Source organism: Tachypleus tridentatus, unplaced genomic scaffold (assembly GCF_004210375.1).
Source record: "Tachypleus tridentatus isolate NWPU-2018 unplaced genomic scaffold, ASM421037v1 Hic_cluster_2, whole genome shotgun sequence".
In the NCBI taxonomy this organism is placed as follows: Eukaryota; Metazoa; Arthropoda; class Merostomata; order Xiphosura; family Limulidae; genus Tachypleus; species Tachypleus tridentatus.
The window spans coordinates 53463766-53526080 of NW_027467782.1; the positions used below are offsets into that span (position 1 = coordinate 53463766).

Genomic DNA, 62315 nt, shown 5'->3' on the forward strand with positions numbered 1-62315 from the left:
ACTGTAACATGTAGTAGTGTTCACTATTATTGTTACTGCAAGATGTAGTGGTGTTCACTATTATTGTTACTGCAAGATGTAGTGTTCTATATTATTGTTTTTGTAACATGTAGTTGTGTTTATTATTATTGTTACTGTAATATGTGGTAGTGTTCAATATTATTGTTAGTGTAAGTTGTAGTAATGTACACTGTTATTGTTACTGTAAGGTGTAGTGGTGTTCACTGTTATTGTTACTCTAAGATGTAGTAGTGTTCACTATTATTGTTACTGCAAAGTGGTGTGCAATATTATTGTTACTGTAACATGTAGTTGTGTTCACTATTATTGTTGCCGTAATATGTGGTAGGTTGAATATTATTGTTACTGTAAGATGCAGTGTTCTATATTATTGTTACTGTAAGATGCAGTGTTCTATATTATTGTTACTGTAAGATGTGGTAGTGTTCAATATTATTGTTATTGTAAGATGTTGTTCTTTTCACTATTGTTATTGTAAGATGTGGTAGTGTTCAATATTATTGTATTACTGCAAGATGTAGTGTTCAATATTATTGTTTACTGTAAGATGTAGTTGTGTTTACTATTATTGTTACTGTAAGATGTGGTGGTGGACACTGTCATTGTTACTGTAAAACGTGGTAGTGTACACTGTCATTGTTACTGTAAGATGTAGTAGTGTTCACTGTCATTGTTACTGTAATATGTGGTAGTGAACAATGTCATTGTTACTGTAAGATGTAGTAGTGTTCACTGTCATTGTTACTGTAAGATGTAGTAGTGTTCACTGTCATTGTTACTGTAATATGTGGTAGTGTACAATGTCATTGTTACTGTAAGATGTAGTAGTGTTCACTGTCATTGTTACTGTAAGATGTAGTAGTGTTCACTGTCATTGTTACTGTAAGATGTAGTAGTGTTCACTGTCATTGTTACTGTAAGATGTAGTAGTGTTCACTGTCATTGTTATTGCAATATGTTGTAGTGTACACTGTCATTGTTACTGTAAGATGTAGTAGTTTTCACTGTCATTGTTGCTGTAATATGTGGTAGTGTGTACACTATTATTGTTACTAGTAAGATGTAGTGTTCACTGTCATTGTTACTGTAATATGTGGTAGTGTACACTGTTATTGTTACTGTAAGATGTAGTGTTCACTGTCATTGTTACTGTAATATGTGGTAGTGTACACTGTTATTGTTACTGTAAAGATGTAGTAGTGTTTTACTATTATTGTTACTGCAAGATGTAGTGTTCAATATTATTGTTACTGTAAGATGTAGTTGTGTTTACTATTATTGTTACTGTAAGATGTAGTTGTGTTCACTATTATTGTTACTGTAAGATGTTGTGTTTACTATTATTGTTACTGTAGGATGTGGTAGTGTTCAATATTATTGTTACTGTAAGATGTAGCGGTGTTCACTTTATTGTTACTGTAAGATGTAGTGTTCAATATTATTGTTACTGTAACATGTAGTTGTGTTCACTATTATTGTTACTGTAATATGTGGTAGTGTTCAATTTTGTTGTTACTGTAAGATGTGGTGGTGTACACTGTTATTGTTACTGTAATATGTCGTTGTGTTCACTATTATTGTTACTGTAATATGGTGGTAGTGTTCAATATTATTGTTACTGTAATATGTAGTTGTGTTCACTATTATTGTTACTGTAATATGTGGTAGTGTTCAATATTATTGTTACTGTAAGATAGTAGTTGTGTTCACTATTATTGTTACTGTAATATGTGGTAGTGTTCAATATTATTGTTACTGTAAGATGTAGTTGTGTTTACTATTATTGTTACTGTAAGATGTGGTGGTGGACACTGTCATTGTTACTGTAAGATGTAGTAGTGTTCACTGTCATTGTTACTGTAATATGTGGTAGTGTACAATGTCATTGTTACTGTAAGATGTAGTAGTGTTCACTGTCATTGTTACTGTAAGATGTAGTAGTGTTCACTGTCATTGTTACTGTAATATGTGGTAGTGTTCACTATTATTGTTACTGTAAGATGTAGTAGTGTTCACTGTTATTGTTACTGTAAGATGTAGTAGTGTTCACTGTTATTGTTATTGCAATATGTTGTAGTGTACACTGTTATTGTTACTGTAAGATGTAGTAGTTTTCACTGTTATTGTTGCTGTAATATGTGGTAGTGTACACTGTTATTGTTACTGTAAGATGTAGTGTTCACTGTCATTGTTACTGTAATATGTGGTAGTGTACACTGTTATTGTTACTGTAAGATGTAGTAGTGTTTACTATTGTTACTGCATGATGTAGTGTTCAATATTATTGTTACTGTAAGATGTAGTGTTCTATATTATTGTTACTGTAAGATGTAGTTGTGTTCACTAATATTGTTACTGTATTATGTGGTAGTGTTCAATATTGTTGTTACTGTAAGATTTAGTACTGTACACTGTTATTGTTACTGTAAGGTGTAGTAGTGTTCACTGTTATTGTTACTGTGAGATGTAGTAGTGTTCACTATTATTGTTACTGGAAGATGTAGTGTTCAATATTATTGTTACTGTAACATGTAGTTGTGTTCACTATTATTGTAACTGTAATATGTTGTAGTATTCAAAATTATTGTTACTGTAATATGTGGTAGTGTTCAATATTATTGTTACTGTAAGATGTGTTTTTTATATTAATGTTACTGTAAGATGTAGTTGTGTTCACTATTATTGTTACTGTATATGATATGTGGTAGTGTTCAATATTATTGTTACTGTAAGATGTAGTAATGTACACTGTTATTGTTACTGTAGTATGTGGTAGTGTTCAATATTATTGTTACTGTAATATGTGGTAGTATTCAAAATTATTGTTACTGTAATATTATGTGGTAGTGTTCAATATTATTGTTACTGTAAGATGTGTTTTATATTATTGTTACTGTAAGATGTATTAATGTACACTGTTATTGTTACTTTTAATATGTGTGTAGTGTTCAATATTATTGTTACTGTAAGATGTAGTTGTGTTCACTATTATTGTTACTGTAATATGTGGTAGTGTATAATATTATTGTTACTGTAAGATGTAGTAGTGTACAATATTATTGTTACTGTAATATGTGGTAGTGTTCAATATTATTGTTACTGTAAGATGTAGTTGTGTTCACTATTATTGTTATTGCAAGATGTAGTGTTCAATATTATTGTTACTGTGGGATGTAGTATTGTATACTATTATTGTTACTGTAAAAATGTAGTCGTATTACTGTTATTGTTACTGTAAGATGTAGTAGTGTTTACTATTATTGTTACTGCATGATGTAGTGTTCAATATTATTGTTACTGTAAGATGTAGTGTTCCTATATTATTGTTACTGTAAAGATGTAGTTGTGTTCACTATTATTGTTACTGTAATATGTGGTAGTGTTCAATATTATTGTTACTGTAAGATTTAGTAATGTACTGTTATTGTTGTTACTGTAAGGTGTAGTAGTGTTCAATATTATTGTTACTGTAATATGTGGTAGTATTCAAAATTATTGTTACTGTAATATGTGGTGAGTGTTCAATATTATTGTTACTGTAAGATGTGTTTTATATTATTATTGTACTGTAAAGATGTAGTTGTGTTCACTATTATTGTTACTGTATAATGTGGTGGTGTTCAATATTATTGTTACTGTAAGATGTAGTAATGTACACTGTTATTGTTACTTTAATATGTGGTAGTGTTCACTATTATTGTTACTGTAATATGTGGTTGTGTATTATATTGTTTTACTGTAAGATAATTGTTCACTGTCATTGTTACTGTAATATGTGGTGGTGTACACTATTATTGTTACTGTAAGATGTAGTTGTGTTCACTATTATTTTTACTGTAATATGTGGTAGTGTTCAATATTATTGTTACTGTAGGATGTAGTAGTGTACACTGTTATTGTTACTGTAAGGTGTAGTAATGTACACTGTTGTTGTTACTGTAAGGTGTAGTAGTGTTCACTGTTATTGTTACTGTAAGATGTAGTAGTGTTCACTATTATTGTTACTGCATGATGCAGTGTTCACTATTATTGTTACTGTAAGACGTAGTAGTGTACACTGTTATTGTTACTGTAAGGTGTAGTAGTGTTCACTGTTATTGTTACTGTAAGATGTAGTAGTGTTTACTATTATTGTTACTGCAAGATGTATTGTTCAGTATTATTGTTACTGTAACATGTAGTTGTAATCACTGTTATTGTTACTGTAATATGTGGTAGTGTTCAATATTATTGTTACTGTAAGATGTAGTTGTGTTCACTATTATTGTTACTGTAAGATGTAGTGTACACTGTTATTGTTACTGTAATATGTAGTTGTGTTCACTATTATTGTCACTGTAATATGTGGTAGTGTTCAATATTATTGTTACTGAAGATGTTAGTGTTCATTATTATTGTTACTGTAATATGTAGTTGTGTTCACTATTATTGTTACTGTAGTATGTGGTAGTATTCAAAATTATTGTTACTGTAATGTGTAGTTTTGTTCACTATTGTTACTGTAAGATGTAGTGTTCAATATTATTGTTACTGTAAGATGTAGTTGTGTTCACTATTATTGTTACTGTAAGATGTTGTGTTCAATATTATTGTTACTGTAAGATGTAGTTGTGTTTACTATTATTGTTACTGTAAGATGTGGTAGTGTACACTGTTTATTGTTACTGTAATATGTAGTTGGTGTTCACTATTATTGTTACTGTAATATGTGGTAGTGACTCAATATTATTGTTACTGTAAGATGTAGTTGTGTTCACTATTATTGTTACTGTAAGATGTAGTTGTGTTCATATTATTATTGTTACTAAGATGTAGTGTTCACTGTTATTGTTACTGTAACATGTAGTTGTTTTCACTATTATTGTTATTGTAATATGTGGTAGTGTTCAATATTATTGTTACTGTAAGATGTAGTTGTGTTCACTATCATTGTTACTGTAAGATGTAGTGTTCAATATTATTGTTACTGTAAGATGTAGTTGTGTTTACTATTATTGTTACTGTAATATGTAGTTGTGTTCACTATTATTGTTACTGTAATATGTGGTAGTGTTCAATATTATTCTTACTGTAAGATGTAGTTGTGTTCACTATTATTGTTACTGCAAGATGTAGTGTTTACTATTATTGTTACTGTAAGATGTGGTTGTGTTCACTATTATTGTTACTGCAAGATGTAGTGTTTACTATTATTGTTACTGTAAGATGTGGTAGTGTACACTGTCATTGTTACTGTAAGATGTAGTAGTGTTCACTGTCATTGTTATTGTAAGATGTAGTAGTGTTCACTATCATTGTTACTGTAATATGTTGTACTGTACACTGTCATTGTTACTGTAATATGTAGTAGTTTTCACTGTCATTGTTACTGTGTAATATGTGGTAGTGTACACTGTTATTGTTACTGTAAGATGTAGTAGTGTTTACTATTATTGTTACTGCAAGATGTAGTGTTCAATATTATTGTTACTGTAAGATGTAGCTGTGTTCACTATTATTGTTACTGTAATATGTGGTAGTGTTCAATATTATTGTTACTGTAGGATGTAGTATTGTATACTGTTATTGTTACTGTAAAATGTAGTCGTGTACACTGTTATTGTTACTGTAAGATGTAGTAGTGTACACTGTTATTGTTACTGAAGATATGGTAGTGTTCACTATTATTGTTACTGTAACATGTAGTGGTGTTCACTATTATTGTTACTACAAGAGATGTAGTGGTGTTCACTATTATTGTTACTGCAAGATGTAGTGTTCTATATTATTGTTTTTTGTAACATGTAGTTGTGTTTATTATTATTGTTACTGTAATATGTGGTAGTGTTCACTGTTATTGTTACTCTAAGATGTAGTAGTGTTCACTATTTATTATTTACTGCAAAGAAGTAGTGTGCAATATTATTGTTACTGTAACATGTAGTTGTGTTCACTATTATTGTTACCATGTATGTGGTAGGGTTGAATATTATTGTTACTGTAAGATGCAGTGTTCTATATATTATTGTTACTGTGAGATGCAGTGTTCTATATTATTGTTACTGTGAGATGCAGTGTTCTATATTATTGTTACTGTAAAGATAGGGTAGTGTTCAATATTATTGTTATTGTAAGATGTAGTTCTGTTCACTATTATTGTTACTGTAAGATGTGGTGGTGGACACTGTCATTGTTACTGTAATATGTGGTAGTGTACACTGTCATTGTTACTGTAAGATGTAGTAGTGTTCACTGTCATTGTTACTGTAATATGTGGTAGTGAACAATGTCATTGTTACTGTAAGATGTAGTAGTGTTCACTGTCATTGTTACTGTAAGATGTAGTAGTGTTCACTGTCATTGTTACTGTAATATGTGGTAGTGTACAATGTCATTGTTACTGTAAGATGTAGTAGTGTTCACTGTCATTGTTACTGTAAGATGTAGTAGTGTTCACTGTCATTGTTACTGTAATATGTGGTAGTGTACACTGTCATTGTTACTGTAAGATGTAGTAGTGTTCACTGTCATTGTTACTGTAAGATGTACGTTGGTGTTCACTGTCATTGTTATTGCAATATGTTGTAGGTGTACACTGTCATTGTTACTGTAAGATGTAGTAGTTTTCACTGTCATTGTTTTTGTAATATGTGGTGAGTGTACCTGTTATTGTTACTATTAAGATGTAGTGTTCACTGTCATTGTTACTGTAATATGTGGTAGTGTACACTGTTATTGTTACTGTAAGATGTAGTGAGTGTTTACTATTATTGTTACTGCATGATGCAGTGTTCAATATTATTGTTACTGCAAGATGTAGTGTTCTATATTATTGTTACTGTAAGATGTTGTTGTGTTCACTAATATTGTTACTGTAATAGCTGTGGTAGTGTTCAATATTGTTGTTACTGTAAGATTTAGTTACTGTACACTGTTATTGTTACTGTAAGGTGTAGTAGTGATTCACTGTTATTGTTACTGTGAGATGTAGTAGTGTTCACTATTATTGTTACTGCAAGATGTAGTGTTCAATATTATTGTTACTGTAACATGTAGTTGTGTTCCACTATTATTGTTACTGTAATATGTTGTAGTATTCAAAATTATTGTTACTGTATGTATGTGGTAGTGTTCAATATTATTGTTACTGTAAGATGTGTTTTATATTAATGTATTACTGTAAGATGTAGTTGTGTTCACTATTATTGTTACTGTATAATGTGGTAGTGTTCAATATTATTGTTACTGTAAGATGTAGTAATGTACACTGTTATTGTTACTGTGAGTATGTGGTAGTGTTCAATATTATTGTTACTGTAATATGTGGTAGTATTCAATCAAAATTATTGTTATTTCACTGTAATATGTGGTAGTGTTCAATATTATTGTTACTGTAAGATGTGTTTTATATTAGTGTTACTGTAAGATGTAGTTGTGTTCACTATTATTGTTACTGTATAATGTGGTAGTGTTCAATATTATTGTTACTGTAAGATGTATTAATGTACACTGTTATTGTTACTTTAATATGTGGTAGTGTTCAATATTATTATTGTTATTGTAAGATGTAGTTGTGTTCACTATTATTGTTACTGTAATATGTGGTAGTGTATAATATTATTATTGTTACTGTAAGACGTAGTAGTGTACAATATTATTGTTATTGTAATATGTGGTAGTGTTCAATATTATTGTTACTGTAAGATGTAGTTGTGTTCACTATTATTGTTATTGCAAGATGTAGTGTTCAATATTATTGTTACTGTAGGATGTAGTATTGTATACTGTTATTGTTACTGTAAAATGTAGTCGTGTACACTGTTATTGTTACTGTAAGATGTAGTAGTGTACACTGTTATTGTTACTGAAGATATGGTAGTGTTCACTATTATTGTTACTGTAACATGTAGTAGTGTTCACTATTATTGTTACTGCAAGATGTAGTGGTGTTCACTATTATTGTTACTGCAAGATGTAGTGTTCTATATTATTGTTTTTGTAACATGTAGTTGTGTTTATTATTATTGTTACTGTAATATGTGGTAGTGTTCAATATTATTGTTAGTGTAAGTTGTAGTAATGTACACTGTTATTGTTACTGTAAGGTGTAGTGGTGTTCACTGTTATTGTTACTCTAAGATGTAGTAGTGTTCACTATTATTGTTACTGCAAGAAGTAGTGTGCAATATTATTGTTACTGTAACATGTAGTTGTGTTCACTATTATTGTTACCGTAATATGTGGTAGGATTGAATATTATTGTTACTGTAAGATGCAGTGTTCTATATTATTGTTACTGTAAGATGCAGTGTTCTATATTATTGTTACTGTAAGATGTGGTAGTGTTCAATATTATTGTTATTGTAAGATGTTGTTCTGTTCACTATTGTTATTGTAAGATGTGGTAGTGTTCAATATTATTGTTACTGCAAGATGTAGTGTTCAATATTATTGTTACTGTAAGATGTAGTTGTGTTTACTATTATTGTTACTGTAAGATGTGGTGGTGGACATTGTCATTGTTACTGTAATATGTGGTAGTGTACACTGTCATTGTTACTGTAAGATGTAGTAGTGTTCACTGTCATTGTTACTGTAATATGTGGTAGTGAACAATGTCATTGTTACTGTAAAGATGTAGTAGTGTTCACTGTCAATTTGTTACTGTAAGATGTAGTAGTGTTCACTGTCATTGTTACTGTAATATGTGGTAGTGTACAATGTCATTGTTACTGTAAGATGTAGTAGTGTTCACTGTCATTGTTACTGTAAGATGTAGTAGTGTTCACTGTCATTGTTACTGTAATATGTGGTAGTGTACACTGTCATTGTTACTGTAAGATGTGAAGTAGTGTTCACTGTCATTGTTACTGTAAGATGTAGTAGTGTTCACTGTCATTGTTATTGCAATATGTTGTAGTGTACACTGTCATTGTTACTGTAAGATGTAGTAGTTTTCACTGTCATTGTTGCTGTAATATGTGGTAGTGTACACTGTTATTGTTACTGTAAGATGTAGTGTTCACTGTCATTGTTACTGTAATATGTGGTAGTGTACACTGTTATTGTTTGCTGTAAAGATGTAGTAGTGTTTACTATTATTGTTACTGCAAGATGTAGTGTTCAATATTATTGTTACTGTAAGATGTAGTTGTGTTCACTGTTATTGTTACTGTAATATGTGGTAGTGTTCGATATTATTGTTACTGTAAGATGTAGTTGTGTTTATTATTATTGTTACTGTAATATGTGGTAGTGTTCACTGTTATTGTTACTCTAAGATGTAGTAGTGTTCACTATTATTGTTACTGCAAAGTAGTTAGTGTGCAATATTATTGTTACTGTAACATGTAGTTGTGTTCACTATTATTGTTACCGTAATATGTAGGTAGGGTTCAATATTATTGTTACTGTAAGATGCAGTGTTCTATATTATTGTTACTGTGAGATGCAGTGTTCTATATTATTGTTACTGTGAGATGCAGTGTTCTATATTATTGTTACTGTAAGATAGGGTAGTGTTCAATATTATTGTTATTGTAAGATGTAGTTCTGTTCACTATTATTGTTACTGTAAGATGTGGTGGTGGACACTGTCATTGTTACTGTAATATGTGGTAGTGTTCACTGTCATTGTTACTGTAAGATGTAGTAGTGTTCACTGTCATTGTTACTGTAATATGTGGTAGTGAACAATGTCATTGTTACTGTAAGATGTAGTAGTGTTCACTGTCATTGTTACTGTAAGATGTAGTAGTGTTCACTGTCATTGTTACTGTAATATGTGGTAGTGTACAATGTCATTGTTACTGTAAGATGTAGTAGTGTTCACTGTCATTGTTACTGTAAGATGTAGTAGTGTTCACTGTCATTGTTACTGTAAAAGATGTGGTAGTGTTACACTGTCATTGTTACTGTAAGATGTAGTAGTGTTCACTGTCATTGTTACTGTAAGATGTAGTAGTGTTCACTGTCATTGTTATTGCAATATGTTGTAGTGTACACTGTCATTGTTACTGTAAGATGTAGTAGTGTTTACTATTATTGTTACTGCATGATGCAGTGTTCAATATTATTGTTACTGCAAGATGTGAGTGTTCTATATTATTGTTACTGTAAGATGTTGTTGTGTTCACTAATATTGTTGACACTGTAATATGTGGTAGTGTTCAATATTATTGTTACTGTAAAGATTTAGTACTGTACACTGTTATTGTTACTGTAAGGTGTAGTAGTGTTCACTGTTATTGTTACTGTGGGGATGTAGTAGTGTTCACTATTATTGTTACTGCAAGATGTAGTGTTCAATATTATTGTTACTGTAACATGTAGTTGTGTTCACTATTATTGTTACTGTAATATGTTGTAGTATTCAAAATTATTGTTACTGTAATATGTGGTAGTGTTCAATATTATTGTTACTGTAAGATGTGTTTTATATTAATGTTACTGTAAGATGTAGTTGTGTTCACTATTATTGTTACTGTATAATGTGGTAGTGTTCAATATTATTGTTACTGTAAGATGTAGTAATGTACACTGTTATTGTTACTGTAGGTATGTGGGTAGTGTTCAATATTATTGTTACTGTAATATGTGGTGAGTATTCAAAATTATTGTTACTATGTAATATGTGGTAGTGTTCAATATTATTGTTACTGTAAGATGTGTTTTATATTAGTGTTACTGTAAGATGTAGTTGTGTTCACTATTATTGTTACTGTATAATGTGGTAGTGTTCAATATTATTGTTACTGTAAGATGTATTAATGTACACTGTTATTGTTACTTTAATATGTGGTAGTGTTCAATATTATTGTTATTGTAAGATGTAGTTGTGTTCACTATTATTGTTACTGTAATATGTGGTAGTGTATAATATTATTGTTACTGTAAGACGTAGTAGTGTACAATATTATTGTTATTGTAATATGTGGTAGTGTTCAATATTATTGTTACTGTAAGATGTAGTTGTGTTCACTATTATTGTTATTGCAAGATGTAGTGTTCAATATTATTGTTACTGTAGGATGTAGTATTGTATACTGTTATTGTTACTGTAAAATGTAGTCGTGTACACTGTTATTGTTACTGTAAGATGTAGTAGTGTACACTGTTATTGTTACTGAAGATATGGTAGTGTTCACTATTATTGTTACTGTAACATGTAGTAGTGTTCACTATTATTGTTACTGCAAGATGTAGTGGTGTTCACTATTATTGTTACTGCAAGATGTAGTGTTCTATATTATTGTTTTGTAACATATAGTTGTGTTTATTATTATTGTTACTGTAATATGTGGTAGTGTTCAATATTATTGTTAGTGTAAGTTGTAGTAATGTACACTGTTATTGTTACTGTAAGGTGTAGTGGTGTTCACTGTTATTGTTACTCTAAGATGTAGTAGTGTTCACTATTATTGTTACTGCAAGAAGTAGTGTGCAATATTATTGTTACTGTAACATGTAGTTGTGTTCACTATTATTGTTACCGTAATATGTGGTAGGATTGAATATTATTGTTACTGTAAGATGCAGTGTTCTATATTATTGTTACTGTAAGATGCAGTGTTCTATATTATTGTTACTGTAAGATGTGGTAGTGTTCAATATTATTGTTACTGTAAGATGTGTTTTATATTAGTGTTACTGTAAGATGTAGTTGTGTTCACTATTATTGTTACTGTATAATGTGGTAGTGTTCAATATTATTGTTACTGCAAGATGTAGTGTTCAATATTATTGTTACTGTAAGATGTAGTTGTGTTTACTATTATTGTTACTGTAAGATGTGGTGGTGGACATTGTCATTGTTACTGTAATATGTGGTAGTGTACACTGTCATTGTTACTGTAAGATGTAGTAGTGTTCACTGTCATTGTTACTGTAATATGTGGTAGTGAAAAATGTCATTGTTACTGTAAGATGTAGTAGTGTTCACTGTCATTGTTACTGTAAGATGTAGTAGTGTTCACTGTCATTGTTACTGTAATATGTGGTAGTGTACAATGTCATTGTTACTGTAAGATGTAGTAGTGTTCACTGTCATTGTTACTGTAAGATGTAGTAGTGTTCACTGTCATTGTTACTGTAATATGTGGTAGTGTACACTGTCATTGTTACTGTAAGATGTAGTAGTGTTCACTGTCATTGTTACTGTACGATGTAGTAGTGTTCACTGTCATTGTTATTGCAATATGTTGTAGTGTACACTGTCATTGTTACTGTAAGATGTAGTAGTTTTCACTGTCATTGTTGCTGTAATATGTGGTAGTGTACACTGTTATTGTTACTGTAAGATGTAGTGTTCACTGTCATTGTTACTGTAATATGTGGTAGTGTACACTGTTATTGTTACTGTAAGATGTAGTAGTGTTTACTATTATTGTTACTGCAAGATGTAGTGTTCAATATTATTGTTACTGTAAGATGTAGTTGTGTTCACTGTTATTGTTACTGTAATATGTGGTAGTGTTCGATATTATTGTTACTGTAAGATGTAGTTGTGTTTACTATTATTGTTACTGTAAGATGTAGTTGTGTTCACTATTATTGTTACTGTAAGATGTAGTGTTCAATATTATTGTTACTGTAAGATGTTGTTGTGTTTACTATTATTGTTACTGTAGGATGTGGTAGTGTTCAATATTATTGTTACTGTAAGGTGTAGCGGTGTTCACTGTTATTGTTACTGTAAGATGTAATGTTCAATATTATTGTTACTGTAACATGTAGTTGTGTTCACTGTTATTGTTACTGTAATATGTGGTAGTGTTCAATTTTGTTGTTACTGTAAGATGTGGTAGTGTACACTGTTATTGTTACTGTAATATGTCGTTGTGTTCACTATTATTGTTACTGTAATATGTGGTAGTGTTCAATATTATTGTTACTGTAATATGTCGTTGTGTTCACTATTATTGTTACTGTAATATGTGGTAGTGTTCAATATTATTGTTACTGTAAGATGTAGTTGTGTTCACTATTATTGTTACTGTAATATGTGGTAGTGTTCAATATTATTGTTACTGTAAGATGTAGTTGTGTTTACTATTATTGTTACTGTAAGATGTGGTGGTGGACACTGTCATTGTTACTGTAATATGTGGTAGTGTACACTGTCATTGTTACTGCAAAATGTAGTAGTGTTCACTGTCATTGTTACTGTAATATGTGGTAGTGTACACTGTCATTGTTACTGTAATATATGGTAGTGTACACTGTCATTGTTAATGTAAGATGTAGTAGTGTTCACTGTAATTGTTACTGTAAGATGTAGTAGTGTTCACTGTTATTGTTACTGTAATATGTGGTGGTGTAAACTGTCATTGTTACTGTAAGATGTAGTAGTGTTCACTGTTATTGTTGCTGTAATATGTGGTAGTGTACACTGTTATTGTTACTGTAAGATGTAGTGTTCACTGTGATTGTTACTGTAATATGTGGTAGTGTACACTGTTATTGTTACTGTAAGATGTAGTAGTGTTCACTATTATTGTTACTGCAAGATGTAGTGTTCAATATTATTGTTACTGTAAGATGTAGTTGTGTTCACTCTTATTGTTACTGTAATATGTGGTAGTGTTCAATATTATTGTTACTGTAGGATGTAGTAGTGTACACTGTTATTGTTACTGTAAGATGTAGTAGTGTACAATATTATTGTTACTGTAAGATGTAGTAGTGTACACTGTTATTGTTACTGTAAGATGTGGTAGTGTACACTGTTAGTGTTACTGTAAGGTGTAGTAGTGTTCACTGTTATTGTTATTGTAAGATGTAGTAGTGTTTATTATTATTGTTACTGTAATATGTGGTAGTGTTCAATATTATTGTTACTGTAAGATGTAGTTGTGTTCACTATTATTGTTACTGTAAGATGTAGTAGTGTTCACTGTCATTGTTACTGTAATATGTGGTAGTGTACACTGTCATTGTTACTGTAAGATGTAGTAGTGTACACTGTCATTGTTACTGTAAGATGTAGTAGTGTTCACTGTCATTGTTACTGTAATATGTGGTAGTGTACACTGTTAGTGTTACTGTAAGATGTAGCGTTCACTGTCCTTGTTACTGTAATATGTGGTAGTGTTCAATATTTTTGTTACTGTAAGATGTAGTAGTGTGCACTGTTATTGTTACTGTAATATGTGGTAGTGTTCAATATTATTGTTATTGTAAGATGTAGTTCTGTTCACTATTATTGTTACTGTAATATGTGGTAGTGTTCAATATTATTGTTACTGTAATATGTAGTTGTGTTCACTATTATTGTTACTGTAATATGTGGTAGTGTTCAATATTATTGTTACTGTAAGATGTAGTTGTGTTCACTATTATTGTTACTGCAAGATGTAGTGTTCAGTATTATTGTTACTGTAACATGTAGTTGTGTTCACTATTATTGTTACTGTAATATGTGGTAGTGTTCAATATTATTGTTACTGTAAGATGTAGTTGTGTTTACTATTATTTTTACTGTAAGATGTGGTGGTGGACACTGTGAATGTTACTGTAGTATGTGGTAGTGTACACTGTCATTGTTACTGTAAGATGTAGTAGTGTTCACTGTCATTGTTACTGTAATATGTGGTAGTGTTCAATATTATTGTTACTGTAATATGTGGTAGTATTCAATATTATTGTTACTGTAAGGTGTAGTAGTGTTCACTGTTACTGTTACTGCAAGATGTAGTAGTGTTCACTATTATTGTTACTGCAAGATGTAGTGTTCAATATTATTGTTACTGTAAGATGTAGTTGTGTTCACTATTATTGTTACTGTAATATGTGGTAGTGTTCGATATTATTGTTACTGTAAGATGTAGTTGTGTTTACTATTATTGTTACTGTAAGATGTGGTAGTGTACACTGTTATTGTTACTGTAATATGTAGTTGTGTTGACTATTATTGTTACTGTAATATGTAGTTGTGTTCACTATTATTGTTACTGTAATATGTAGTGTGCACTATTATTGTTACTGTAATATGTGGTAGTGTTCAATATTATTGTTATTGTAAGATGTAGTAGTGTTCACTGTTATTGTTACTGTAAGATGTTGTGTTCAATATTATTGTTAATGTAAGATGTAGTAGTGTTCAATATTATTGTTATTGTAAGATGTAGTTGTGTTCATTATTATTGTCTCTATACGCTTCATATTTTACAGTTAATAGTAACCAATATGTTGGTGTTACTACTTAACACATTTTTTCCTGTGTTTATAACAATAGAATAATGTTACCATCACAAATGGGGTATTTGGGATTCTTCCAGAACTGGACTTGATACCTTGTTCCTTCCCTTGCCCTAGTGTACACATTAACAGTTGGTAAGTACAGCTCTCCTTACCACAGTGTATACACTAACAGTTGGTAAGTACAACTCTCCTTACCCCAGTGTATACATCAACAGTTGGTAAGTACAGCTCTCTTTACCCCAGTGTACACACTAACAGTTGGTAAGTACAGCTCTCCTTACCCCAGTGTGTACATCAACAGTTGGTAAGTACAGATCTCCTTACCCAGTGTATATCAACAGTTGGTAAGTACATATCTCCTTACCCAGTGTACACACTAACAGTTGGTAAGTACAGCTCTCCTTACCACAGTGTACACACTAACAGTTGGTAAGTACAGCTCTCCTTACCCCAGTGTACACACTAACAGTTGGTAAGTACAGGTCTCCTTACCCCAGTGTACATATTAACAGTTGGTAAGTACAGCTCTCCTTACCACAGTGTATACACTAACAGTTGGTAAGTACAGCTCTCCTTACCACAGTGTACACACTAACAGTTGGTAAGTACAGCTCTCCTTACCCAGTGTATAGATCAACAGTTGGTAAGTACAGCTGTCCCTTACCCAGTGTATACACTAACAGTTGGTAAGGTAATTACAGCTCTCCCTTACCCCAGTGTATACATCAACAGTTGGTAAGTATAGATCTCCTTACCCAGTGTACACACTAACAGTTGGTAAGTACAGCTCTCTTTACCCCAGTGTACACACTAACAGTTGGTTAGTACAGCTCTCCTTTCCCCAGTCTATACATCAACAGTTGGTAAGTACAGCTGTCCTTTCCCTAGTGTACACACACACACTTTGTAAGTACAGCTCTCCTTATTCCAGTGTACACACTAACAGTTGGTAAGTACAGCTCTCCGTACTCCAGTGTATACATCAATAGTTGGTAAGTACAGCTCTCCGTACTCCAGTGTACACATTAACAGTTGTTAAGTACAGCTCTCCTTACCCCAGTGTACACAGTAACAGTTGGTTAGTACAGCTCTCCTTACCCCAGTCTATACATCAACAGTTGGTAAGTACAGCTGTCCTTTCCCTAGTGTACACACACACACTTGGTAAGTACAGCTCTCCTTACCCCAGTGTACACACTAACAGTTGGTAAGTACAGCTCTCCTTACCCCAGTGTATACATCAACAGTTGGTAAATACAGCTCTCCTTACCCCAGTGTACACACTAACAGTTGGTAAGTACAGCTCTCCGTACTCCAGTGTATACATCAACAGTTGGTAAGTACAGCTCTCCTTACCCCAGTGTACACACTAACAGTTGGTAAGTACATCTCTACTTACCACAGTGTACACACACACAGTTGGTAAGTACAGCTCTCCTTACCACATTGTACACACTAACAGTTGGTAAGTACAGCTCTCCTTACCCCAGTGTACACACTTACAGTTGGTAAGTACAGCTCTCCTTACCCCAGTGTACACACTAACAGTTGGTAAGTACAGATCTCCTTAACGGTAGATGAATCTTTGAAAAGATAAAAACATCCAATTATAAATATACATTTAATTATATCTGTGTAGAATATTTACACCTCGTTATAAAACATCCGTTCTCTTCTTCTGTGTTTAAACATATTTGTTTTAATATATTTTAGTAGAATTTCAAAAGCAACACACTGAATGGGGCACCAAATATAACGTCTTTGGTAGACCATGAAACTCTGAACATCACAAATTCACAATATACATGTAAACATTTACACGGACTACCAGTCTATATGCACTTCAAGTACCTGGTTATTTTAGAATAATTATTATATTACATTTCTGAAGAGACATTACAAATAACTGAAGTTGTTTAAGCATTAACCTCAAGTACATTTATCAAATAAAGACAACAACTCTTTTTTTGGTTACACTCTGGATTTCTCTCTAAATAACCTCACACATACGTCAGTACTGAATTACTGAAAATTACAATTAAGAAACTCAAATGTCTAAGCCACATACACGAAAAGAATCAAACAAACCCAAATGTCCAAGCCACATCGAAGAAAAGAATCAAACAAACTCAAATGTCTAAGCCACATCGAAGTAAAGAATCAAACAAACTCAAATGTCTAAGCCACATCGAAGTAAAGAATCAAACAATCTCAAATGTCTAAGCCACTTAGACGAAAAGAATCAAACAAACTCAAATGTCTAAGCCACTTAGCCGAAAAGAATCAAACAAACTCAAATGTCTAAGCCACTTAGACGAAAAGAATCAAACAAACTCAAATGTCTAAGCCACATCGAAGTAAAGAATCAAACTCAAATGTCTAAGCCACATCGAAGTAAAGAATCAAACAATCTCAAATGTCTAAGCCACTTAGACGAAAAGAATCAAACAAACTCAAATGTCTAAGCCACTTAGACGAAAAGAATCAAACAAACTCAAATGTATAAGCCACATCGAAGAAAAGAATCAAACAAACTCAAATGTCTAAGCCACATCGAAGAAAAGAATCAAACAAACTCAAATGTCTAAGCCACATCGAAGTAAAGAATCAAACAAACTCAAATGTCTAAGCCACATCGAAGAAAAGAATCAAACAAACTCAAATGTCTAAGCCACATCGAAGAAAAGAATCAAACAAACTCAAATGTCTAAGCCACATCGAAGAAAAGAATCAAATAAACTCAAATGTCTAAGCCACATACACGAAAAGAATAAAACTCAAATGTCTAAGTCACATATACGAAAGGAATCAAACAAACCCAAATGTCCAAGCCACATCGAAGAAAAGAATCAAACTCAAATGTCTAAGCCACTTAGACGAAAAGAATCAAACAAACTCAAATGTATAAGCCACATAAAAATAAATAACCCCATCATCACCACCAAAGAGATAAAAAAATCAATTTGATTTTTTTTTTCAGGCACTTGTGGGTAAGTGAACGTTACGTCAGGCACTTGTGGGGACAGTGAACATAACGTGACAACAACGAAACACGCAAGGCCGCTATAGCACAAAATCTTAAAAAGAGAAAAAGCCACAGATGTGTGTTGACGTCATGTTTAAACCAATAACTACACTGTTAACACATTATGTTTACTGTTACAACGAACTGAAAACAATCTAACATAAACTGTCTGGCCTAGTACAAGTCTACTTATAATAAATAATACCTGTTGCATATTGCAACGTTTGTAGTATAGCGATCTAATCGATGCTTTAATATAAGCAGTTGTCCCAGATACAGATCACACAATATTTACGTACATTGCGCGTGTGTGTACAAGCGTTGTTCAGAAGCTTACACACGACACATTATTACGTTATATATAAAACACTCGAGCACTACACTTTTGCATAGCTTGTGATGTTGTACCTAGCATGGCCGGGTTTTCTGGTATAATCGGCACAGTTTGTTTCTGCAGTACATTTGTTTAACAAGACGGGTGGGGAACTCTACCTTCCTTTAAAGAAGGAAACCACAACATGTCTAGTTTTGAAGATCATGTGATTGATTGATGAGAGGTCAAGATATTGGAGAAATATGATTAAAGATTCATAAATATAAATAACTTTTTAAGCTATTACGAATAGTTAAAGATGAAAGATAAGAAATAGATTGACCTTTCTAATAAATACCGTTCAGCTAGGTTATTAAGTGGAACTTAATATAAAACATACAATGTATGAACGACAATAATCGACACCGCTGAAAAATGCACATTAGAGAGAAAAGACAGTACCACACCAAGTTTATGTAATCCATAATAGAATAATTATATACGAACAAGGTTATTTTTAAACAGAACGACTAAAGCGCCATCTATTACCTAAATTAATATACAGAAGATGTACTTGTTGATATTCTAGCATTAGATAAATTGGTCTATTAATATTTAGTCTTGACTGAATTGATTCATATTTATAGCAGATTCTTTTTTATTAAATATTTAAAATTTTCATAAGTAATAACTTAGTTTTTAGTAGAATGATTCTACCTACTATTTTGAAATACAGTACAGTTTCAAATATTATGAACTGAAAAATGACGAGTTATAGGTTTAACAATAGGAACTCGTTACAATGCGAAGTAACAATGCTAAATAAATTTTAAGTATTGTTGGATAGGAAGAGGTGTCTCCGAATAATTTTAAAAAATATTTTTGTGCTGTTGCAAAATGAGGAGCGTTGTCGTGACAACAGCTGATTTGATTCAAAGTGAACTAAGTTGGTAATATTCTGGGGGGCTGTGTATTTATTGATGAAGAATTGTGTTGTCCCACAGGGGGCTCTCTACGTAATTTATAGAGTCATAATAGCCACTGTAGTTAAAACTAAGTTCACTGTTCGTCCAACACTGACCGTTGTACAGGTCTGAAGATGGATTATAAACAGAAGTGTTTCCAACAGAACCTGTGGGATCATGCAACGAGATGGTTGAAGAGATATGTTGCTTAGGAGTTGTGACGCCACATCGTGGTATGTGGTTCTCGTTGTTGCTAGAAAGATCACAAAATATACTTTGACCGTTAGACGGCACGAAGTTTCTTGCGTCGTCACCTGCTCGGCACGAATTAAAAGTTGTCATTCTATAATTATCATATCGGCCGTAGTCTTCCTGAATGTAAGAAGGTGGGTTCGGTGAGGGGTGTTGGTCGATTTGACCGACATTCTCATGAGGGTAGAGTGTTGCCATACGTTGGTCTGAGATGCTAAAATTCATTAGAGCTCCACGAGATTGGACGCACCCCACTGGAGAAGATTGTGGAACGTGATCATGTCCCAGTGGAGGGTAGATCATGGAGCAGGCCGTAGAATAAACTTCCTGTTTATCCGTCACGTGGTAGGATGTCTCCGAATTGTCTCTTTGTTGTGATTGATTGTGCGTGGGCGGAGGTGTCTTGTAATAGTTACAGGCCACAAAGGGCGGTGTGTATTCTCGCTGACCGCTGGGAGTATAACTTGACATTCTGTCTTTCGAGTAAAGACTAGGGTAAATCCGTGGTTGCTGGCACTGTGGAGAGGTTTTCGGGCTCTCTCCAGGGCTGGAACTTGGAGACAGATAGGTTGAAGGAGGCGATCTGTGGCGTGTAGAACCACTCAACAAGCGGAGACTAGGAGTCGTTTTGTACTTGTCCGAGTTGGCGGGGTGAACGAAGTCGACTCCAGCCACCACTGGTTGAATAACAGGGGAACCTTCTGGGGAGATCACCTCATTAGTTGGGTGAATAACAGGAGGACCTTCTGGAGACATCACCTCATTAGTTGGTAGCTTGTTTCCTTGAAAAACCCGATCTGTTGACGCTTGGGAAATTGAAAGGTCTTGGTCCTCACGAGACTCTGGTTCTTCTGAACGCGTGGTATTCCGGCAACGGTCAATCTCCGATTCAGTATATTCGATGTGGTTATTTTGTGCAGGAGGGTTTGAAATCAACCCTTCTTCCTTGTCCAGGGAATTCTCCTTGTCAAAACTCTCACTACCACTGTCACCTTGGTAAGAAGAACCATCTTTGTTTTGTCTTTTGTGTTTCATGCGGCGATTCTGGAACCACACCTTGACCTGCCTTTCGCTCAGGTCGAGGGACGCGGCGATCTCAATACGACGTGGTCTGCACAAATACTTGTTAAAGTGGAACTCTTTTCTAGTTCCAACAGCTGCGTGGTGGTGTAAGCTGTTCGCAGCCTCCTTGGCAACCCGTTGTCTCCGCCCTCTATGTGGAGAAAAGATCACGATAACGTTAGAAATGAAGTGTGTAAAGAAATGTGATCACTATTGAAACAAGTGTAAAGAAATGTGATCACTATTGAAATACGTGTGTAAAGAAATATGATCACTATTGAAATAAGTGTGTAAAGAAATGTGATCACTATTGAAACAAGTGTGTAAAGAAATGTGATCACTATTGAAACAAGTGTAAAGAAATGTGATCATTATTGAAATAATTGTGTAAAGAAATGTGATCACAACTGAAATAATTGTGTAAAGAAATGTGATCACAATTGAAACAAGTGTAAAGAAATGTGATCACTGTTGAAATAAGTGTGTATAGAAATGTGATCACAACTGAAATAATTGTGTATAGAAATGTGATCACAACTGAAATAATTGTGTAACGAAATGTGATCACAATTGAAATAATTGTGTAAAGAAATGTGATCACAACTGAAATAATTGTGTAAAGAAATGTGATCACAATTGAAATAATTATGTAAAGAAATGTGATCACTATTGAAACAAGTGTAAAGAAATGTGATTACTATTTAAACAAGTGTGTAAAGAAATGTGATCACTATTGAAACAAGTGTGTAAAGAAATGTGATCACTATTGAAACAAGTGTGTAAAGAAATGTGATCACTATTGAAACAAGTGTAAAGAAATGTGATCACTATTGAAATAAGTGTGTAAAGAAATGTGATCACTATTGAAACAAGTGTGTAAAGAAATGTGATCACTATTGAAACAAGTGTAAAGAAATGTGATCACTATTGAAATAATTGTGTAAAGAAATGTGATCACAATTGAAATAATTATGTAAAGAAATGTGATCACTATTGAAACAAGTGTAAAGAAATGTGATTACTATTGAGACAAGTGTGTAAAGAAATGTGATCACTATTGAAACAAGTGTGTAAAGAAATGTGATCACTATTGAAACAAGTGTGTAAAGAAATGTGATCACACAAGCAAGTGTGTAAAGAAATGTGATCACTATTGAAACAAGTGTGTAAAGAAATGTGATCACTATTGAAACAAGTGTGTAAAGAAATGTGATCACTATTGAAACAAGTGTAAAGAAATGTGATCACTATTGAAATAAGTGTGTAAAGAAATGTGATCACTATTGAAATAAGTGTGTAAAAAAAATTGATCCAATATATACTAAGAGTTTGAGTGAAAGTTTATCTGATACCAAAGCCACATCGGGCTATCTGCTATGCCCACCGAAAGGAATCGAACCCCTAATTTTAGCGTTGTAATTCCGAAGACTTTGCGCTGTCCAAGCGGGGGACATTCGCGTAAACGTAAAATTAATTACGTTTACTCAGGATATATCACGAAACTTTCTCTGTGGCTGATAGTTTTGTTGGAACGTGTTTGTACAGATCGATTTTATTATTAACCGGTTTCTTTCAAAACGATCGTGTCACTGGTATGGAAAGTTAAACATATTCAGATGTCTGCTGTGGATAAACTGTGTTTTATAATTCCTGCCTATGAATAACTGTTTTACTTTTTGTGTATGAACAATTTTATTTTGTATTTTCTGTATATTAATAATTCTATTTTATACTTTCTGTTTATAAATGATTAATTTAAATTCTTTGTGTATTAGTAATTCTGTTTTATAATTTCTCTGTTAAATTACTAATAAACGATAAAGAGCTCATTGTAAAAAAATCATTATATTTATTACGATCAACTTATTGTGTATCACCACAACTTAATGGTAAATTTCCGGAATATTAATATTAAAATTCGAGGTTCGATCCTTGCGAATGGAATAGAGTGTAATGTAGTTTTACGCTGAAGTGGAACAAGACAAAATATTATTATAGTGTTCTGGTGTGTTCCAGTGGTGTTGTTCTGGAATCGACCAAATTATTTCTATTGTAATAATTCCTTAAAGAAGGAAATGGATAAAATATGTTAAGATAACGTTTATGAAGAGATGGTAAAACAGAATTTGATTATACAGAAGCAGATATCTTTATCGATTCAAATAACGTTGGTTTGTTGGATCTGAGGTGTAAACCAATGCTCGTATTATGAAAAATGTTTTTAATACATTCGTTCATGAACAACAAAATTCAATCGATTCAATAAATTTCGGCTAAAGAGGAAGTTATTTAAACATTCCTTGTTGTCAACACAAACTGCTATTAACACAAAATTCACTTCTGGTTCACGACTACTAATAAAACAAAACTTGTTCCTTCGAAGCGCTATCTCACGGAGAAATGGAAAACTAAAAAAAAACGAGATCAAATAAGACACGTTTTCCACACGCATATAGTTATAATACAATTTGTTTGAAGACACTTATTAGATACTAGAATGTTCTAAACCTCTTCTGGGAACGACAGTATGAGATAAGCCAAGAGCTCAAGCTGTTTATACGCTTGAAGAAACTGCAATAATCAACCTTGTGGTTTTCATTTCCTTTACAAATTAGCCTCTGTACCGGACTGAGCATATACGAATGTCATACAATATTAATCATGATAAATTAGTAAGTAATAAGGAGATTATTTATAAACGTAACTTGATTTCTTTGAACTGGATCCATCAGATTCGTTTTTTAAATAGATTGACGAGAGATAGTAACTGTTTCAACACTGTGTTACTCAAGAACGTTTATAAGTTTGGCGTAAGAATAAGAAAAAAAAAGCTAGCTATACGATCTCTTTACATGCTCTTAATGGTTGTAGGAAAAAAAATAAGTCTGTATCAAATTACGCCTGAATTCTCATAAGATACGAGTACGAGGTCAATGTTTTCTGCTTTTCTTATTTAAAACAAAAACTAGATACAATCTGTAGCGCGTCATAAACAATTCGTCATTTTAGTGACACAAATATTACTGTCCTAATGTATTTAATTGGTGACACAAATATTACTGTTCTAATGTATTTAATTGGTGACACAAATATTACTGTCCTAACGTATTTAATTGGTGACACAAATATTACTCTCCTAATGTATTTAATTGGTGACACAAATATTACTGTCCTAATATATTTAGTTAGTGACACAAATATTACTGTCCTAATGTATTTAGTTGGTGACAAATATTATTGTCCTAATGCATTTAATTGGTGACAAATATTACTGTCCTAATGTATTTAGTTAATGACACAAATATCACTGTCTTAATGTATTTAGTTAGTGACACAAATATTACTGTCCTAATGTATTTAGTTGGTGACACAAATATTACTGTCTTAATGTATTTAGTTAGTGACACAAATATTACTGTCCTAATGTATTTAGTTGGTGACACAAATATTACTGTCTTAATGTATATAATTAGTGACACAAATATTACTATCCTAATGTATTTAGTTGGTGACAAATATTATTGTCTTAATGTATTTAGTTAGTGACACAAATATTACTATCCTAATGTATTTAGTTAGTGACACAAACATTACTATCCTAATGTATTTACCTAGTGACACACATTACTGTCCTAATGTATTTAGTTGGTGACAAATATTACTGTCTTAATGTATTTAGTTAGTGACACAAATATTACTGTCCTAATGTATTTAGTTGGTGACAAATATTACTCTTCTAATGTATTTAGTTGATGACAAATATCACTGTCCTAATGTATTTAGTTGGTGACAAATATTACTGTCCTAATGTATCTAGTTGATGACAAATATTACTGTCCTAATGTATTTAGTTGGTGACAAATATTGCTGTTCTAATGTATTTAGTTGATGACAAATATTACAGTCCTAATGTATTTAGTTGGTGACAAATATCACTGTCCTAATGTATTCAGTTGGTGACAAATATTACTGTCCTAATGTATTTAATTGGTGACAAATGTCACTGTTCTAATGTATATAGGTGGTGACAAATATCACTGTCCTAATGTATTTAGTTGGTGACAAATATTGCTGTTCTAATGTATTTAGTTGATGACAAATATTACAGTCCTAATGTATTTAGTTGGTGACAAATATCACTGTCCTAATGTATCTAGTTGATGACAAATATTACTGTCCTAATGTATTTAGTTGGTGACAAATATTACTGTTCTAATGTATTTAGTTGGTGACAAATATTACTCTTCTAATGTATCTAGTTGTTGACAAATATCACTGTCCTAATGTATTTAGTTGGTGACAAATATTACTGTTCTAATGTATTTAGTTGGTGACAAATATTGCTGTTCTAATGTATCTAGTTGATGACAAATATTACTGTCCTAATGTATTTAGTTGGTGACAAATATTACTCTTCTAATGTATCTAGTTGATGACAAATATCATTGTCCTAATGTATTTAGTTGGTGACAAATATTACTGTCCTAATGTATCTACTTGATGACAAATATTACTGTCCTAATGTATTTAGTTGGTGACAAATATTACTGTCCTAAGTATTTAGTTGGTGACAAATATTACTGTCCTAATGTATCTAGTTGATGACAAATATTACTGTCCTAATGTATCTAATTGATGACAAATATTACTGTCCTAATGTATTTAGTTGGTGACAAATATTACTGTCCTAAGTATTTAGTTGGTGACAAATATTACTGTTCTAATGTATCTAGTTGATGACAAATATTACTGTCCTAATGTATCTAGTTGATGACAAATATTACTGCCCTAATGTATCTAGTTGATGACAAATATTACTGTCCTAATGTATTTAGTTGGTGACAAATATTACTGTCCTAAGTATTTAGTTGGTGACATATATTACTGTCCTAATGTATCTAGTTGATGACAAATATTACTGTCCTAATGTATCTAGTTGATGACAAATATTACTGTTCTAATACAGATATTCCTAACAGATTAGTGATTTAAACAAACATACAGATATTCCCAACAGATTAGTGATTTAAACAAACATACAGATATTCCCAACAGATTACTCATTTAAACAACATAGAGATATTCCTAACAGATTAGTGATTTCAACAAACAGACAGATATTCCTAACAAATTAGTGATTTCAACAAACATACAGATATTCCTAACAAATTAGTGATTTAAACAAACATACAGATATTTCTACCAGATTAGTGATTTAAACAAACATACAGATATTCCTAACAAATTAGTGATTTAAACAAACATACAGATATTCCTAACAGATTAGTGATTTAAACAAACATACAGATATTCCCAACAGATTAGTGATTTAAACAAACATACAGATATTCCTAACAGATTAGTGATTTAAACAAACATACAGATATTCCCAACAGATTACTGATTTAAACAAACATAGAGATATTCCTAACAGATTAGTGACTTAAACAAACAGACAGATATTCCTAACAAATTAGTGATTTAAACAAACATACAGATATTTCTACCAGATTAGTGATTTAAACAAACATACAGATATTCCTAACAAATTAGTGATTTAAACAAACATACAGATATTCCTAACAAATTAGTGATTTAAACAAACATACAGATATTTCTACCAGATTAGTGATTTAAACAAACATACAGATATTTCTAACAGATTAGTGATTTAAACAAACATACAGATATTCCTAACAGATTAGTGTTTTAAACAAACTTACAGATATTCCCAACAGATTAGTGATTTAAAGAAACATAGAGATATTCCTAACGAATTAGTGATTTCAACAAACATACAGATATTCCTAACAGATTAGTGATTTAAACAAACATACAGATATTTCTAACAGATTAGTGATTTAAACAAACATACAGATATTCCTAACAGATTAGTGTTTTAAACAAACATACAGATATTCCCAACAGATTAGTGATTTAAAGAAACATACAGATATTCCAAACAGATTAGTGCTCTAAACAAACATACAGATATTCATAACAAATTAGAGATTTAAACAAACATAGAGATATTTCCAACAGATTAGTGATTTAAACAAACATACATATATTCCCAACAGATTAGTGATTTAAACAATCATACAGATATTCCTAACAGATTACTGATTTAAACAAACATAGAGATATTCCTAACAAATTAGTGATTTAAACAAACATACAGATATTTCTAACAGATTAGTGATTTAAACAAACATACAGATATTCCAAACAGATTAGTGATTTAAACAAACATACAGATATTCTTAACAGATTAGTGATTTAAGCAAACATACAGATATTCCCAACAGATTAGTGATTTAAAAAAACATACAGATATTCCTAACAGATTAGTGATTTAAAAAAACATACAGATATTCCTAACAGATTAGTGATTTAAACAAACATACAAATATTCCCAACAGATTTGTGATTTAAACAAACATACAGATATTCCCAACAGATTAGTGCTATAAACAAACATACAGATATTCATAAGAAATTAGAGATTTAAACAAACATAGAGATATTCCCAACAGATTAGTGATTTAAACAATCATACAGATATTCCCAACAGATTACTGATTTAAACAAACTTACAGATATTCCTAACAAATTAGTTATTTAAACAAACATACAGAAGTGTCTAATAGATTAGTGATTTAAACAAACATACAGATATTCCTAACAGATTAGTGTTTTAAACAAACATACAGATATTCCTAACAGATTGGTGATTTAAACAAACATACAGATATTCCCAACAGATTAGTGATTTAAAAAAGCATACAGATATTCCCAACAGATTAGTGCTCTAAACAAACATAGAGATATTCATAACAAATTAGAGATTTAAACAAACATAGAGATATTTCCAACAGATTAGTGATTTAAACAAACATAAAGATATTCTTAACACGTTAGTGAATTCCCAAGAAATTAGTGATTTAAACAAACATAAAGATTTTTCCAACAGATTAGTAATTTAAACAAACCTACAGATATTTTTAACAGATTAGTTATTTAAAAAGGTATACAGATATTCCAAATAGTTTAGTGATTTAAACAAATATACAGATATTCAAAACAGATTAGTGATTTAAACAAACATACAGATATTCCTAACAAATTAGTGATTTAAACAAACATACAGATATTTCTAACAGATTAGTGATTTAAATAAACATACAGATATTCCCAAGAAATTAGTGATTTAAATAAACATACAGATATTCCCAAGAAATTAGTGATTTAAACAAACATACAGATATTCCTAACAGATTAGCGATTTAAAGAAACATACAGATATTCCTAACAGATTAGTGATTTAAAGAAACATACAGATATTCCTAACAAATTAGTGATTTAAACAAACATACAGATCTTCCTAACAGATTAGTGATTTAAACAAACATACAGATATTCCCAACAGATTAGTGATTTAAACAAACATACAGATATTCTTAACAGATTAGCGATTTAAACAAACATACAGATATTTCTAACAGATTAGCGATTTAAAGAAACATACAGATATTCCGAATAGATTAGTGATTTAAAAAAAGATAGAGATATTCCTAACAAATTAGTGACTTAAACAAACATACAGATATTCCCAGCAGATTAGTGCTCTAAAGAAACATACAGATATTGATAACAAATTATAGATTTTAACAAACATACAGATATTCCCAAGAGATTAGTGACTTAAACAAACATACAAATATTCCTAACAGATTACTGATTTTAACAAGCATAGAGATATTCTTCACAAATTAGAGATTTAAACAAACATACAGATATTCCTCACAGATTAGTTATTTAAACAAACATATAGATATTCCTAACAGATTAGTGATTTAAACAAACACAGATATTCCTATCAGATTAGTTATTTAAAGAAACATACAGATATTCCTAAGAGATTAGTGATTTAAACAAACATACAGATATTCCTAACAGATTAGTGATTTAAAAAACATACAGTTATTTTCAACAGATTAGTGATTTAAACAAACATACAGATATTCTTAACAGATTAGTGATTTATACAAACATACAGATATTCCCAACAGATTAGTGATTTAAACAAACATACAGATATTCCCAACAGATTAGTGGTCTAATCAAACATACAGATATTTCCAACAGATTAGTGATTTAAACAAACATACAGATATTCCTAACAGATTAGTGATTTAAGCAAACATACAGATATTCCCAACAGATTAGTGATTTAAACAAACATACAGATATTCTTAACAGATTAGTGATTTAAACAAACATACAGATATTCCTAACAGATAAGTGAGTTAAAGAAACATACAGATATTCCCAACAGATTTGTGATTTAAACAAACATACAGATATTCCCAACAGATTACTGATTTAAACAAACATACAGATATTCCTAACAGATTAGTGATTTAAACAAACATACAGATATTCCTAACAGATTAGTGATTTAAGCAAACATACAGATATTCCTAACAGATTAGTGATTTAAACAAACATACAGATATTCCCAACAGATTACTGATTTAAACAAACTTACAGATATTCCTAACAAATTAGTTATTTAAACAAACATACAGAAGTGTCTAATAGATTAGTGATTTAAACAAACATACAGATATTCCTAACAGATTAGTGTTTTAAACAAACATACAGATATTCCTAACAGATTAGTGATTTAAACAAACATACAGATATTCCCAACAGATTAGTGATTTAAAGAAACATACAGATATTCCCAACAGATTTGTGATTTAAACAAACATACAGATATTCCCAACAAATTAGTGATTTAAACAAACATACAGATATTCTTAACAGATTAGTGATTTAAACAAACATACAGATATTCCTAACAGATTAGTGATTTAAAGAAACATGCAGTAATTTCCAACAGATTAGTGATTTAAACAAACATACAGATATTCCTAACAGATTAGCGATTTAAACAAAAATACAGATATTCCTAACAGATTAGTGATTAAAACAAATATACAGATATTCCCAACAGATTACTGATTTAAACAAACATACAGATATTCCTAACAGATTAGTGATTTGAGCAAACATACAGATATTCCTAACAGATTAGTGATTTAAACAAACATACAGATATTCCCAACAGATCAGTGATTTAAACAATCATACAGATATTTTCAACAGATTAGTGATTTAAAGAAACATACAGATATTACCAACAGATTTGTGATTTAAACAAACATACAGATATTCCCAACAGATTAGTGCTCTAAACAAACAGAGATATTCATAACAAATTAGAGACCTAAACAAACATAGTGATATTTCCAACAGATTAGTGATTTAAACAAACATAAAGATTTTTCCAACAGATTAGTAATTTAAACAAACATACAGATATTTTTAACAGATTAGTGATTTAAAAAACATACAGATATTCCCAACATATTAGTGTTTTATACAAACATACAGATATTCCGAATAGATTAGTGATTTAAAGAAACATAGAGATGTTTTTAAGAAATTAGTGATTTAAAGAAATATACAGATATTCCTAACAGATTAGTGATTTAAACAAACATACAGGTATTCTCAACAGATTAGTGACTTAAACAAGCATACAGATATTTCCAACAGATTAGTGATTTAAACAAACATAAAGATATTTCTAACACATTAGTCATTTAAACAAACATACAGATATTCCCAAGAGATTAGTGATTTAAACAAACATAGAGATATTCCTAACAGATTAGCGATTTAAACAAACATACAGATATTCCGAATAGATTAGTGATTTAAACAAACATACAGATATTCCTAACAGATTAATGATTTAAAGAAACATACGGATATTCCCAACAGATTACTGATTTAAACAAACATACAGATATTCCCAAGAGATTTGTGATTCAAACAAACATACAGATATTGCCATGTGATTAGTGATTTAAAGAAACATACAGATATTCCCTAGAGAGTAGTGATTTAGACAAACATACAGATATTCCTAAGAGATTAGTGACTTAAACAAACATACAGATATTCATCACAAATTAGAGATTTAATCAAACATAGAGATATTTCCCAATGATTAGTGATTTAAACAAACATACAGATATTCATAACAAATTAGAGATTTAATCAAACATAGAGATATTTCCCAAAGATTAGTGATTTAAACAAACATACAGATATTCTTAACATATTAGTGATTTAAACAAACATACAGATATTTCTAACAGATTAGTGATTTAAGTAAACATACAGGTATTCCTAACAGATTAGCGATTAAACAAACATACAGATATTCCTATCAGATTAGTGATTTAAACAAACATACAGATATTCCTAACAGATTAGTGATTTAAAGAAACATACTGATATTCCGAATAGATTAGTGATTTAAACAAACATAAAGATATCTCTAACAGATTAGTGATTTAAACAAACATACAGATATTCTTAACATATTAGTGATTTAAACAAACATACAGATATTTCTAACACTTTAGTCATTTAAAGAAACATACAGATATTCCCAACAGATTAGTACTTTAAACAAACATACAGATATTCCTAACAGATTAGCGATTTAAACAAACATACAGATATTCCCAACAGAGTAGTGATTTAAAGAAACATACAGATATTCCGAATAGATTAGTGATTTAAAAAAAGATAGAGATATTCCTAACAAATTAGTGATTTAAACAAACATACAGATATTCCCAACAGATTAGTGATTTAAACAAACATACAGATATTCCTAACAGATTAATGATTCAAACAAACATACGGATATTCCCAACAGATTACTGATTTAAAGAAACATACAGATATTCCCAACAGATTAGTGATTTAAAGAAACATACAAATATTCCCAACAGATTAGTGACTTAAACAATCATACAAATATTCCTAATAGATTACTGATTTAAACAAACATAGAGATATTCCTAACAAATTAGTGATTTAAACAAACATACAGATATTCCCAACAGATTAGTAATTTAAACAAACATACAGATATTCCCAACAGATTATTGACTTAAACAAAGAAATATTCCTAACAGATTAGTGATTTAAACAAAGATACAGATATTCCCAACAGATTAGTGATTTAAACAATCATACAAATATTCCTAATAGATTACTGATTTAAACAAACATACAGATATTCCTAACAAATCAGTGATTTAAAGAAACATACAGATATTTCTAACAGATAAGTGATTTAAACAAACATACAGATATTCCTAACAGATTAGTGATTTAAACAAACATACAGATACTCCCAACAAATTAGTGATTTAAACAAACATACAGATATTCCCAACAGATTACTGATTTAAACAAACATAGAGATATTCCTAACAAATTAGTGATTTAAACAACATTACAGATATTCCTAACAGGTTAGTGATTTAAACAAACACACAGTAATTCCAACAGATTAGTGATTTAAGCAAACATACAGATATTCCTAACAGATTAGTGATTTAAACAAACATACAGATATTCCTAACAGATTAGTCATTTAAACAAACATACAGATATTCCCAACAGATCAGTGATTTAAACAAACATACAGATATTCCTAACAGATTGGTGATTTAAACAAACATACAGATATTCCTTACAGATTAGTGATTTATACAAACATACAGATATTCCCAACAGTATAGTGATTTAAAGAAACATACAGATATTCCTAACAGATTAGTTATTTAAACAAACATTTAGATATTCCCAACAGATTAGTGCTCTAAACAAACATACAGATATTTATAACAAATTAGAGATTTAATCAAATATACAGATATTTCCAACAGATTAGTGATTTAAACAAACATACAGATATTCTTAACAGATTAGTGATTTAAACAAATATACAGATATTCCCAACAGATTAGTGATTTAAACAAACATACAGATATTCCCAACAGATTAGTGCTCTAATCAAACATACAGATATTCCTACAGATTAGTGATTTAAACAAACATTCAGATATTCTCAACAGATTAGTGATTTAAACAAACATACAGATATTCCTAACAGATTAATGATTCAAACAAACATACGGATATTCCCAATAGATTAGTGATTTAAACAAACATACAGATATTCTTAACAGATTAGTGACTTAAAGAAAAATACAGATATTCCCAACAGATTAGTGATTTAAAGAAACATACAGATATTCCCAATAGACTCATATTCTCTTCGCTTATTTTTATCGAGTGTATTCTTGAGGTTGACATCTTGTATTAGACATGAAATATTTCTTGTCTGTTTGCTCTCGCAACTTTAACGGTTAAGGATATTCAAAGAGATTTCATAGAAATAATGAAGAAACATCAAGATAAATGAAAGAACGAATCCTGTAACTTCTAAACAGTTTCACTATAATCTGGATGGTTGGATACAAACAGAGCGCTCTTTATTCCTTGGTGGAACCACCTAACCCCGACAAAGCTCCGATCATGCTCTGGTGATAAGAGTTTCAGGGCTCTACAAGTCCACTAGAACTCTGCCATATAAGGTCAGTGATGTCTTAAGAACAGTGTTTTTAGGTCTTCATAATGTTAAAACTCTACTTATGATAGTGTTCAAACTTTAGGACGTAAAAACATTAAATATACGAATAAAAATATGGAAGAATGTACTTGATTAAAGATTTGTTTAACAAAGTCAAACCAAGTATTACTCTCCTAAATGGAGGGTGACTTAAAGGTTATAAGTTACTTGACCTGTGAAACCTGACGTTTATGTGCAAGACTCGTGCGTTAAGAGTGACGGTCAAATGCAAGTGCTGGCGGCGGGTGTTATTGAATAGCTGCCTTCTTTTTATTCTAACAGACAGCGGATTCATGTCGATGATACATGTTACGTGTGAACAGTGTTAAATATCCTGTCCTTAACAATGTGAAATAATGAACATGTTACTGGAAGTTAACACCGACAAACCTCAAGTGAATGACCTCGATATTCCATAATTATGTTCACAGCAGAAAGAAGTCTTATGAAGTTTGTGAAACGACAGACCAGAAGACAGGATCTTTCGAAACGTCTTTCTATAACAGTTCGTTTCCGTCAGTTCCAAGACGTTTTCTGTTGAAAATTTTGATTAATGAGCACAAACCAAAGGATAAACATATGATAAATAAGCGAACCATTCCATCGAACAAGGATATTGTTTAATTTTAATGTGTTTTGTAACTTATGAGCTGCTCTCTAGTATCATAAAACTACACAATATTACCACGGGTATCGAAATCCGCTTTATGGCATCATAAAACTACACAATATTAGTGATGTGCCTATCACAGGTATTGAAACTAGCTCTCTAGCGTCATAAAACTACAAAATATTGGTATCAAAACCTGCTCTCTAGCGTCATAGATCTACACAATATAACATTAATGATGTGCCTATCACAGGTATTGAAACTAGCTCTCTGGCGTCATAAAACTACATAATATTGGTATCGAAACCTGCTCTCTAGCGTCATAGATCTACACAATATAATATTAGTGATGTGTCTATCACAGGTATTGAAACTAGCTCTCTAGCGTCATAAAACTACATAATATTGGTATCGAAACCTGCTCTCTAGCGTCATAGATCTACACAATATAATATTAGTGATGTGCCTATCACAGGTATTGAAACAAGCTCTCTAGCGTCATAAAACTACATAATATTGGTATCGAAACCTGCTCTCTAGCGTCATAGATCTACACAATATAATATTAGTGATGTGCCTATCACAGGTATCGAAACCTGCTTTCCAGCGTCACAGATCTACACAATATGATATTAGTGTTCTACCTTCCACGGGTGTCGAAACCCGGTATTTAGCGTCATAAAGTTTACCTCTGTACCCTTACGGGTATAGAATAAAAACTAGAAGAACGTTCGGGTTTACTGAAAAGATCCCAGCAAAGAGGGCACAGGACTCGTGATATGAGAGTCGAGGGTTCGAATTTCTGTTATACCAAATGTTATTAGATTTTACATTACATTATTACTGTGTTTAGAAGCGGAAACAAAGTCGTTATGATCTGTTAAACAACAATCTCAGTAAATTTTAACTTTAATCATTACTGTGTTTAGAAGTGGTAACAAAGTCGTTATGATCTGTTAAACAACAATCTCAGTAAATTTTAACTTTAATTATTACTGTGTTTAGAAGTGGTAACAAAGTTGTTATGATCTGTTAAACAACAGTCTCAGTAAATTTTAACTTTAATTATTAGTGTGTTTAGAAGTGGTAACAAAGTCGTTATGATCTGTTAAACAACAATCTCAGTAAATTTTAACTTTAATTATTACTGTGTTTAGAAGTGGTAACAAAGTTATGATCTGTTAAACAACAATCTCAGTAAATTTTAACTTTAATCATTACTGTGTTTAGAAGTGATAACAAAGTTGTTATGATCTCTTAAACAACAATCTCAGTAAATTTTAACTTTAATTACTACGGTGTTTAGAAGTGATAACAAAGTTGTTATGATCTGTTAAACAACAGTCTCAGTAAATTTTAACTTTAATTATTATTGTGTTTAGAAGTGGTAACAAAGTTGTTATGATCTGTTAAACAACAATCTCAGTAAATTTTAACTTTAATCATTACTGTGTTTAGAAGTGGTAACAAAGTTGTTATGATCTGTAAAACAACAATCTCAGTAAATTTTAACTTTAATCATTACTGTGTTTAGAAGTGGTAACAAAGTTGTTATGATCTGTAAAACAACAATCTCAATAAATTTTAACTTTAATCATTACTGTGTTTAGAAGTGGTAACAAAGTTTTTATGATCTGTTAAACAACAATCTCAGTAAATTTTAACTTTAATCATTACTGTGTTTAGAAGTCGTAACAAAGTCGTTATTATCTGTTAAACAACAATCTCAATAAATTTTAACTTTGATTATTACTGTGTTTAGAAGTGGTAACAAAGTTGTTATGATCTGTTAAACAACAATCTCAGTAAATTTTAACTTTAATTATTACTGTGTTTAGAAGCGGAAACAAAGTCGTTATGATCTGTTAAAGAACAATCTCAGTAAATTTTAACTTTAATCATTACTGTGTTTAGAAGTGGTAACAAAGTTGTGATGATCTGTTAAACAACAGTCTCAGTAAATTTTAACTTTAATTATTACGGTGTTTAGAGGCGGAAACAAAGTCGTTATGATCTGTTAAACAACAATCTCAGTAAATTTTAACTTTAATTATTACTGTGTTTAGAAGTGGTAACAAAGTTGTCATGATCTGTTAAACAACAATCTCAGTAAATTTTAACTTTAATCATTACTGTGTTTAGAAGTGGTAACAAAGTCGTTATCATCTGTTAAACAACAGTTTCAGTAAATTTTAACTTTAATCATTACTGTGTTTAGAAGTGGTAACAAAGTTGTTATGATCTGTTAAACAACAATCTCAGTAAATTTTAACTTTAATCATTATCGTGTTTAGAAGTGGTAACAAAGTTGTGATGATCTGTTAAACAACAGTCTCAGTAAATTTTAACTTTAATTATTACGGTGTTTAGAAGTGGTAACAAAGCTGTGATGATCTGTTAAACAACAGTCTCAGTAAATTTTAACTTTAATTATTAGTGTGTTTAGAAGTGGAAACAAAGTCGTTATGATCTGTTAAACAACAATCTCAGTAAATTTTAACTTTAATTATTACGGTGTTTAGAAGTGGTAACAAAGCTGTGATGATCTGTTAAACAACAGTCTCAGTAAATTTTAACTTTAATTATTACTGTGTTTAGAAGCGGAAACAAAGTCGTTATGATCTGTTAAACAACAATCTCAGTAAATTTTAACTTTAATTATTACTGTGTTTAGAAGTGGTAACAAAGTTGTGATGATCTGTTAAACAACAATCTTAGTCAATTTTAACTTTAATTATTACTGTGTTTAGAAGTGGTAACAAAGTTGTGATGATCTGTTAAACAATAGTCTCAGTAAATTTTAACTTTAATTATTACTGTGTTTAGAAGTGCTAACAAAGTTGTAATGATCTGTTAAACAACAATCTCAGTAAATTTTAACTTTAATTATTACGGTGTTTAGAAGCGGAAACAAAGTCGTTATGATCTGTTAAACAACAATCTCAGTAAATTTTAACTTTAATTATTACTGTGTTTAGAAGTGCTAACAAAGTTGTAATGATCTGTTAAACAACAATCTCAGTAAATTTTAACTTTAATTATTAGTGTGTTTAGAAGTGGTAACAAAGTTGTGATGATCTGTTAAACAACAGTGTCAGTAAATTTTAACTTTAATTATTACGGTGTTTAGAAGTGGTAACAAAGTTGTTATGATCTGTTAAACAACAGTCTCATTAAATTTTAACTTTAATTATTACGGTGTTTAGAAGCGGAAACAAAGTCGTTATAATCTGTTAAACAACAATCTCAGTAAATTTTAACTTTAATCATTACTGTGTTTAGAAGTGGAAACAAAGTCGTTATGATTTGTTAAACAACAATCTCAGTAAATTTTAACTTTAATTATTACTGTGTTTAGAAGTGGTAACAAAGTCGTTATGATTTGTTAAACAACAATCTCAGTAAATTTTAACTTTAATCATTACTGTGTTTAGAAGTGGAAACAAAGTCGTTATGATTTGTTAAACAACAATCTCAGTAAATTTTAACTTTAATCATTACTGTGTTTAGAAGTCGTAACAAAGTCGTTATGATCTGTTAAAGAACAATCTCAGTAAATTTTAACTTTAATCATTACTGTGTTTAGAAGTGGTAACAAAGTTGTGATGATCTGTTAAACAACAGTCTCAGTAAATTTTAACTTTAATTATTACGGTGTTTAGAGGCGGAAACAAAGTCGTTATGATCTGTTAAACAACAATCTCAGTAAATTTTAACTTTAATTATTACTGTGTTTAGAAGTGGTAACAAAGTTGTCATGATCTGTTAAACAACAATCTCAGTAAATTTTAACTTTAATCATTACTGTGTTTAGAAGTGGTAACAAAGTCGTTATCATCTGTTAAACAACAGTTTCAGTAAATTTTAACTTTAATCATTACTGTGTTTAGAAGTGGTAACAAAGTTGTTATGATCTGTTAAACAACAATCTCAGTAAATTTTAACTTTAATCATTATCGTGTTTAGAAGTGGTAACAAAGTTGTGATGATCTGTTAAACAACAGTCTCAGTAACTTTTAACTTTAATTATTACGGTGTTTAGAAGTGGTAACAAAGCTGTGATGATCTGTTAAACAACAGTCTCAGTAAATTTTAACTTTAATTATTAGTGTGTTTAGAAGTGGAAACAAAGTCGTTATGATCTGTTAAACAACAATCTCAGTAAATTTTAACTTTAATTATTACGGTGTTTAGAAGTGGTAACAAAGCTGTGATGATCTGTTAAACAACAGTCTCAGTAAATTTTAACTTTAATTATTACTGTGTTTAGAAGCGGAAACAAAGTCGTTATGATCTGTTAAACAACAATCTCAGTAAATTTTAACTTTAATTATTACTGTGTTTAGAAGTGGTAACAAAGTTGTGATGATCTGTTAAACAACAATCTTAGTCAATTTTAACTTTAATTATTACTGTGTTTAGAAGTGGTAACAAAGTTGTGATGATCTGTTAAACAACAGTCTCAGTAAATTTTAAGTTTAATTATTACTGTGTTTAGAAGTGCTAACAAAGTTGTAATGATCTGTTAAACAACAATCTCAGTAAATTTTAACTTTAATTATTACGGTGTTTAGAAGCGGAAACAAAGTCGTTATGATCTGTTAAACAACAATCTCAGTAAATTTTAACTTTAATTATTACTGTGTTTAGAAGTGCTAACAAAGTTGTAATGATCTGTTAAACAACAATCTCAGTAAATTTTAACTTTAATTATTACTGTGTTTAGAAGTGGTAACAAAGTTGTGATGATCTGTTAAACAACAGTGTCAGTAAATTTTAACTTTAATTATTACGGTGTTTAGAAGTGGTAACAAAGTTGTTATGATCTGTTAAACAACAGTCTCATTAAATTTTAACTTTAATTATTACGGTGTTTAGAAGCGGAAACAAAGTCGTTATAATCTGTTAAACAACAATCTCAGTAAATTTTAACTTTAATCATTACTGTGTTTAGAAGTGGAAACAAAGTCGTTATGATTTGTTAAACAACAATCTCAGTAAATTTTAACTTTAATTATTACTGTGTTTAGAAGTGGTAACAAAGTCGTTATGATTTGTTAAACAACAATCTCAGTAAATTTTAACTTTAATCATTACTGTGTTTAGAAGTGGAAACAAAGTCGTTATGATTTGTTAAACAACAGTCTCAGTAAATTTTAACTTTTATTATTACTGTGTTTAGAAGTGGTAACAAAGTCGTTATGATTTGTTAAACAACAATCTCAGTAAATTTTAACTTTTATTATTACTGTGTTTAGAAGTGGTAACAAAGTCGTTATGATTTGTTAAACAACAGTCTCAGTAAATTTTAACTTTAATTATTACTGTGTTTAGAAGTGGTAACAAAGCCGTTATGATCTGTTAAACAACAATCTCAGTAAATTTTAACTTTAATTATTACTGTGTTTAGAAGTGGTAACAAAGCCGTTATGATCTGTTAAACAACAGTCTCAGTAAATTTTAACTTTAATTATTACTGTGTTTAGAAATAAGGTAAGAAAATAACAAGTTTTGTGTTACTTTAATTTTCTAACTTTAATAACCAGACACATGAAATTAATAATTTTAGATCTCACCCAAAGAAGAAAAGGTGTTTTAAAGGTTAGAAAGACGAAGGAAGACACGATGAACAATATCTAGTTTTGTTGAACAATATCTAGTTTTGTTGAACAATATCTAGTTTTGTTTTGGTTTTGTTTTACTGATATGAAATAATGAACAAAGCTGTATGTTTTGATAGATAAACATGTTTTTATTAGAATGTGCAGAATAATGTGCGTAGTGTAAGAAACTCATGTTTTTATCTGTTAACTTCTGAATACTTGTATAACCATTATTGTACTCCTTAGAAATTGGTAGAGTTGACTGAAGCTAATACTTTTACGTGTATAAACGAAACGTTTGAAGTAACGATATATTTGGTACAAAAAGTCCTTTTGTCTTCGGGCATCATTCTGAAACTTTGTAAATGTTTCAAGTATGAATCTACAAGTCGAGCTGATAAACATCGTCTCTGAAGAACAGGACTGGTCCACCGTGTTGTCCATGAATAATAACATTACAATCAGATCTAGTTACCTACTAAAAACACAACTAAAAGTCCATCCAGAAAGGAGTATAGCGAGCTAAATATTGTTTTTTTACATTGTTTCCTCAGTGGGGTTCCAGCACAGTTATCGACATTTTCGACCGTAAACCTAATAATATTTCACGAGATTTGTCCACATTGTGAGAGTTAGAGTAAAATATTAGGATAACAGTGGAAAGTAACAACTCAAAAATAAAACAAATTGAAAGTGTTAAAACTACGTCTTTAATCGTCCTAAACAATACGTGTAATTAAAGTAAGAATGAATATCCCATTACCTATAATTAAAATGTTTCTCAACCATTTAACCAGTACCGTGAAATGATCATCAATTAACAAGAAAGTTGTTGTAGTAACGAGACTACTCCTAATTGGAATATAAAGTATTATTATCATATAGTGTGATTAAAATGATTATCTAACTAACCGAAACTATCTAAAGCTCTCTACTTAACTTTAAACTGACTAAAGCTCTCTACCTAATATTAAACTCTCTAAAGCTCTCTATTTAGCTTTGAACTATCTAAAGCTCTCTACATAACTATAAAATGTCTAAATTTCTCTAATAAACTTCAAATTATCTAAAGCTCTGTAATTAGATTAGTACAATTGAATGTTCTCTACTTAACATTAAACTGCCTATAGCTCTCTACTTAAATGTGTACAATCTAAACCTCTTTACTTAACTTTAAACTATCTAAAGCTCTCTACTTAAATTTGTACAATCTAAACCTCTTTACTTAACTTTAAACTATCTAAAGCTCTCTACTTAAATTTGTGCAATCTAAACCTCTTTACTTAACTTTAAACTATCTAAAGCTCTCTACTTAAATTTGTATAATCTAAACCTCTTTACTTAACTTTAAACTATCTAAAGCTCTCTACTTAAATTTGTACAATGGAAACCTCTTTACTTAACTTTAAACTATCTAAAGCTCTCTACTTAATTGTAAACTGTCTGAAGCTCTTTATTTAACTTAAAAACTGTCTAAAGCTCTCTACTTAACTGTAAACTGTCTGAAGCTCTTTATTTAACTTTAAACTATCTAAAGCTCTCTACTTAACTGTAAACTGTCTGAAGCTCTCTACTTAACTTTAAACTGTCTAAAGCTCTCTACTTAACTGTAAACTGTCTGAAGCTCTTTATTTAACTTTAAACTATCTAAAGCTCTCTACTTAAGTGTAAACTGTCTAAATTTCTCTAATAAACTTCAAATTATCTAAAGCTCTGTAATTAGATTAGTACAATTGAATGTTCTCTACTTAACATTAAACTGCCTATAGCTCTCTACTTAAATTTGTACAATCTAAACCTCTTTACTTAACTTTAAACTATCTAAAGCTCTCTACTTAAATTTGTGCAATCTAAACCTCTTTACTTAACTTTAAACTATCTAAAGCTCTCTACTTAAATTTGTATAATCTAAACCTCTTTACTTAACTTTAAACTATCTAAAGCTCTCTACTTAAATTTGTACAATGGAAACCTCTTTACTTAACTTTAAACTATCTAAAGCTCTCTACTTAATTGTAAACTGTCTGAAGCTCTTTATTTAACTTTAAACTGTCTAAAGCTCTCTACTTAACTGTAAACTGTCTGAAGCTCTTTATTTAACTTTAAACTATCTAAAGCTCTCTACTTAACTGTAAACTATCTGAAGCTCTCTACTTAACTTTAAACTGTCTAAAGCTCTCTACTTAACTGTAAACTGTCTGAAGCTCTTTATTTAACTTTAAACTATCTAAAGCTCTCTACTTAAGTGTAAACTGTCTGAAGCTCTTTACTTAACTTTAAACTGTCTAAAGCTCTCTATTTAACTGTAAACTGTCTGAAGCTCTTTATTTAACTTTCTACTATCTAAACCTCTCTACTTAACTGTAAACTGTCTGAAGCTCTTTACTTAACTTTAAGCTGTCTAAAGCTCTCTAGTTAACTGTAAAATGTCTGAAGCTCTGTACTTAACTTTAAACTGTCTAAAGCTCTCTACTTAACTGTAAACTGTCTGAAGCTCTTTATTTAACTTTAAACTATCTAAAGCTCTCTACTTAACTGTAAACTGTCTGAAGCTCTCTACTTAACTTTAAACTCTCTAATCCTCTCTACTTAACTGTAAACTGTCTGAAGCTCTTTATTTAACTTTAAACTATCTAAAGCTCTCTACTTAACTGTAAACTGTCTGAAGCTCTTTATTTAACTTTAAACTGTCTAAAGCTCTCTACTTAACTTTAAACTGTGTAAAGCTCTCTACTTAACTTTAAACTGTCTAAAGCTTTCTACTTAACTTTGAACTGTCTAATGCTTTCTACTTAACTATATAAATTTCTTTAGTAAGTGAATCTCAACATCCTGTATAGTGCTACCTCGTGTAAAAGATGTTACTATGACTAATCCAGTACAAGTTACAGTGAAAACCGTTTAAAATAAGTTTATTTAACTGTTCCACTCATGCTCTATTTAAACTTGCTTTTTTGAGAACACGTCATCTTGATACGTGTTTTTATCATGTGCACATGGTCATTTTTAACTATGAAGATTGGGTCTCAAATCGATCAAGATTCTCTTGATTATTTATTGAAGTTCTCTGTTATTTAGCAGATAATTTAAAAATAACAAATAAATAGTATTCATATAGTATTCAAATAACAATTAAGAGAGTTGTGTGCAGACGTATGACACCAAACACCGTACAATTGTAAATAAACCTGAGACGTAATCAAGCACACAAGTCTTCACCGATCTCTATCGGTGTGAGCCGTCGCTACTAATTGTTTGTGAGCTCCTGGTCAAAGGTTAAAATACCCAATGCAGTAAGAATATCAGAGTTCGTTTTTATTTGTGCCATCACATAATTCAGCATGTCTTTCTAACGTGTGTTCTGTGTTATTATATACTATATACAAACATAGTTAAGTTTTCTACAGATAAGATAACATGAAATATCTGGTGATAGCGTTGTATTCATGTAAAACACTACAAACTTTATCAGTGGAAGAACAAGGTGATAGTATATATTATATATCCAATAGAAAAATAAACAAAATACAAACCAATAACTTATTAACTTATTTGTTGAGCCTACTTTTAAATTAATTTGCCTACACATTTGGAATAATTGGATAAGACTCTGATAAATGAACGACCTATGTTGGAATAGTTGGTTCAATAGATCATGAAATGTAAGTTACTTCTGTCTTTTTAATTACAAATCGGATTATACACCAAACAATTTTAGGCCAATTATTGTGCTAAAAAACACACAAATATTCATGTTATCACGTAGACACAGAATTATTAGCTGTCTGACATGGTTATCCCATAATAAGACAGTCAAATAACATGGATATCCCATAACAAAACTGTCAAATAACATGGTTATATCATAATAAAAAAGTCAAATAACATGGATATCCCATAACAAAACTGTCAAATAACATGGTTATATCATAAAAAAAAAGTCAAATAACATGATTATACCAAAACAAGAGTGTCAAATAACATGGTTATACCATAATAAGACAGTCAAATAACATAGTTATATCATAATAAAACTCTCAAATAACATGGTTGTCCCATAATAAAACTGTCAAATAACATGGTTATTCCATAATAAAACAGTCAAATAAAATGGTTATCTCATAATATTAAACTTGAAATTCTAACGAATTTCTCAGCTTGATAAATGTTGTATTGTTTTACAATGAAGTATACTTCGGATGTTTATGGTAATACACCTATATATTAATTTATATAGAACTACAAATTGTCCCTCGTAACACAAACAGTTTCGCTTTTACCGATATTTACCACAATGTATATGGTTATGCTCGTCGTTAGCTGTACATGTAATATTATATTGTTGTTCCGTTTTTACTGAGAAGTAAAATGTTGTACATCCTGGAATATTCGAGTGAATTTCATTTTTGTTTAACAACTTTTGTAATCAAACAGAACAAAAGTACACAACTGAATATGTGGGATAAGAACTTGAGTAAAAAAACCGAGGCAGGACTAAAGCGACCTCACCTTACTTTTCAACTAAATCTGCTTGGATGGTTTAACAGCTATTACAGAGACTAATTATTAATACTGTATGAGTTGTCAGCACTTTTAAACAGATATATTTGTAAACAGAACGAAGTCGGTATTTAACTTAATCTACAAATTTTTATGTATTTGAACATTTGTAGTGCATATTGGAGGGATTTACACATTTTGATAAAAGTTAAAAAAACGACCCATATACTGCAGATAGATATAAAGGGATATTATATACTATATGATATTATAGCGTCCTAATATCAAGTATTATCATGATATTATAGTGTCTTAATATTACGTAGTATCATGATATTATATATTTATTAATATCATGATGTTATATAGTGTCCAAATATCATATAGTAATATCCAGATAATATATACTATCCTAATATGATGTTGTATCCTGATATTATAAAGTGTCCTGATATCATAAAGTGTCCTAATATCATGTAGTATCATGATATTATGTAGTATCCTAATACCATGTAGTATCATGATGTTATAGTGTCCTAATATCATATAGTATCATGATGTTATAGTGTCCTAATATCATATAGTATCATGATATTATAGTGTTCTAATATCATGGATTATCATATTAATATTATATAGTGGCCTAATATCATGTAGTATCATGATATTATGTAGTATCCTAATATCATGTATTATCATGATATTATATAGTGTCCTAATATCATGTAGTATTATGATATTATAGTGTCCTAATATCATGGATTATCATATTATATAGTGGCCTAATATCATGTAGTATCATGATATTATGTAGTATCCTAATATCATGTATTATCATGATATTATACAGTGTCCTAATATCATGTAGTATCTGATATCATATAGTGTCCTAATATCATGTAGTATCATGATGTTATAGTGTCCTAATATCATGTAGTATCATGATGTTTTAGTGTCCTAATATCATATAGTATCATGATATTATAGTGTTCTAATATCATGGATTATCATATTATATAGTGGTCTAATATCATGTAGTATCATGATGTTACAGTGTCCTAATATCATGTAGTATCATGATATTATGTAGTATCCTAATATCATGTAGTATTATGATATTATAGTGTCCTAATATCATGGATTATCATATTATATAGTGGCCTAATATAATGATGTTATATAATGTCCTAATATCATATAGTAATATCCAGATAATATATACTATACTAATACGATGTAGTAGTATCCAGATATTATATAGTATCCTGATATCATGTAGTATCATGATATTATACAGTCTCTTAATATTATGTAGTATCATGATTTTATATGTAGCCCTAATATCATGTGGTATCATGATATTATATGCTATCCTAACTACAGAACACCTAATTAATTATCCCCTCTTTGAGTAAAGTTCAGTATTGACAACAGAGTAACTGACCCCCACCCCTCTTCCTTATAAAGACAATAAATCATTCAGGGTAAAATAAAGAGGCCTAAGTCTTACCTTGACGCTGTTTTCGCACGACTTTCTTTTCTTTCATCCAAGGGTATTCCGGTACCGAAACGTTGAGACCGTCTACCTGGCTGGGTTGTTTGGTTGGCGGCGATGGAGACTGGGACATCGCTGAATACACGGCAGGAACGAGGTTTGGCTGATTCGCATTCTCCATGTGGCAGAGAGGTGGCACGACCGTGTTGTTCATCGACGATCCTCTGTGTGGCGACGCCGTCATAAATTCTGCCATGGACGGCTGGCTGTTGATAAATCCGCTCTCCATCAAAATTCTCGCTGAAAGTCCCGCATTCGGAATTAAACTTTCCTTTGTCAATCTCCGCCGCGCGCGCCCTCGCACCAGTTGCATTCAGCCAGCATTGAGTCGCATTTCTGTAATCTCTCCATTTCTGCTGCATCACGTGAAAATTTGAACCAATGGCAAACGTCACCAGCTTCTTGAATAAAAGAGACGCTTACCGTGACTTTGATCCTTCCGTCATGCGCGTGCTCGACCCACGGGTGGCTCCTCCCGTTCGTAAAGAGAACTGAAAAGTTCAAAACGTCAACTTGTCTTCATGTTTGTGAGAAATGTACAAATTATGACTTTTTAAAGTGATCTTTGGTTTGAACTTGTTAAATGAATGTTTTGATGTTGTACTCTGATATCTGTCAGTGACGCGTTCGTAAACATGCTTACAGTCGGCCCAACCACTTGACGCACCATCTTGTAGGTATTCCTCTTACTAATACATTCCTTTTCGACTAGGTGTCGCTAACCTACCAGTTGAAGAACGTTTCCAGGTGGAAGTTGCTCTTTCAACAAACCAATAGAACAATAAATCTGGTGTCACATGATTTCCAGGAAGTGTGACCAACCTATAGAGAGCTGTTCGGTAGGGTTCGAAACAAAAATTTCCTTACTGAAAAAGAGCTGTTGTTTTTTCTGGTAAGTCTGTATCCACTTGAAGAACTCACAAACTCCTGTGGAAAAACACAAGAGTTAGTGTTAATTTTAAATTGGATTACACTGTTTATTTAACCTCTAGAAACTCTTGCAACAGTATTACCCTGGTGTATTACAACTTCTTGTATCCACACCTGGATGTACTGTTTGTTTGTTTGTTTTTTGAATTTCGCACAAAGCTACTCGAGGGCTATCTGTGCTAGCCGTTCCTAATTTAGCAGTGTAAGACTAGATGGAAGGCAGCTAGTCACCACCGCCCACCGCCAACTCTTGGGCTACTCTTTTACAAACGAATAGTGGAATTGGCCGTCACATAATAACGCTCCCACGGCTCAAAGGGCGAGCATGTTTAGTGAGACGGGGATGCGAACCCGCGACCCTCAGATTACGAGTCGCACGCCTTAACACGCTTGGCCATGCCGGCCACTGACTGTGTTATATCTTGGGCAACACTTTTAACTATGCCATGGCTTGGGCGACACTCGTGTGTAGTCACTGATTACGCGTTTCAGGTGAGCGCGTGTTTTACACTGAGACGTAACACAAGGAACCACAAAATTGACTGAGATATAAGTAAACAGAGGCCATATATATGGCCTGGGTTTATTTTAGGAATTAACTCTAAATCGGGTTTTGCGACTTCTATATAACATCCACATCGCTGGGTCATCACATGGTGTTTTCTAACTCAAACCAAACACCACCAGGGCGTGTACTTCAGAGTAAGGCACAGCTGGCACAGACGTTTGTCTGTTTCCAAGCCTGTGGTACTAAAACGGTTGAAAACTGCTTCTTTACCAGAGACATACTAACAAGAAATATTTACGGAAAATGTGAAGACAATGGCCTCCATGTCCATAGGTGTCGTATCGACTATTTCTAATTATCTTAGAGATTAAACCAAGTAGATGCAAACGTAAACCATTGCCTTATATAATTTCGGCTTTCCTTCAAGTCAGCTACTTGGTACGTTCATTACGGGCAAAACTGTTCAGGTTCATCATGGAAACTTGATGTGGGAGTCGTGTGCGTGTGTAGAGGTTGTGGGTTATCTTTCCATTTCTGATCGCATTATAACCTTAGGAAAAGACCCCAACTCCGAAAATAAATGTGCTCGCTGAACAGCAACATTTTACCTACTCTTGTTTCTTTTAACCATGCATTTATTAAACTTAAAATCGTATAAACTAAATATGTTTAGTTTTACTGTGTTCATCCTGTAAATAAAACATGTTTTGTTTTACTGTGTTCATCCTGTAAATTAAACATGTTTTGTTTTACTGTGTTCATCCTGTAAATTAAACATGTTTTGTTTTACTGTGTTCATCCTGTAAATAAAACATGTTTTGTTTTACTGTGTTCATCCTGTAAATAAAACATGTCTTGTTTTACTGTGTTCATCCTGTAAATAAAACATGTTATGTTTTACTGTGTTCATCCTGCAAATAAAACATGTCTTGTTTTACTGTGTTCATCCTGTAAATAAAACATGTTTTGTTTTACTGTGTTCATCCTGTAAATAAAACATGTTTTGTTTTACTGTGTTCATCCTGTAAATAAAACATTTAATGTTTTACTAAGTTGATCCTGTAAATTAAACATGTCTTGTTTTACTGTGTTCATCCTGTAAATTAAACATGTTTTGTTTTACTGTGTTGATCCTGTAAATAAAACATGTCTTGTTTTACTGTGTTCATCCTGTAAATAAAACATGTTGTGTTTTACTATGTTGATCCTGTAAATTAAACATGTTTTGTTTTACTGTGTTGATCCTGTAAATAAAACATGTCTTGTTTTACTGTGTTCATCCTGTAAATTAAACATGTTATGTTTTACTGTGTTCATCCTGCAAATAAAACATGTCTTGTTTTACTGTGTTCATCCTGTAAATAAAACATGTTTTGTTTTACTGTGTTCATCCTGTAAGTAAAACATGTTATGTTTTACTGTGTTGATCCTGTAAATTAAACATGTTTTGTTTTACTGTGTTCATTCTGTAAATAAAACATGTTTTGTTTTACTATATTGATCCTGTAAATAAAACATGTTTTGTGTTACTGTGTTCATCCTGTAAATAAAACATGTTTTGTGTTACTGTGTTCATCCTGTAAATAAAACATGTCTTGTTTTACTGTGTTCATCCTGTAAATTAAACATGTTTGTTACTATATTGATCCTGTAAATTAAACTTGTCTTGTTTTACAGTGTTCATCCTGTAAATTAAACATGTCTTATTTTACTGTGTTCATCCTGTAAATTAAACATGTTTGTTACTATATTGATCCTGTAAATTAAACTTGTCTTGTTTTACTGTGTTAATCCTGTAAATAAAACATGTTATGTTTTACTGTGTTCATCCTGTAAATAAAACATGTTTTATTTTACTGTGTTCATCCTGCAAATAAAACATGTTTTGTTTTACTGGGTTCATTCTGTAAATTAAACATGTTTTGTTTTACTGTGTTCATCCTGCAAATAAAACATGTTTTGTTTTACTGTGTTCATCCTGTAAATTAAACATGTTTTGTTTTACTGTGTTGATCCTGTAAATAAAACATGTTTTGTTTTACTGTGTTGATCCTGTAAATAAAACATGTTATGTTTTACTGTGTTCATCCTGTAAATAAAACATGTTTTGTGTTACTGTGTTCATCCTTTAAATTAAACATGTTTGTTACTGGGTTGATCTTGTAAATAAAACATGTTTGTTACTGTGTTAATCCTGTAAAGTAAACAAGTTTGTTACTGTGTTAATCCTGCAAATTAAACATGTTTGTTACTGTGTTGATCCTGTAAATAAAACATGTTTGTTTTACTGTGTTCATCCTCTAAATAAAACATGTTTATTATTAGTGCAGTATCTCAGTGTCAGGTTTATATTTCTTGTATTGTCTAATGTATCTATTTGATAAAGGCTTTCTTTTGTAATCAAACTTTCTCTATTCACTACTTCGTAGCTAGCTGTCTTCATTTTTCAAGTTAATTTCTTCCTCCTATAACTTTATGAAATGTGAATTTTTCATTATGTCACTTGGGGTCATTTTCTGATCATTTTATCGTAGTTTAGATCTAAAGAAGCAGAAACCATTTGTACTCAACCCATTATTAAACGTTTCATTCGTATATTAACACTTAGACTTTCTTCTTATAATAATATTTTACCAGTTCCACACATTTAGGTTCATAGTTTCACATGTATACCACGGAGACATTTGCTTTTATTCAAAAACTGATATTAAGTTATATGAAGAGGTGACCTTCAGAGTATTATTATCAGTCTATAGAGAAAACTGTGGTGATTTATACTGGAATATACAGTGGTAACCACGTGGTGATTTATATCTATACTGAAACATACCGTGGTAACCACATGGTGATTTATAGATCGATGCTGAAACATACCGTGGTAACCACATGGTGATTTATATCTATACTGAAACATAGAGTGTGATATTATAACAGGTATGTAGAGTATGATATCATGATACGTATGTAGAGTGTGATATTATAAGAGATACACAGAATGTGGTTTTATAACACATATACAGTGTGGTATTATAACAGATATGTAGAGTATGATATTATAAGAGATACACAGAATATGGTTTTATAACACATTTCCAGTGTGGTTTTATAACACATTTCCAGTGTGGTATTATAACAGATATGTAGAGTATGATATTATAAGAGATACACAGAATGTGGTTTTATAACACAAATACAGTGTGGTATTATAACAGATATGTAGAGTGTGATATTATAAGAGATACACAGAATGTGGTTTTATAACACATATACAGTGTGGTATTATAACAGATATGTAAAGTATGATATTATAAGAGATACACAGAATGTGGTTTTATAACACATATACAGTGTGGTATTATAACAGATATGTAAAGTATGATATTATAAGAGATACACAGAATGTGGTTTTATAACACATATACAGTGTGGTATTATAACAGATATGTAGAGTATGATATTATAAGAGATACACAGAATGTGGTTTTATAAACACATACAGTGTGGTATCATAACAGATGTGTAGAGTATGATATTATAAGAGATACACAGAATGTGGTTTTATAAACACATATACAGTGTGGTATTATAACAGATATGTAGAGTATGATATTATAAGAGATACACAGAATGTGGTTTTATAACACATATACAGTGTGGTATCATAACAGATGTGTAGAGTATGATATTATAAGAGATACACAGAATGTGGTTTTATAACACATATACAGTGTGGTATCATAACAGATGTGTAGAGTATGATATTATAAGAGATACACAGAATGTGGTTTTATAACACATATACAGTGTGGTATTATAACAGATATGTAGAGTATGATATTATAAGAGATACACAGAATGTGGTTTTATAACACATTTCCAGTGTGGTATTATAACAGATATGTAGAGTGTGATATTATAAGAGATACACAGAATGTGGTTTTATAACACATATACAGTATGATATTATAACAGATATGTAGAGTATGATATTATAAGAGATACACAGAATGTGGGTTTATAACACATATACAGTGTGGTATTATAACAGATATGTAGAGTATGATATTATAAGAGATACACAGAATGTGGTTTTTATAACACATATACAGTATGATATTATAACAGATATGTAAAGTATGATATTATAAGAGATACACATAATGTGGTTTTATAACACATATACAGTGTGGTATTATAACAGATATGTAGAGTATGATATTATAAGAGATACACAGAATGTGGTTTTATAACACATATACAGTATGATATTATAACAGATATGTAAAGTATGATATTATAAGAGATACACATAATGTGGTTTTATAACACATATACAGTGTGGTATTATAACAGATATGTAGAGTGTGATATTATAAGAGATACACAGAATGTGGTTTTAAACACATATACAGTGTGGTATTATAACAGATATGTAGAGTATGATATTATAAGAGATACACAGAATGTGGTTTTATAACACATATACAGTGTGGTATTATAACAGATATGTAGAGTGTGATATTATAAGAGATACACAGAATGTGGTTTTATAACACATATACAGTGTGGTATTATAACAGATATGTAGAGTATGATATTATAAGAGATACACAGAATGTGGTTTTATAACACATATACAGTGTGGTATTATAACAGATATGTAGAGTACGCAGTATTGTAACGCACACCACTTCATGAACAGGTCGAACTGTCTTATGAACGTTTTTTAAAGAAGACACATTTTCGCCGTAAGATGAGTAAAGATTGTCATATTAGATCACATTTTAATGTTGTATCAGAGTTTTTATAGCTGTGTAATACCTTAATTTAATTGTTTATCATTAGGCTAAGCATGTGATGTAGAAACTGTTGTGGGCCTGGCATGGCCTAGCGCGTTGAGGCGTGCGCTTCGTAATCTGAGGGTCGCGGGTTCGCGCCCTAGTCGCGCCAAACATGCTCGCCCTTCCAGCCGTGGGGGCGTTATAATGTGCGGTCAATCCCACTATTCGTTGGTAAAAGAGTAGCCCAAGAGTTGGCGGTGGGTGGTGATGACTAGCTGCCTTCCCTCTAGTCTTACACTGCTAAATTAGGGACGGCTAGCACAGATAGCCCTCGAGTAGCTTTGTGCGAAATTTCAAAAAACAAAAACAAACAACAAACTGTTGAGAAGTTAGGGTAAAGATGTCCCTCAGTTCCATCACATCTAAAAAAAAACATAAAATGTTAGAATCTTTTTCAATCAATCACACGAAAGAAGTTTTCTCTCCTGTCTTGTTTCTACCAATTAACTTATTTCTAATAACTTCAATGTAAAACTGTTGGAAGAGCTTACGACAAGTATTCGTTCAGACATTGACTACGGTCCTACCCATTTTGAGGAATCCTTCATGGCCGGGTAGTTAAGGCACTCGACTCGTAATTTGAGAGTCTCGGATTTGAATCTCCGTCACACCAAATATTATCGCCCTTTTAACCGTGGGAGCGTTATAACGTGAAGGCCAATCCTACTTTCTATTGGTAAAAGAGCAGCCCAATTACCTATCTTGTTCACTTGTTAAATAGGCCACACGTAGAATCAACACTTAGCGAAGTGTTATAAGACAATTACCTATCTTGTTAACTCGTTAAATAGGCCACACGTAGAATCAACAATTAGCGAAGTGTTACAAGACAATTACCTATTTTGTTAACTCGTTAAATAGACCACACGTAGAATCAACACTTAGCGAAGTGTTACAAGACAATTACCTATCTTGTTAACTCGTTAAATAGGCCACACGTAGAATCAACACTTAGCGAAGTGTTATAAGACAATTACCTATTTTGTTAACTCGTTAAATAGACCACACGTAGAATCAACACTTAGCGAAGTGTTACAAGACAATTACCTATCTTGTTAACTCGTTAAATAGGCCACACGTAGAAACAAAAATTAGCGAAGTGTTACAAGACAATTACCTATCTTGTTAACTCTTTAAATAGACCACACGTAGAATCAATAAGATTCCCGCTTGTTTCATAAACTTGAGTACATGTTGTCATCCCAGTACCACTAACAGACACACTACACTATTGGTTAATACCAGTAATTGTCGTCCCAGTACCATTAATAGACACACTACACTATTGGTTAATACCGGTAATTGTCGTCCCAGTACCACTAACAGACACACTACACTATTGGTTAATACCAGTAATTGTCGTCCCAGTACCACTAACAGACACACTACACTATTGGTTAATACCAGTAATTGTCGTCCCAGTACCATTAACAGACACACTACACTATTGGTTAATACCAGTAATTGTGGTCCCAGTACCATTAACAGACACACTACACTATTGGTTAATACCAGTAATTGTCGTTCCAGTACCATTAACAGACACACTACACTATTGGTTAATACCAGTAATTGTGGTCCCAGTACCATTAACAGACACACTACACTATTGGTTAATACCAGTAATTGTGGTCCCAGTACCACTAACAGACACACTACACTATTGGTTAATACCGGTAATTGTCGTCCCAGTACCATTAACAGACACACTACACTATTGGTTAATACCAGTAATTGTGGTCCCAGTACCACTAACAGACACACTACACTATTGGTTAATACCAGTAATTGTGGTCCCAGTACCACTAACAGACACACTACACTATTGGTTAATACCAGTAATTGTCGTCCCAGTACCATTAACAGACACACTACACTATTGGTTAATACCAGTAATTGTGGTCCCAGTACCATTAACAGACACACTACACTATTGGTTAATACCAGTAATTGTGGTCCCAGTACCACTAACAGACACACTACACTATTGGTTAATACCAGTAATTGTGGTCCCAGTACCACTAACAGACACACTACACTATTGGTTAATACCAGTAATTGTCGTCCCAGTACCATTAACAGACACACTACACTATTGGTTAATACCAGTAATTGTGGTCCCAGTACCATTAACAGACACACTACACTATTGGTTAATACCAGTAATTGTGGTCCCAGTACCATTAACAGACACACTACACTATTGGTTAATACCAGTAATTGTGGTCCCAGTACCATTAACAGACACACTACACTATTGGTTAATACCAGTAATTGTGGTCCCAGTACCATTAACAGACACAACTCACGTTATTAAATATTTTCTTGTCAACACGTTTATATTTTCTGTCCTTTCAAGAGACAGAACATGTTGTAAACCCAAAGACAGAGTGGTGTCGAGGTGTGTCTTTGATGTGCACCCAAAGACAGAGTGGTGTCAAGGTGTGTTTTTGATGTGCACCCAAAGACAGAGTGGTGTCAAGGTGTGTCTTTGATGTGCACCGAAAGACAGAGTTGTGTCAAGGTGTGTCTTTGATGTGCACCCAAAGACAGTGTGGTGTCAAGGTGTGTCTTTGATGTGCACCCAAAGACAGTGTGGTGTCAAGGTGTGTCTTTGATGTGCACCCAAAGACAGTGTGGTGTCAAGGTGTGTCTTTGATGTAGACTTAAAGACAGCGTGGTATCAAGATGTATCTTTGATGTAGACCCAAAGACAGAGTGGTGCAAGGCGTGTCTTTGATGTAGACCAGAAGACAGAGTGGTGTCAAGGTGTGTCTTTGATGTAGACCAGAAGACTGTGTGGTGTCAAGGTGTGTCTTTGATGTAGACCAGAAGACAGAGTGGTGTCAAGGTGTGTCTTTGATGTACACCCAAAGACAGAGTGGTGTCAAGGTGTGTCTTTGATGTACACCAGAAGAGAAAGGTTTTATCTTTGTACACCAGGTAGTTCCATCCAGTTAAAACTGAGAGTGCCTTTAATTACAGTAAATGTTAACTAAACTAATATTCCTATCTTACGTGTTTGTTTTACTTCTTGTTTTTAAAATTTCTCTAATGAATGTTGGGCAGAAAACTTTCGGTATCGTTTGTTGACACGTAGGCTTTACGTCATATTCTGACATATTTGTAGAACAGATTTGCATAGATCATCGAGAACAAAGGATGATGGGTATTTCTGCTTGGGAGAAATAATCTTTGGTATTTGTTGAACCTTTGAAATTACGAATTCAAGAACATTGATTTATTAGTTTCAGCTACGTTCAGAACTTCATACGTAATTAAGTGTTTGATTTTGAAACTCTGTATTGTACCATTTCAAGTGGATATGTAGTGGGCATAATCACTATCCGACCTTTGACATTGTAGCACAAAGCTACTCGAGGGCTATCTGTACTAGCCGTCCCTAATTTAGCAGTGTAAGACTAAAGGGAAAGCAGCTAGTTATCACCATCCACCGCCAACTCTTGGGCTACTCTTTTACCAACGAATAGTGGGATTGACCGTCACTATATAACGCCCCCACGGCTGAAAGGGCGAGCATGTTTGGCGCGACGGGGATCCGAACCCGCGACCCTCAGATTATGAGTCGCACGCCTTAACACGCTTGGCCATGCCGGGCCCAGAATAGCAGTGTAACCATCAAAGTCATGCGATTAGATGAATAGCAGTGTAACCATCAAAGTCAAGCGATTAGATGGATAGCAGTGTAACTATAAAGTCATGCTATTAGATGGATAGCAGTGTAACTATAAAGTCATACTATTAGATGAATAGCAGTGTAACCATCAAAGTCAAGCGATTAGATGGATAGCAGTGTAACTATAAAGTCATGCTATTAGATGAATAGCAGTGCAACCATCAAAGTCAAGCGATTAGATGGATAGCAGTGTAACTATAAAGTCATACTATTAGATGGATAGCAGAGTAAGCATCAAAGTCATGCTATTAGATGGATAGCAGAGTAAGCATCAAAGTCATGCGATTAGATGCATAGGAGTGAACCATCAAAGTCATGCAGTACATTTTCTCTTACCATGTTTGACTACTTTTGACTCAACAAAGTAAACATACACACAAAGTTTACATCACAGGAAGACGAGAGTCAAGATGAGTGAGTTATGACACTAGACAGAAAAGTCAGTGGCTGTAAGTTATGTTTTACATTTTTCGAGAAGTTTTAAGTACGTCTGACTGATTGTTTTATAGGATCTCGTCCAATTAAGAAAACTCACCCTCGTCTCGCTGATCGTTGGTTAAGCTCTAATGTACACACTACTGGCTGAACCATCGGAGTTTAAAGGTTTTTCTTCCCTCTCTGCTTGTTCTACTCGGTCTATTTTATATTCGTTTCTTATTTTTACGAAATCGTTTGTAGGAAATCTAACCGGCAGATCCATGTTGTTAAGTAATACTGTCTGGACACAGAAGACGAGACGATGATACAGAAGTTGAAGCCAATGACTGGAACTAAACATATTAAAAGTCCTCTCTGACCGTAAGGAAAACGGAAAAAAACAAATACAGGGAGATGCGAGAAAGGTTCACATGGTGTCACTAGTTAAAAACAAATGAAAATATTAGTATTTATAATGTTTTTTATTTGCAACATAAATCATGTAAGAACAATTTCCTGGTCTTTATGTTGAAAAAATATTTCGTAATTTGACTGTTACTCATGTTATTAGGCCTAGTGTAGTATTAAACAGTGTATTATTTGGGGGGGGGACCCCACTTGTGTAAATGAAGTGATGGACTCTTCCAGTAAGTTTACGAGTTACATGGTTTAATTCCCATTAGTAGATACGAGAAATTACCCAACATAGTTTTGTTCTAAAACAAACTAAAACCTGATGTGATAATAGTATACACGTGAAGTCATTAGCACTTCAATGAAGAAAAGTTAAACTTTTGTGAAGCTTGCTATCAGATATGCACCAGAAAATTGTAGTTCTAATGATATTATATATAATTAGACTTGAAGGTTGCCCTCGATCACTAGGTTTTCTTATCAGCGAAGCTTTTAAAGATTTTTAATATGTGTGTCCGTTTTGATCAACATTAGCGCATGCGCAAGTGTAAAGTACAGGTTTCAGGTTAGGACATTTTTATTAGAAGGTTTTGTGTGTGAGGGTCAGATAGTGGAAAAGTAAGACGCAACTCGGGTTTATTACAGGTTTCTTGTTATCGTCTGACTAGTTCAAGTTCGTACCTTTCCACACATCAGTGGAGCACTCGAACGGAAAGATCAGGAAGTGTGTCTAGCGGAAAAAACAGACTTGCGGATATTAAGTGGCAGAACGAAAGAAAGAAGCCTAAACTTTTATTTTAATTTCGCGCAAAGCTACTCGAGGGCTATTTGTGCTAGTCGTCCCTAATTTAGCAGTGTAAGACTAGAGGGAAGGAAGCTAGTCATCACCACCCACCGCCAACTCTTGGACTACTCTTTTACCAACGAATAGAGGAATTAGCCGTCATATTATAACGCTCCCACGGCTCAAAGGGCGAGCATGTTTAGTGCGACAGGGATGCGAACCCGCGACCCTCAGAAAAATACACCTCAGTGTATTAGAAAAGCAAAAACAGAGAAACGGTTATGTACGGTACATAAATAGAAACGGTTCGCTATGATTGTGATTCCAGTAACCACCAGAATGTGGTGTAGACAGAATGTATAAATCTTTAGCTATGATTGTGTATCCAGTAACCACCAGAATGTGGTGTAGACAGAATGTATAAATCTTTAGCTATGATTGTGTATCCAGTAACCACCAGAATGTGGTGTAGACAGAATGTATACATCTTTAGCTATGATTGTGATTCCAGTAACCACCAGAATGTGGTGTAGACAGAATGTATCAATCTTTAGCTATGATTGTGTATCTAGTAACCACCAGAATGTGGTGTAGACAGAATGTATAAATATTTAGCTATGATTGTGTATCCAGTAACAATCAGAATGTGGTGTAGACAGAATGTATAAATCCTTACTTTAAAACACACTCACTTTTGTGAGAAGACTCACAAAACACACCTAGAGTAGACTCACTAGACACACCTAGAGTAGACTCACTAGACACACCTAGAGTAGACTCACTAGACATACCTAGAGTAAACTAACTAGACACACCTAGAGTAGACTCACTAGGCATACCTAGAGTAGACTCACTAGACACACCCAGAGTAGACTCACCAGACACACCCAGAGTAGACTCACCAGACATACCTAGAGTAGACCTCACTAGACACACAACCAGAGTAGACCTCACTAGACACACCTAGAGTAAACTCACTAGACACACCTGGAGTAGACTCACTAGACACACCTAGAGTCGACTCACTAGACATACCTAGAGTTAGACTCACTAGACATACCTAGATTAGACTCATAGACATACCTGGAGAGTAGACTCACTAGACACACCTAGAGTAGACTCACTAGACACACCTAGAGTAGACCTCACCAGACACACCCAGAATAAACCTCACCAGACACACCTGGAGTAGACTCACTAGACATACCCAGAGTAGACTCACTAGACATACCCAGAGTAGACTCACTCAGACACCCAGAGTAAACTCACTTGGCACACCTGGAGTAGACTCACTAGACATACCCAGAGTCGACTCACCAGACACACCTAGATTAGACTCACAAGACATACCCAGAGTAGACCTCATAGACATACCTAGAGTAGACCTCACTAGACACACCTGAGTAGACTCACTAGACACACCCCAGAGTAGACTCACTCAGACATACCTAGAGTAGACCTCACCAGACACACCTAGAGTAGACTCACTGACAGACATACCCCAATAAAACTCACAAGACATACCCAGAGTAGACTCACCAGACACACCCAGAGTAGACGCACAGACATACCTCCAGAGTAGACTCACCAGACACACCTAGAGTATTATAACTAACCAGACATACATAGAGTAGACTCATAGACATACCTAGAGTAGTCTCACTAGACACACCTAGAGTAGACTCACTAGACACACCCGGAGTAGACCTCACCAGACATGTACCCACAGTAGACCTCACTAGACACACCTGGGGTCGACCTCACGAGACACACCCAGAGTAGACTCACCAGACATACCCAAAGTAGACCAACTAGACACACCTAGAGTAGACTCACTAGACACATATCTCCAGAGTACACCTCATTAGACACATCCAGAGTAGACCCACCAGACACACCTAGAGTAGACTCACTGAGACACACCCAGAGTAGACCTCACAGACATACCTAGAGCTGACCTCATAGACATACCCAGAGTAGACCTCACCAGACACACCCAGAGTAGACCTCATAGACATGCCTCCCAGAGTAGACCCACTAGACACACCCAGAGTAGACTCACTAGACACACCCTAGAGTAGACTCACAGACACACCCAGAGTAGACTCACTAGACACACCCAAAGTAGACTCAACCAGACATACCTAGAGTAGACACACAGACATACCCTGAGAGTAGTCTAACCCGACACACCCAGAGTAGACCCACCAGACACACCCAGAGTAGACCTCACAGACATACCCAGAGTAGACCTCACTAGACATACCCGGAGTCGACTCACCAGACATACCCAGAGTAGACCTCACCAGACACACCCAGATTAGACTCACTAGACATACCTAGAGTAGACTCATAGACACACCTGGAGTCGACTCACCAGACAACATAGAGTCGACTCACTAGACACACCTGGAGTCGACTCATTAGACATACCCCCAGAGTAGACTCACTAGACACACCTGGAGTCGACTCACTAGACATACCCAGAGTAGACAATACAGACATACCCAGAGTAGACCCACTAGACACACCCCAGAGTAGACTCACCAGACATACCTAGAGTAGACCTCACTAGACACACCTAGAGTAGACTCACTAGACATACCCAGAGTAGACCTCACAGACATACCTACCAGAGTAGACTCACTAGACACACCCGGTGTCGACTCACGAGACACACCTAGAGTAGACTCACTAGACATACCTAGAGTAGACCTCACTCAGACACCCAGAGTAAACCTCACTCAGGCACACCCGGAGTAGGCTCACTAGAGATACCTAGAGTCGACTCACTAGACATACCCAGAGTAGACTCACCAGACACACCCAGATTAGACTCACTAGACATACCCAGATTAGACTCACAGACATACCCAGAGTAGACTCACCAGACACACCTAGAGTAGACTCACTAGACACACCCAGAGTAGACTCACCAGACATACCCAGAGTAGACTCACTAGACACACCTAGAGTCGACTCACTAGAAATATCTAGAGTAGACTCACTAGACACACCCAGAGTAGACTCACTAGACATACCTAGGGTAGACTCACCTAGACACACCACCTAGAGTAGACCCACCAGACATACCTAGAGTAAACCAACTAGACACACCTAGAGTAGACTCACCAGGCATACCTAGAGTAGACCTCACTAGACACACCCAGAGTAGACCTCACCAGACACACCCCAGAGTAGACCTCACCAGACACACCTGAGTAGACCCTCACTCAGACATACCTAGAGTACACTCACTCAGACACAGACATCACCAGCACCCTAGAGTAGACTCACTAGACACACCTGAGTGTCGACCTCACTAGACACACACCTAGAGTAGACTCACCAGACATACCCAGAGTAGACCTCAGACACACCTAGTAGAGTAGACTCACTCAGACACACCCAGAGTAGACCTCACCAGACACACCCAGAGTAGACCTCACTAGACACACCTAGAGTAGACTCACTAGACACACCCAGAGTAGACTCACCACCACACCTAGAGTAGACCTCACTAGACACACCCTAGAGTAGACTCACCAGACACACCTAGACCCTCACTAGACACACCCAGAGTAGACCTCACTAGACACACCCTAGAGTAGACCATAGACACCAGACACACCTAGAGTAGACCTCACTAGACACACCTAGAGTAGACCTCACCAGACACACCCAGAGTAGACTCACTAGACACACCTAGACACTAAGACACACCTGGGAGACTCACCAGAGTAGACCTCACTAGACATACCCAGAGTAGACTCACTAGACACACCCACACCTGGAGTAGACTCACGAGAGACAAGACACTGACCCAGAGTAGACCTCACTAGACACATACCCAGAGTAGACTCACCAGACACACCCCAGAGTAGACCTCACCAGAGACACACCTGAGTAGACTCACTAGACATACCTAGAGTAGACTCACCAGACACACCCAGAGTAGACCTCACTAGACACACCTAGAGTAGACCTCACCAGACACACCTAGAGTAGACTCACTGACACACCCAGAGTAGACTCACTAGACACACCCAGAGTAGACCTCACTAGACACACCCAGAGTAGACCTCACTAGACACACCCAGAGTAGACCTCACCCCTAGACACCCTAGAGTAGACCTCACTAGACACACCTAGAGTAGACTCACTGAACACCCTCTAGAGTAGACTCACCAGACATACCTAGAGTAGACCTCACTCAGACATCACCCCAGAGTAGACCTCACCAGACACACCCTTAGAGTAGACTCACCAGACACACCCAGAGTAGACCTAACCAGGACTCAACCTAGAGTAGACCTCACTTAGACACACCTAGAGTAGACCTCACTGAGACATACCTGTAGAAGTAGACTCACCAGACACACCTGTAGAGTAGACCTCACTCAGACAGACCCACTGACATGCACCCTAGACCCTCACTAGACACACCCAGAGTAGACCTCACTAGACACCTGAGAGAGTAGAGACTACCTAGAGTAGATTCACACCCAGAGTAGACTCACCAGACACACCTGAGAGTAGACTCACTAGACACACCTAGAGTAGACCTCAGACAATAGACACACTCACCAGAGAGTAGACTCACTAGACATACCCAGAGTAGACCTCATAGACATCACCTCCAGAGTAGACTCCACTAGACACACCTAGAGTAGACTCACCAGACACCCAGAGCAGACCTCACCTAGACACACCCAGAGTAGACTCACTGACACACCCAGAGTAGACCTCAATACAGACATGAGCAGACCTCACCAGAGTAATACAACCAGACACACCTGAGAGTAGACTCACTAGACACACCACAGAGTAGACCTCAACTGTACCACCTAGAGTAGACTCACTAGACACACCCAGAGTAGACCTCACTAGACATGTCATCCCAGAGTAGACTCACTAGACACACCCCAGAGTAGACTCACTAGACACAACCCAGAGTAGACCTCACCAGACATGCCTACCCAGAGTAGACTCACCAGACACACCTGTAGTAGACAACACCCCAGTAGACTCATAGACACACCCAGAGTAGACCTCACCAGACACACC

General features: G+C 33.0%; 1 pseudogene across 1 annotated transcript; it reads right to left on the reverse strand.

The window, feature by feature from the left end:
* Positions 1–18301: 18301 nt before the first annotated feature.
* Positions 18302–46126, reverse strand: LOC143242612 (uncharacterized; annotated as a pseudogene). The gene is made up of 2 exons (XR_013022993.1): positions 45613–46126; positions 18302–20969 (listed from the first exon to the last, which is right to left on the reverse strand). The product of XR_013022993.1 is annotated as an uncharacterized LOC143242612 (transcript).
* Between the last annotated feature and the right edge of the window lie 16189 nt (positions 46127–62315).